Source organism: Aphelocoma coerulescens, chromosome 2 (genome assembly GCF_041296385.1).
Source record: "Aphelocoma coerulescens isolate FSJ_1873_10779 chromosome 2, UR_Acoe_1.0, whole genome shotgun sequence".
Classification (NCBI taxonomy): domain Eukaryota; kingdom Metazoa; phylum Chordata; class Aves; order Passeriformes; family Corvidae; genus Aphelocoma; species Aphelocoma coerulescens.
The window spans coordinates 127,528,840-127,600,928 of record NC_091015.1 but is presented as its reverse complement, the minus strand read 5'-3'; the positions used below and the strand labels follow the sequence as shown (position 1 = coordinate 127,600,928).

At 38.5% G+C, this 72,089-nt stretch overlaps 1 protein-coding gene and 1 long non-coding RNA gene across 3 annotated transcripts; one reads left to right on the top strand and one right to left on the bottom strand.

The window, feature by feature from the left end:
- The first annotated feature begins 18,248 nt into the window (after positions 1-18,248).
- Positions 18,249-39,109, top strand: OPRK1 (opioid receptor kappa 1). Its single transcript, XM_069005967.1, has 4 exons — positions 18,249-18,409; positions 18,900-19,226; positions 33,567-33,919; positions 38,469-39,109. Exons 2-4 carry the CDS (start codon positions 18,967-18,969, stop codon positions 38,999-39,001), a joined length of 1,146 nt encoding a protein of 381 aa, XP_068862068.1. The 5' UTR covers positions 18,249-18,409; positions 18,900-18,966; the 3' UTR covers positions 39,002-39,109.
- A 19,852-nt stretch (positions 39,110-58,961) lies between these two features.
- On the bottom strand, positions 58,962-63,856 carry LOC138105917 (uncharacterized). 2 transcript variants are annotated; one of them, XR_011148793.1, is made up of 3 exons: positions 63,783-63,856; positions 60,566-61,275; positions 58,962-60,134 (listed from the first exon to the last, which is right to left on the bottom strand). It is a non-coding gene; the product is annotated as an uncharacterized lncRNA (long non-coding RNA). The 2 variants fall into 2 exon arrangements; XR_011148792.1 differs by having other exon boundaries at positions 58,962-60,131.
- Between the last annotated feature and the right edge of the window lie 8,233 nt (positions 63,857-72,089).

Below are 72,089 nucleotides of genomic sequence, written 5' to 3'. Positions count from 1 at the left end.
GCAAAAGGAGTTTGTGGGTAGAGATGGGTATTCTTCATTTTCCTGTTTCCGATCCAGTAATTAGGGGCATGATAGATCAGATGCCAAAAGGCTACTTCTACACATAAGGTTGATAAAAGGTTTGTTCTACTCACTTTAAGTCAGCATTATTCCCTACGCCAGAATTATCTTTAGGCTGCTGGACTGGACCGAACTTTCCTCCTGCCCAACTCATGGGCATCTCATGGGAATCCCTGTTTTGAATCTCCCGAGCTGTACTCCTGCCCCACATGTGGGCAAGTGGACAGGACCGTGACCAGTGCTGGTTGCAGCAAAGGCTTCTCTCTGGGGTCTCCAGTTTTCTGGGAGCTCCAGGTGACCACATCTAGTAGAGCTGTGAGATATTTCCAGGCTCTCCAATCCAGTTACTTGGATACTTCAATCCGGTTGCTTGGAATCAAGCAGATTTGTTGCATCAGGATAGGATATGTCTGACAATTTACTTTTCAGAATATTTTATAAGTTTTATTTCCTATTTTTTTTTCTTTTGCCCTTTAGAAAGAAAAGTTTCAGTGCAAGTCAGTCATCATTCTTGAGGATTATTCCATTTCCCCTGTGATTCAAGAATATCCCAAGATTTCTGCCTGCTTTTGAAATGAGATTTTTTAAAAGACCTCCAATCTATACTCATTTCCATAACTAGGAAAATTCTCTAGCTAATGTAGTATGTTGCTAATTACAGTTTTATCAGTGCTGGAAAAATCAAAAACAGTAATCTACTTCTGCCAAAATTATTTCTCTGTTTCAAATCCTCTCTTCCTGTTTCCTACTGATCTTGAAAATTGATTTTACAAAGTATGTATAATTTTTTATAAAGTCTCTTTTTCAGAGATTTAGTAAATATAAAGTATGATAAATGCACCTAAAGTAAAAGGTAGGATGTAAGCTTAGTCTAAATACCGCCAAACCTATCAGTTGTAGAAATACAAAGATGCAAAAATAATTTTGTAGGAAGGATAAAAACTTCAACTTATATTTTAGAAAACAAATCCATGATGTTGATTACTTAGGGTTTAAAAGAGGAGACAAATATAAAATAATTGTTGAATTGAAAGCAATCAACATCATGCTAGTTTATGAAAATATGACAAAGGCATGACCTTTCCTTTGGGTAGGTAGTGTTTCCAATAGTTGGCTCCTCTTTTTCAATTTTAGTTTCAAATTGAGGTAAAGCCAATGGTCTGGTAATTGCACAGTTCTTAACATAGTAAAAACTGGCATTTTAAATGGGCTGTGACTGACCTACTCATAAAATGGGTGCAAATGCAAATGATCACTGTATGCTTAGTGGCTGCCAAGGACATGTCATACTTTGCTTATGATGTTCAGCTGCTTTCATGACAGCAGAATGGCCACCAGCTTTAGCACGTCCTTGTCAGCCTCTACCTAGGATGAAACAGCTTTGCACTCTCTGGGGTTCCAGTGCAACAGCACAGTCCTACAACACTGTTGGCAGAAAGCTTTATGAAAAAATGAATTCACACTTCTCCCCGTTGTGTCTTCTTATTGCCGAGGCAGTATCATACCAGCAGATTCAGAGAGGGAGCAATGAGGTAATGAAGGTGCAGGAGTCTTTTGCTTTTTTTTTGGTCCAGGCATGTGTGTGACAGAATTGCAGAAAATTTGCACTTCCCAAAGCAGTAGGTCCAGGTGAAGAGCAGGAGATACTTCCTGACTCTCCCCAAAACTGAGCCTTGTTGTCTCATTAGTGGAAAACCACTAATTTCTGCTCCATCAATAAATGAAGCAGCATTTCATATGTTTTGGCACTCCATGAGCTGTTGGGTGTCACAAAAGGTGAATGTATCCTTGTGTGTGTGTGGTGACACCTTTGACTCACTTCTCCAGGCTTTGTCCATGTGGGTCATTTTAATCTGTAGACATAAAAAAAGATATTTAACCTACCTCCTTGATTTCCACATGCAGTTTTTAAGCCAACCACCACCTTTGTAAGTGTTAACCCAGCCAGCAGATAACTAGTGATACAACACACTTATCAAGGTATGATAGGCTCTGCAAATTCAACTTCTTTCATTGGTAGCTTAAGTGTTAGTCCAAGTGAGAAACTGACAGAGAAATGAGTTGATAGATGTTCAAGTAGATACATACCCCAGTAGCTTGCTTTTATGTAAATGAAAATTCTGTCCCCAGAAATGTCTGTGTGGTAATCTTCTGTCATTAAAATGGAGGAAATGCTCCTCATTCTGCTTTCTCATCTATTTCAAAGCACTCAGCTACGTGTCATAGACCATCACTTATTTCCCAACCACAGAGACCAAAAGTATTCTCATCATTGTGCTTCCTGTTCCTGTTAACCAATCTTCTTCTGGAAGAAAATAATGCATTTATTTCTAAACCCCTGGTATTTTCAATACTCAATGGTTATTTTCTACCTACTTTTGGCCTTTTCACCCTGAGTCAGCATCTCTGTTTCTTCACTAAATGTGCATTGGTTGTTCTTCAATGCCCTTGCCTTATTTCAGTGTAGTTGCAATAGCTGAGGAGAGTTCTTTCTTTAGTAACCACAAATGGGGCTTGGGTACAGAAACTCCTCTCTTCCTGATAAATATTTTAATTTTTATGAATAATACTTGTGGGTTTTTTCCTTTCTTCTGGAAACTGTTTTTTTCTAAACAAATTGTTGTTTATACAGGTCTTTCCTGATTACAGGTAGCAAGTTTTAATCTTATAAACCTTGGATAATATATTTGATTTATATTGAACAAGTAGGTTTCTTTATTAAATTAGACTTAGACAGCATAAAAATTATAATATTATAGAATGATTTGAGTTGGAAGGCATCTCTAAATATCACCTAATCCAAACCTCTTGCTGTGTGTGGCAGGAACCTCTTTTGCTAGACTAGGCTTGCTCAAAGGCCTGTCCAACCTGGCCTTGAACACTTCCAGCAATGGGACATCCACAGGTTCTCTGGGCAGCTTGTTCCAGTGTCTTACCACCTCCACCATAAGAAATTCCTTCCAGTGTACACCTACTCTCAGTTTAAAACTGTTTGTCTTTGTATTTTTCTGGTGAAAAGCTTTTCTCTTTCCTATAAGCCCCCTTTCAGCACGGTGAATTTCTCTGTCGGTTTCTTATTTTGACTAACATTTAAGCTACCCATGACACAGTGAAGTCTCCTTGGAGCCTTTTCTTCTCCAGACTGAACAACCTCAACCCCCTCAGACTTTCTTTGTAGAGACCAATGTTCCAGTCCTCTGAAAATTTTCTTGATCTCTTTTGAACCTGCACTAACAGGTCCATGTCTTGTAAAAAAATTCTTTATGGACTTTCTGTCACATACAGTTATTTTTTGTTGACACTTTTCCTTGTATAGAGCTCATCTGCAAAGATTTATTCTGTTGTTGTTGGTGGTGGTTTTTTTTTGTTTTGCTTTTTTTGTGGTTTTTCTTTTTCTTTTTCTCTCTTTTCCTTTTCCTTTTCTCTTTTCCTTTTCTTCTTTTTCTTTTTCTTTTTCTTTTTCCTTTTCTTTTTCTTTTTCTTTTTCTTTTTCTTTTTCTTTTTCTTTTTCTTTTTCTTTTTCTTTTTCTTTTTCTTTTTCTTTTTCTTTTTCTTTTTCTTTTTCTTTTTCTTTTTCTTTTTCTTTTTCTTTTTCTTTTTCTTTTTCTTTTATATAAAAAATAGATAAGAGTCATTCATGGAAGATAGTTCCTTCCTTCTTCTGTTGTTACAATCCAGATCTCCAATGCATGCCACTATAGGGACTAATTTTTATGCATCACATTTATCCTGAAACAGGAGACATTCCTATGCATCTTTAACTTCTCTGAGGCCAGTCCCTACTTATAAAAACCTCAGCTTCATTGGAGTGGAGTGTCAGATAACAGTGTTTTCAGAATCCTATCTTCTTTTAATCTCCAGCCTTAGGAAACTGGTCAGTTTTGAAGGCATGCCATGACTGACATGGTGATCTTGCACTACATACAGAATGCCTACAGTTCAGTAGGTATCGAATCGCATAGCCTCTTTTTAGATAAAATTGAGAAAACAAAATGTCACCTCTATCTTTCTTTCTCTCTTTTAATGGCTTTCAAAGTTACTGGTCCATTTTTACACAGTTTGTCAAAGGAATAATCAAAAGTACTTAATTCATGAGATGCATTTAGTGAAGCTGAGTGGTTGGATGGCAAAGAGAGCATGTATTAGGAGCTCCATATGAGGCAGAGGCTAAAGAAGAAGGTTTAAAAAAGGACAGGAATTGTTCCAGGGGCTCTAGGACAGCTGATTTTATTTTTTAAGCATTTATGAATTCTTAAAGGTCTCCATGGTGATCACTGACCTGGCTTGCTTTAGATTAGTTCTCTGGGGCACAGTGCACTGTTTTATTATTTATATCAGGAAAGTAGAAACCAACAGAAGTGATGTACGCCTAATTCCTTCCAAAACAAGTACACTTAAAAATGTACTATGTGATGAAGTGTTTTATAAATTTGTGTTTTCCAAATGCCAGTTTGAGCACCACTTGTCCACTAGAAAAAGTGCATTTTTGACAATCTTTTACTGTCTCTAGGTCTGCATTGAGTGGTTCTCTGGTAATAGCATGCTGATTAACTTCAGGAACAACATACTCTTCTGCATTTTTCTCTAGACTGGAAGCATGTAATCTCTGCAAAACATATATAAACTAGATAGAATGTATATAAACTAGACAGACTGTATATAAACTAGGTAGACTATTATGTTGGTTTATAGCTTTGCATTCTAGAGTAACCATGAAGATTGTGTTGGTATCATAGCAAAAGCAATGTTTGTTACTTATACATTTTTTCTAATATTAAAAATGCCACTTAATATCCATCCTTGGTCCCCCTTTCAAATATTAAATACTTTATTTAATTATCTTCATAATCAAAACAAGCTGGAAAAAAATGCTTTCATACTAAATGACTGTTATTCTTCTTAGACACTTATTCATGGTAATTTTATGTAGGTTTAATTAGAAGCACTCAAATAACAGCATAACTGTCCTTTCAAGTAGGTTTTTTTTATTATTATTTAAGAGGAAAGAGGCAGTTCAACAAATTATTCTTACAAAAGCAGATGCAAGGTTTTCCACATAAGAGCTAGATAGAAATCTGTTTAGAGATTTTTAAAGAATGTAGGATATACAGTTAGGAAGAATTCAATGTAGAAAATTTCCATCTTTTATGTACCTAAAGTTTCCTTTACTATGTTTTCTAAAACCCATAAGCATCGTAAATGTAAGGTACAGTCATAATGGCGAAGAAATCAATGGTTGTTACTCTGTAACTATTCTGGAAAATGCTCAGGATTTCCCCTCTATTTTTACTTTAGCTTTTACTACCTCAAACTTATAGCTAGTCCTATTGGAAGTACCCGGGTGGTTTGTGAGCCAGTGTCTGTTTTTTTTATAAACACATTTTTGGATCAAAGACTACAGGGTTTTGAAGGGAGAGGACTAGAAGGGAAAGGCAGAGAATGGGGAATAAGCCTTCAACCCGAGGTAGCTCTTCTGCTGTTTTGAGCACATCTTTGTTTTTCTGATTCCAAAAAAGAAGTTAATTTCACAGTGGTGGAGCTGAAGGCATTCATGAGCAACAAATGTTTATCAGCTGATGGTCCTGCCTGAGTCTGCTCTTGTGGCTCTAGAAGGTTCTCCATATCAGACTACAGAACAGCAGGTAACAAAGGAGTCTAACAAAAGGAGCAGCAAAATGACCTCACCAGCTGCAGTGCTGAGTACCTGCAGACATCAAGCAATGAAGTCACAGAACTTCAGAGGATCTGGGGTTTTTTTTCAAGTCTAACTTCAATTTATTTGGGTAGTTTACTTCAAAGCATTTTTTAAAAATAAACTTAGTAAATATGATTGTAAAGGAGGTTAATTTTCATATCCACCTTGTAATGAGGTGGAAAATAAGTAATTTTATGGTATTTCCTATAGACTTCTGAAGTAAAAAGGCAACACGATGGAAAGCATGAACATAATCATTGAATGTTTTTGCTTGGAAGATGCCCTGCTGAACATGGCTTGTAGAAGAAAAGCATGAGCAGTAAAATAGACCATAAAATGGTAGTAGTAGTAATTGCTTGTACTAGTAAGTCCCCGTAGTCTGACTTGGAGAGCCTTGAGACTTGTGCTTGCTGCACGCCAGACAAATCAAAGCTTCTGAATGTTACTGTTTTGTGGCCGGATTTTGGAAAAATATGGCATGATATCACTCCAATCCTTGCCTTTTCAGCTGCTTTTATTCTGTGTCATTCAATGATTTGTGTGCTGATGGGATATGCTATGGAAAAAAATGTTAAAGTGGAAAAATGTGAAAGTGGAAAGGTAGAAAAAACTATTCAAGCGCTCAGAATTATGTTTACTGTCTCTGTTCAGAAGCCAAAAAATAATCACAGACTATTTTCTTAGACTGGACTCTCACTACAGACCTTATAATAAAAAATCTTTTTTCCCCATGTATTTTCTGCAGTTATTATGTCTTAGTCTAAAGACAGCAGGCAATCAGCCATCTGCTTTTCTTCATCTATGCCTCTTTTTTTGTCCCGTCTCCCCAGCCTCATAATATTCCTCTCTGACCTTTCCCTCTGTGTATCTTTTTCTTTTCTTCTTCACCAATTTGTCTCAAAATCAATAAAGGCTGAAAATTAGCATGAAGAAAAAAAAATACAAGCAGATCCAGTATTAAAAGTTGCCTAAAAACTGAAAAATAATGTCTCAGAGAGGACAACATTTGAGCAACTCCTCCTGCTGAGGCAGTAACTTAAAAGCTGATTTTAAACCTTCTGGGAATAGCCCTCCAGCAGGGAATATGGGAAGGGGCATGTTGGAGATGGAGATCACTCATTTTTCTCCAGGGATTGCTGATGATGCCTTTATGTTGGCTGCTGTGGGGCAAGGAAGTTGGGGCCACAATCCTTTGCTTGTTTTGCTGAACTTGGTGATTTGGCAAAGTGGCTTAATCCCAACAACTACTTGTAGCCATCTAAGCCATTGGGAACATTTTTCAAAGGAAGCATATTTTCTTAATGTTTATTCTGTTTTTCTAGTTTTCAGTGGAAATATATTTAGGACATGGTAGGTTAAGCAAGCTTTTCAAATATTATTCATTCTGGAAGTGTTCTTCCTGTTAGTCAGGCATAACCTGTGTTTTTTGAGTTTGATGATTTTTAACTACTGACAATTTGACTTTACATGAAAAGAGGAATGATAGTGTTGGTAAAACTATACAACTCTCAGAAGATGTTCAATATCACCTACCATTTTCATTTTTTTATATAACTGTCTTTATGCTGCTTAAATGAAATATTTGATGGGTGTAGAACAATTTTTTTTTTAATTAAGGAAGAGTCACTAAGTTCATCAGGATAGAACAAATTTGGTCCTTCAGGAGATAAAAAAGTCTAAATTTGAACCAGAGAAGCTATCCTATTTTATCTCACATTGCATGCTCTAAACATATGTCTGTAATAGATTACATAGATATGTCTCAAAAAGGCAAATACATATATAGTAGAAATTAAGTTTGAATCTCACAGTGAAAAGATCAGTAGTTATGTGTTCAGAATGTAGTTGCAGCAGATTTGATTGAAAAGGAAATATGTCTTTCCTCTTGAGTGAAAAATTATAAAAGACAAAAGTAAAAAATATTGTTAAAAAAATTCCTGGAGAAAGTTTAATACCTCAATTCCTTTTCTGGAGGGATGTCCATGTATAGTATTTTAGAAGCAAAAATATATACATCTTCTATGGTAGAAGAATAGTTATGGAGCCAAGAATTAATGGAATAAAATACTTTGGAGCAATTTCTGAAATCTGTTTTAATATCTAATAGAATTTTAAAGCCCCTCAAATTGAATCCTCCCCAAGAGGAGAAAATTATTGCTTGGCAGATATATCTCATATCTATTGTGGTCACACCTATAGACAAATTTGTGTCAGAATTAAATGAACCATTGGAACAGGCTCCCAAGGAAGTGGTAGAATCACCATCCCAGGAAGTGCTTAAAAAATGTGCAGATGTGGTTCTTAGGGATTGGTTTAATGATGGATCTGGTAGTATTAGGTTAATGGTTGGATTTAAAGATCTCAGAGGTCTTTTCCAAACTTATTGGTCCTATGATCGATGATTTTCTCTCCTTTCTTATTTGTTCTTTTTCTTATTTCTTATTGTTGTACTGAAAAGATCATAATGCGAAACCACTCTGAAGATCCATGTACCAATTCATACTTCTTAAGAGATCTTTTTCAAACCTCAAAGATGTACAAAATCTTACCAAAATAATAAGATCATGTGCAGTTCATTTACCTTCTGGATACATGATTATGATTCAAACTGTGTAAGTAGCGTGTACCCCAAAAATCCATTTGTGCGTTACACTAAAGCAAGATGGGGCAATCACAGAGAGAAAGCAGTAGGTGTGAGTATAGATGGTTAATAGGTTCAGAAATAATGAACCTGGATTCTTTCTCAGAAGCACCTTCTCTCCAGGAGGAATTATTAATATGGAAATGGTAAAGTTTTACTTACCCTTTCAAGTGACAGAATCTGTAAAAGAACAATAGTCTGCAAAATAATAAATAAAACATGTTCAGTTTGTTAAAATAAGTTTCTGCAGAAATAATGTCTGTAGAAAGCTCATATGATTTACACAAGGTTACTATTTCACCTGATTATCACCATCTTATTGCCTTAGATGTGCAGAAATAGCTGAGTTGCAACAGTTTATCATTACATATTTACTCTATTTCTTTACAATCTTTTCCCTAATATGTATTTGTCTGGTAAAATATACTCAGCCATGGAGTAAACTAGCAGCTATGGAGCAGGAATTGCAGGGGGAATGGGTGACCAGGAAAACCAGCAGTTTGAATGGAGAGCTAACAAGTCAAGGCAAACCACAGGTGCATAATAGCAGTGTCAGCTCAAACACACCACGGGTCTCAGATTAATCACAGTGCCAAGGCTCTCTCAGCCAAACCACCAGCAGGTAAATTGCACAGCAAAGGCTTATCAGAGCCGAGTTACTAAGAAGCTTCCATGGCAACATCCCTGAAGAAGGACCTTCACGTAAAACCTGGCGTGCCTGCATGAAGCACTTCCAGGAGCAGGGGGACTGATTTTGTTCATGAGGTTTGGCTCAACAGCAGGGATGCCCATGAACTCTGAAGAGACCTCATTACTTTGTTACTATGGACATTCAACATAAGAGAAAATCTAATTATAGGAAGAACCTATCTGCTTCTTCCCCCCATGACACTATAGAAACCCAGGGATGTAACTCTTTGCAGCAGCCTTAGGATCATTCCATTTTTTTTTCAGAGGCAACAAAGGTAAAAGATCAGGGTCCTCAAATGGTTCATTGTTCTATTGTCCTGGCTACATACAAAATTTAGAGTGTCTTTTCTCCTGTAGAATAGCTCCTGTCTGTTTCCTCTCTTCAGTTCCTAGAAGCTGGTCCTATTTTTCAGTATTCCTACTAATGGAGGAAAAGTTAATCGCCAGGTGTATCCTTCATTGTTATGAAAAATATAAAGAAGAATACCTCATCATGATCCTTTGCACTCAGTAGACCTGTCTATATAGCCCAGAGACTCATTTTCTTGGAATGAGAATTCATCCCTGGAAATGGCTAAGGTGATCTCTGAAACTCTCTTCCAGGATGACACATACTCTGTGGTTTCTGAAATGATACAGGGTGGGTCACTGATAGGCAGCATCAGGAGGTTTCAGCATTTTCAGTTCTGAAATAAATATTTCAATCCTGTTGCACTCACATGACTATTCCAGAATAGTAGGACATAATTTTCCTTGAATATGTTTTTCTTTATGACTTTCAGCCTCTAATGTAACAATTTTAACATCATAATTAGTAAACTTATCTTTCTAGAGGACCCATAATTTTGTCTGAATTTATTGCTGATTAGCTGAAACAATAAATCTTATATGAATAGTTTTTAACACTTTCCTAACTCTTCATTATTTTAAGAGGTGGATCAAGCATTCTACAAGCATCATGTGACTTTAAAGTATAAAATATCCCATAAACACTTGGTAAAAATCAAGGTAAAAATAAATCAAAATCAACAATCAAAAGTTCAGATTTGAATGACCTAAGTAAGGCACTCAGATTCACACCTAAAAATATAGTGAGATGATTTTATAATTTACATTGAAATATTTAAGTTTTATTACTAGAATTTACAGGTTAAATTGCTATTGGAAATTTAAATGTGAGTATTCTGGATAAAATGAAAAACATTACTGGTGGAACAGGCTCACTTGGTCAGCATGTGGGAGATCAAGACAGTTATAGTTTCTGGTTTGGAGCAAGGAGGTGAGCCTGGGCTTTCCACATGTCTAGCAAGAGTTTTGGTTAATAGACTAGAGCAGCAATCTGTCTTTCTCTGAATCCTTGTTTATCTACAATGGACTGGCTCCAAGAGAAAAGGCTAAAGCCTAGAAGTGCCATTTGCCAGCCTCAGCTGCTGGAGCTCCCTCTCTCTCTCAGTCTCCCCCTAAGTGTGTATGCATCCATTTTCCATCTTCCATAGTAAAAATGTGCCCTGAAATAAATGGCTGTTTTGTTCAGGAATGAGTTATTTGCAGATCTTAGAACCGTAGAATACTTTGATTTCAACAGACCTTTAAAGGCCATCTAGTCCAACCCACTGCAATGAGCAAGGACATTCTGAACTAGATCAGGGTGCTCAGAGCCCTGTCCAACCTGACCTTGGATGTTTTTAGGGATGAGGCATTTATTGCCTCTCTGGGCAACATGTTTTTTTCTGGCTTGATAAAAACCTGCTATACAAGACAGAGTCTTTGCCAGCTGATCACAGGGCAGTCTCAGGGAATTTGTCTGTTTTTTGTGCAAAATTGCTTAGTGGTGCACCTTATAAAAAGTGTTTACATTCTGATAAACTTTAGGCATAACATCTGTTTTAATTATGAAGCAGATTTTCTTAGAAACTGTATATCTGCATAAGAAACTGGCTGCTGGGTTCAGTTCTTCTAAGGTGAATATTTCCTAGGAGAATTTCTGTAGGATGAAAATGAAACCATGAGTTCATGCCAGGAACAAGACCGGCTATATCCATGTCTTGTGTTTTCTAAAGATAACCAGTGATTTTTTTTTTCTTGGCCATAGGAATTAAGCATTTCTATGCATGTTTAATGCATTGTCCTGCAATAGTCTTCAAGGATTAACCCCAAATTATTTCATTTTCTTTAACAGCCATCTGCGTAAGATGCCTGCCTGGCCAACTCTCCCTACTGGTAGGAAGCAGCAGTTTCTGTCACTGTGTGGCAGAGCAAGGATGAAGTCTCAGGCAGTAAAGACACACGTGTCTTCACTTAAGTCATACTGTTGAAACAGTGAAAATAAAGCCATTGGGCAATAAAATGCTTTCTATTCTTGAAATTTCAAAGGATCTTTGCATTTACTAAAAAAATCCTTTGGTACGTAGAGCAATTACCAACCTAAAGCAATTAGTAATCTTCTTTCACCACAATTGAAAAGTACTTTGGAAAATTAGCTGGTATGAGATTCTAGTTTATTAAAAGAAAAAGGGACTGCCTTAGTGCCATTTACTTTATGAATATGCTGGCAATTTGTAATAATAGGCAGTTATACTATCAGTAAAAGAGGTGAAATCAGAAAAAAGGACAAGACAAGCCAGCTATGTGGCATACTTCAGTGTAATGACTAAGTCTTTGATGATTTGCTTTGTTGTCCTGCCAAGTTGTTATTTCTCACTTAATAGTTCTTTTTGATGCCACTGGGTTGCAATGATGCCTAGTCAACACTTTCTCCTTCTGTAGGTTTTGTTCAGCTTGGGTTGCTCTTGCATTTTTCTCTTATACTTCTATTGATTTTCTTTTCCTTCCCCTCCTCCTTGTTTTTTAGAAATGAAATTTGTAGCCTGGTATTTTTATTCCATGAGCAGCATCACTGAATTTAGTGGTGCTACACACATTAAGTAATGACAATAAAATTTGACTTAGTATTTTATGTGTCCCACTAAGTACCTTCCTAAGTGGAGCCTGAGTTTTCCAGCTTTATGCCCAACTCAGCTTTAAGCAATTGACAAATGGTTCCCAGGCTAATTTTCTTCTTGCATCGCTTATTTTAAAAAATGTCTCAAAAGGAGCACTTCCATATGCTGCCAAACATTGGCAGGAGTTTTCAGATTCATTTTCACACTTTGTAATCTACAGTTTAGTAAACAGCATCAAACAAGACAGTGTAAAATGGCCATTTGTCCTGTTTGTGACATTTATACATGAGCTTAAATGTTGTTTTTTACTTTATCAAACATGCTGAAGCAAATGACTGCAAAAGGCTTAAAAGGTGTGCCTTGCTGTTGCTTGACACTGCTAAGTAGTTGTGAGCATGGCTGCTCACAGATTGGAGAATTTACTCTGCTGAGTAAAATCTGGCTGGATGGCCAGGCCCAGAGAGTGGTGGTGAATGGAGTTACATCCAGTGGTGGCTGGTCTCAAGTCATGCTCCCCAGGGCTCAGTTTTGGGAACACTCCTGTTTAATATCTTTATCATTGATCTGGAAGAGGGGATCGAGTCCAGTCTCTGTCAGTTTGCAGCTGGCAACAAGGTGGACGGGAGTGTTGATCTGCTGGAGGGTAGGAAGGCTCTGCAGAGGGATCTGGACAGGCTGGATCTGTGAGCTGAGGCCGGTTGTCTGAGGTTCAAAAAATTGTAGTGCTGGGTCCTGCACTTGGGTCACAACAATCCCAGGCAGTGCTACAGGCTTGGGGACAAGTGCCTGGGAAGCTGCCTAGCAGAAAGTGACCTGAGGGTGCTGGTTGACAGCTGGCTGAACATGAGCCAGCCTGTGCCCAGGTGGCCAAGAAGGCCAATGGCATCCTGGCCTGTATCAGCAATAGTGTGACGAGCAGGATCAGTGACCGTCCCCCTGTACTCGGCACTGGAATCCTGTGTTCAGTTTTGGGCCCCTCACTACAAGAAAGATACTGTGGTGCTGGAGGGTGTCCAGAGAAGGGCAGTTGAGGTGGTGAAGTGGGTGAGGGAGATGGGGCTGTTAAGCCTGAAGAAAAGAAGGCTCAGAGGAGACCTTATCCCTCCCTACTACTACCCAAGATGGGGCTGTATCCAGGTGGGAGTCAGTATCTTCTCCCAAGTAACAAATGACAGGATCCGAGGAAACGGCCTCAAGCTGCACAAGGGGAGGTTTAGTTGGATATTACGAAAAGTTTCTAAAGGGTTTTCAAACACTGCAACAGAATGCAGAGAGAAGTGGTGGGGTCACTATCCCCCCTCACATACAGTTCTTTCCATGTGTGCTCTGGCTAAATGGGCTTTCTGGACAGTTTGACAATTTTTGGGCTTCACCCTGACCCTTGAGTCAGACTTTGAGCTTGCCAGTTCTTAGCCCTTTTTTTGGTGTGACTTAAATAAGCCCAAATAACCTCAAGTAATTGAGGGTTTGTTTTGTGAGCATTAGTGGTAGATGTTTAAGTAAGGTCACTTCCCTCCTCCTGCACTGGGGAAAAGTGTGGCATCCATGCCTTGTTTTACTTGTCACTCTCCACTAGTTAGCATCACTTTTACTGCACTGTTCTGCAGCTCTAGGTTCTCTGTAGCATTCACTGAGTGACTAATAGGACTTGATTAGCTGGGAAAAGGAAAGGGGGAACGACTAAGTGGGGTTTAGCCTTCCCCACTCCATCCTGGAGTCAGCAGCCACTGTGTCTCAGAGTCAGCAGAGACTGGTTTAGTCAGCTGGTGCAGGCACAACCCTTATTCAGAGAGCTAAATTCACCCCTCTTTCACCACAACACTTGTCTTTAAGCCATAAATTATGTATGAACGAAGGCGCCAGGCAGGAGGCAGAGGAGGTGGGAGGGGCAAGGTTTAGGGCCTGTGTGAAAAATTTACTTTTCTCTAGCTTCAGCTACATCATTTTTCGGTCTTAATTCTGCCAGGCACTAGAATAAATCAACAAACAATTCTAAGTCAGAAGCAAAGAAGATTAAGATTTAGGTATCATTGGCATATAATGAACACAGTTCTTAACGTTCCTGGAAATGAATTGTCCTTTTTTTTCTTGTTAAAAAGGTAAAGAGAAGACTCTGCAGGATCTTGAGCTCTTTGAGGAAAAGTCAGTACTTGTCCCACACAATCCACTGGGATCATCTTAGAAAGAAATGACCAGGTTAATCTTAAAGTGGCTTTTATTTATTCCCATAAAGCTTATTAATGGTATGATGATCATCTCCTGTCAGAACCAAAGATGTGTGGAAGTTCAAGATGTGTTAGCTGATCCCCATTCCCTTCCTGGAACAGAGTAATCACCCACTGGCAGAACTGTGCCTCCACATGCTGGGAAGCCAACTTGCCATGAAAGATGATTGCCATGAAAGATAATGCCCACAGGAGAGGTAGTTGTAAATAATAGAGAGATGTAATTGTTTTGTTCTGTCATTGTTTTTTGTTTGGTTGGTATGTGTGACTTTTTTGTTTGTTTAATTGGTGTTTTTTGTTAAAAATACCTGTATCAGATGAGCTGGTTTGTAGATCAGATATCTGTATCTTTATACAGATATCTGAAGAACACCACAATTTTCTCTTTTAAAGAGAAGTCTTGGAAGTTGTTCTGAAGCTCACATTCATCTGCTTTCAGCATCCTTTTGTTTTCTCTGGAGTCAGAGCTCTAGCCTGCTCCAGAAAAGTGAGAAGTTATAAAACTTCCAGAGAATCTTGATGAAATGAAATGCAGGGAAGATGGCAAAGTGGTGACCTGTTTTGACAACTCTGTCTCTGCTCCAGAGTCCTGGCATGTATGCCATGGCCAGCTGTGACACAAGTGCTGCTGCAGGGAGGCAGGTGACAGCAGAGCAAGGCAGATGACCTCCTGCTGAGATCTTCTGAACTCCTTAATCCCAGCCACTGACCTCCTCATTGCCAGTTAGCTCTTCTCTGTGCAACGCCCTTCTTTTTTAAAGTCCTAGGGTCAGAAACCTTTCAAGACCTGCCCCAGTCCCTCCCTGCAGCCGGCAGTTTGAGAGTGGCTGGTCTCTTCATAACCACCCAGGGACTTTTCTGTGGAAGGAAGACATGTCTTGGGACAGAAGCTATCCCAGTGCTCAGCACTTTATTGGGTTGGTTTCTGAAGGTGGCAGTGGAGGTCTGTACCAGTAATTTTTAAAAAAAGTAACATGAACTTCTCTTATCTACAAGTAAAAGTAAAGCACAAGTTTTATGCTGAATGTTTAGTCTGCTGTGAACAAAATATGTGTATAAAAGCTGTTTAAGTAGCATTGTATATACCTTCTCATCTTTTCCCCCTTTCTCTCCCTTTCAGGTCTTTGAAGAGCATAAACCACACCGTTTCCTGAGAGCTGTGTTCACACAGGGAGCTAACATTTCTGGATGCACAGAGACAAGAGAACTTTGTTTCCCTGGCAACTGGAGCCAACAGAAAGTGTTTCCAGCATCTCCTACCTTTACACAGGCTCACTATCATCGTAGCCTTTGGTCAATCACGTAGTAAAAACAAATATTAGCTGAAAAAGCATCTTGATAGTGTGCTCCACTTAACTCATGTGGGCTCTTCTCCAGCCTCTAGAATAGAAGGTGATCTCTGCAAATGATCCTGTTCCAAAGTATCCAGTGTTACAGTTTATGGCTGAACTTCAAGGCTTGTCCTATCCTGCACATTTGACTGAAACCCATAAAGTGTCATGGTTTTCTGGGAAACAATGTCAGGAGCTAAAGAGCTGTCACTCCAAGCCTGTGTGTGCTGGGGTGCTGGAGCTGGCTCTGTGCTGCAGCATGGTGAGCAGCCAGCACGGTGCTGCACCGAGTCGTGCCAGTGATTCAATGTGCTTCATTCCTGCCTCTGAGTCAGGGCTGAATTAATGTCCCACCACACTGTTAAGGTATTGAAGTGCTGTGCTGATGGGGGCAACTCTTTAGCTTTTGGCCAGAAAAAAGACAGTGCTGAAGCCCTTCCTACCTGCTATTGTTAAATATCTCATATTTCCCTCCCCCTGAGTTTCTTATTCATTCAAACAATTTCACTAGGGTTGCAAAATAAAACACTTTACAGATACCAAATTCACAATTTATGGTTGCCCTTCCACTCATACTTAGCAATACTGTGTAGCTGATTTTTGATTGAGGCAGAGAGCCTGGGGAAAATAAAAATATGTGTAAACGCACATGTTGTAGTTCCTAGGTATCAGGCAGCTGAACGTGATATTTTTTTCACTTTTGAGGGCTGGAATTTACAACTTAAACAATTTTCAATAATTATAGAATTTGATATATAGTTTTGTATTCTTAATTTAAAAAGTCCAAGTAATTTCTGTAGTATTTCCCAGAGCCCAGTGAGGTGAACACTACTGGTCTAAAGTATTATAGTACAAAAACCAGGGGCCATGTAAGCCACATGTTTGTGAGAACATTACTGGAGGAAAATTGCAGCTGAATGGTGAGATTATGTTTTTTTTTTTTTGTGCTGTCTTTCTTCTCTAAATATTTCCTTGCTTTCCTTTGAAAGCAGGGTCTTCTGTCTGGTGTCAGTCAGAGGGAACAGGGATTTTCTTCCCCTTTTAGAAGTTTCTGCTCCCTGTGTAGCAGTTACAGAGTGACAAAATGATTGCTCTTAAGACCTAAATTATCATGGAGTGCTAAAATATTGCTATCTTAAATCTCTCCTGTATATTTTAATTCCAGGATATGGAAAAGTTTGGGAAAGATGCTAACAAGGAGTTGAAAATCACCAGTAAAGTTATTTATGAGAAGATATAGCAACAGTAGTTCCCTTCAGTATATAGGCAGGAGATCATGGATTGCAGAGGATAAAAACAGAATTGAAGTATATTTTATGTTAGGATCTCACTTCATCTTCAAAAAAAGATAACTGCTCAGGTTTGTGCCCCTGGCTCAGGAACATTTTTGTCACATATTTGTTATTTTGCATTTTTATCCATCATCATTTAACGTGAAACTTTTTGACAGCTCTACACACACGGTGGTGAGCAGTTACTGAAGTTCTGGAGAAAACAGTGACCACAGTCAAAGCCATTTGAACAAGACTGTTCCTCTAAGAGAGAGGATTCTGTACCTTTTAAACCTCCCACGTGACTTCTCACTCAGAGCTGACATAATTTATTCTCTTGATTATAGGTTTAGAAAAAAAATTGTTTTAGAGTAGAAAACTCAGCCTGATCACAGACACTCAACAAGAGGAGCATGAAGTAAACTTTCAAGACTGGAAATTCTTGAAGGAGACCCACAGCCTGTCTTTCTCTCCAGAGACTGGTTTTCCTGCTGCACACAGATGCAGCCAGTCTGGCTGTTCCCAGCCTCTTCCAAAGGAGTAGGAATAACTCAGGGTCTTGCCTCTTCTGTCCCAATTTGCCATTTAGAGAGACTCCTGGTGGGGATTTCAAGGTCTGTGTGCAAATTAAGGGATACTTGAACACACATATTTACATATTTACCAACTCCTGCTTGAGGGAATATAGTGGAGATAAGCCCTGAAGGATGTGATTTCTGTACACACCATCTCCCTGTTTCTGGCTGCAGCTGGGAAAATGGAGCTCTGACAGTGCTATAGGGAATTCTTGGCTTCTCACATGGTGTGGGACAGATTGAAAAAAACTACATAGTTATCTGGGTGCCCCTCTCTTCTTCAGTAGCCAGCTTCTGATTTTCTTTGAAGTTGCAGGTGCAAAGGAGCGGGGGCAGAGCTACCCAGTGAGAAATGTTTTGGACAGAGAATTGTGGAATTGAGGCATGAAAGAGCTGATGGACCAGGTAAGGCATCTAAACTTAAAATTCCTCTTTCATTCAGTGTCTACTAGTCTGAAATCCTGTGGGATTCTATAGGGCAAAGAGCATCATTGCTTGAGGCCTGGCAGTGCAGGGGAATTGAGGGAAGACAACTTGGAAAAGTGTATTAAAATAAGCATTCATTCATAGCAGAACTTATTTCTTGCTTTTCTTTTAATTTATCTGCATCTCAGTGTTTAGAAAGAAGTCATGTGAGCTTCTGAGCTGCAGGGACAGAGACAGTGGAGAACGTGTGCATCAGTGCAGAGTGCTGCTGGAGCCCTGGCAGAGCGAGAGGGAGGCAGAGGGAGCCTGAGAGAGAAAAGGCGAAGTGGTGGGAGCTGGAACAGCAGCAACTGCTGCTGCTACACGGTGCAGCTGGTGCCCGGGAACCGGCTCTGCTGCCAGCACGCCTCTCCGAGGGCGCAGGTGCCTCACATTCAAAAGTCCTAGGTGGTCAGTGGCATCTCCAGGAGCCAAGCACAGCTGCTTTATTCTTTTCTTTTCCTGCAAAGAGCACATGTTTGAGGACTCCGCTTCTTTTCCTGGACTGAAAGAGGTATTTTTTGTCACTAATGTGTCTTTTCTATAAAAGCAGGTATGGGATCAGGAAAGAATAACTCAGAGCAGGATGTTAAGGCCGGTGTGCAGAGAGGTGGTGGGTTTCTCTGTCTCCTTCCCCTTTATAGCAGAGCTTAGGCAACGAGGAGCCCCTGTTAGGATACAGTTTGACTTAAAATATGAAAGATGGGAAAGACAGGGTTAAAGTGTGGGGGTGGATCTGAGCTGTTCCCATCTGGCTTGCTTCACTGTGCAACCTTTGAAAGTGGAGGAAAACTTCCCTTGTGCACTTGGAGAAGCAGCATTATAAAGCAAGATGTAAAACTTGCAAGAATTTAGTATGAATGTGATTTGCTTAAATCTCTGCTTGGCAAATTACATTTCCCATCATAGCAGAGCTCCCCTTAACACCTACAAGTTTTAGAGGTCTTAATGTTCTGTGGCTGTGAAAATACTTCTGTTTCTTTCTCTCTCTTCCCTCTTTCCAGCATACTTGCCTCCTGCTGTGTGCACTCTCCTCCTGGTCTCCCTCCTGCTGGTGGAGACTGTACCCCTATGGATGCTCCCATACAGATTTTCCGTGAGGAGCCAGACTCCACCTGCTCCCCAGGGCCCTGCCGACCCCCCAGCACCAGCAGCAGCTGGCTCCCGGGCTGGGCAGACTATGACAGCAATGCCACTGGGGCCTTTGGGGATGGCCAGCACAACCACACCAGCATCTCCCCCGCCATTCCCATCATCATCACTGCTGTCTACTCTGTAGTCTTCGTTGTCGGCTTGGTGGGAAACTCCCTGGTCATGTTTGTCATCATAAGGTAAGAGGTTTTGGGTACTGGTTGGAAGAGGTGCAAAAGACTGTCTCTAAGTTTGGCAGGGTAGGGGAGTGGGTGGTTTTTGGAAGCTCTGCTGTGAGGAACTGGAAAAAAATCACCTGAAATGACCCAAATTGCTGTCTTGTTTGTCACAGTGGTTTTCCTGGAGTTGTGTTAGAGACAGAAGGGACAAGCTGGTTAAATGTGATAAATCCTGCAGCCTGAGGGAAAGCGCTTTGTGCCTGCAGCTGCGTTCACTGGCTGCCCTCTAGGGATGAGATGCTGCTGGCGTCCGAGGGAAAAAGGCTTGCGTGAAAGAAGCAAACTTCTACAAGGCAGCTTTTATTTCCACTGAGGAGACCCGGAGGGACAGCTTATGTATCCAGTCATGTGGACACTGATACATTGCTGTCTTGGCACCTAATGTTTGGTTTAACAAGGAGAGAAGGCCAGGAAATGATAAAGATAGGAGGAATGGCTTAATGTAAAGCAAGGGATGTTTTTCTCTGTTTAGCAGTTTTTAACTCCAGTTGTTGGTGTTGGATTGAAGAAAGCAAAGAAGGTGCTGAAATACCTTTTAAATTGTTTTTCGGGAAAGAGGAGAAAGCTCTGTGTCTGTGTTAGTGAATGTTTTAACTAAGCCACTTAGAGAAATGCCCTGATACTTATGCTTGCACTTACACTTTTGCATTGGTGTATATTTTAGCTTGCACTGTGCTTCCTCTGTCTTTTTGTCTTTTTCATTTGCAATCTATAGGCTTGCTTGGACAGTGCAGTTCAGCAGGGTGATAATGAGCAGTCCAGGGCACTGAAATCATGCAACTCCAATTTGGACTCTTTCTCCACAGCCCGTTTGAATTATGATATTTCTGGAAAAAAAATCCCAGGACTGTGGATTATTCATTGTTCCAATGAAATCAGCTTGTACATGACAAAAAATGGAGGTATTGGAAGGGATTCTCTTTAGTAAAGCATGCATGATAAGGGTCAAGCAATTGCAGGATGCTGAAGTAACTGTCAGCCCTGATGTAAGGGGAAATTACGAGAACTGAAGTTGTTGATGAGGTACTTCAAAAAGATGAGTTATAATCAGGTGAATACTCTTGAATAATGAAAATAAAATTCCATTTAATAGTCAGTGCAATAAAGAAAGGTGCCTCTGGTCAGTTCAGAACAAGTGGTTGGCTCCAGTTTTGTGATGGAGTGATTTTTATACCCTTGCCTGCCTTTTTGACCTTCATTCAGGGTAGAGATTTAATTTCTTTTTGTATTTCTCCTTCAAGAAAAGAGACTCCATACTTGACAGTCACGCAGCTGCAAAGGCAGAGGTTTTCTAAGCCATCAGTCAGTAACAAAGACAGCTGATAAACTGGCCTGGGCAGTGGAAATAAATCCAAACTTAACCCTAAAAGTTAGCATGTATGGATTACACTGGTGCATATGTATTTGCTTTTCTCTCTCTTGCTACCCGCCTAAGACTATTTTTGTGAGGCTCTAGATAGCTATGGCTCACTTTCCTACTAGTTCCTACAGGTTTCTACTAGTTCCTACAGGTTCCTACTAGTTCCTTTTTTGAGGAAAGCCAAGGGAAGTTTGTGGGAGAAGATGGTAAGGGAGAGGCAGATCCTGTCCCCCAGCCACCCCACAATACCTCTCCTCCAGCTGCCACAACTCTAAAAGGGGCTGGGAACATACTGTGGCTCTTCTTTACCTTCCAGCTGAGTACAGGCTTTGTCTGAGGCCCTTTGCTGCCATTTCTCAGCTCTGAATTCCAGATCTGCCCTCCTCCCCCTAACCCCCTCTGGGCAGGCAGGCAAGGCAGGCACGACTCCTTCTCCCTTTGCTCACTTAAACATTGTCTAATGTTGTTAGAACAGTTCAGTTGGAATTATTACAATAATCATCTACCCCAACTGCCTGACACCCCAGGCCTGACATGGGCTCACCTTTTGGGTGACAAAAAAGAAGACCCCTTGTGTTCTGAGACTTTCAGTCAAAATGTTGAAGTGTCAGTGCTGTGGTAGGTTTAGGAGACTCCAGAGTCTTGCGATGTCTCAGAAACAGGCTCAAATTCAGCCTTAGCCTGTGGTATAGGCAGACCTTGGCCAATTCCTTGCTTTGATACCACTACGGGACTGGTTTTGCTACTTCTGCTCTAAGGGCTGCTAAAGAAGCTCATGGAGACCAGTGAGTCAGCACCTCAGCAACTTATGTGTAGAGTTCTGGGTGAATGAAATCTCTTACAGGTCTGGTGAGGTGTTTTTCTGCTGAGAGGGAAAACTCAGAGTTTCCTCAGAGGGAAAAATAACAGGAGAATGTCACTTCAACCACTTGTACAAACTCCTGACAGAAAAGTAGCAGAGTCTGGTACAGCCCCTGTGAGGAGAGATTTGCGTTGAAGTCTGATTGGGAATGGTCCTTTAGTACAGTGTTGACAGCACGGCCTCTTAAACCATTTATAAGACCTGGATTCTTCTCTTGGTTTTACTATCAGGCTTCAACACTGTCTTGGGGTGACTTTGTGATGTGTAACCCCTCTCGCTGCCCCACGCCCAGAAATTAACTTTGTGCCTTTCTGTGCCTTTAAACTGAGCCTGAGAGGGGGAAGAAAACCTGAGCAAAACTTCTTCCAAGCAGTTTGCAGCTTGTCCAAGGTCACACAGAGACAGAGATTTTTTTCAGCTGCAGCACCAGAGTGAGAGTGGGGAAGGCACCCGGCTTGCTTTTGGCCAGTTTTTTCAGCTCCTTTTTTTTCTCCGGAGAGAGACGGAGAGTTGAACTTTTGTTTTTCCTGGGACTTTGTTTGTTCTTTTTTTTTTCCTCTGCTGGACGGTTTCAACATCAGAATACATCGGGAGGAATTTCCACCGCCCTAGAGATGGGCCCACCACCCCGTCCCAGCTCCAAGGAGGGAGAGGGAGATCTCCAGAAGGACTCTGATATTTTCCCAGGTTTCTCTCAGCAGAGCAAGGGGTTTTATTATTTAGCATTATTATCCTTTTCCTGTGTGTTTGTTAAATAAATAGTTTTTATCTCTTTCACTTTCCTTTGAGGAAAATTTATTTTTCCCCGAACCTGGTGGGGGAGGGGTGGTTTGTAACCTGCCTTCTCTCAGAGGATATATTTCTAAATTTGGCCAAACTGGAACAAATTTTAGTGGCGCCCAATGTGTGGCTCGAAGGAAAGTGAAAAGCCTGTGCTGATTACATTTTGGTTTGAATTTACTTATTCTGTGTTGGGATAAAATAGTCACCATGTTGGTTGAATTCATAACATTTCTCTGGCTTGAGAACAAACACTTTTTCCTGTCCTGACAAGGTCGCTTCATGGTTTCCTCATATGTAAAATGGAGATGCTGGCATTTGCTGTCTTTAAACACACAGCAACAATTAGATTTAAAAACCAAAGTTTAATCACTAAAACTTGTAACAGAGCAAGACCAGGTCTACTGTAAGCACCCATGGCTCCTCAGACACACACAGAGTGCTCATTTTTAATGTGCAGAAAAAGCTCTTTGTTAAATGTACAGTGGATTGGCACTCTGTTCCTGCCCATGGTGGTCAGCTCTCCCAGTGTGGGTGGTTTGCAGGAACTGTCCCCGTGTTTGGATCAGCTGTGCAGCACATGCACCATCCCAAGGGGCTCTGCTGTCAGCCAGCAGACAGCTGGGTGGATGGACAGTCCATGCTGAGCCATGGCACACGGGATGTAATGCTCTCCTGTGGCTGCTGCTTTTTCCTGGTGAGAGAGTAAGAGAGAAAGAGGGCATCACATTGCCTCTTGCACTGGTGGGAAATACAAGCACTGTGTGGGAAGCACAGTCCTCCCCTATGGAGGAGGAGGAGGAGGGGAGCCATGAAATGGGTTTGCAGATACCAGGTAAAGTTATCTGACCTCACCTGAGCAAAGTCCTAGAGCTGTGTGGCTCTTTGCTTGACCAGAATTTACCTCAACCCCAAACCTTTTCTTCTGAGATTAGCTTTTCCTCTGAGGTCCTAGGAGATATTCCTGGAGGTAAAATAGCTGGCTGAAGGGGATAAAAAAACCTATTTGTCCTTGGAAGCAAGAAGGCTTTTTTCTCCATTCCCCTTCCCTCATGATTTTTTTCTTTAAAATTTAGTGCTGGCTTTAAACAAAATGGTAGTTTCTTATGACAGCTGCAGGGAAGAAAAATCTCCTGACTAAAGTTACAGCTTTAACTATAGATTTTCACTTAGCAAAACCAGAAACATACTCTGGTAAAACTCTGGAAGATGTTTTCTCTTACCCTCTCTAGATGCACTTTTGCTATGTATTTATCTTACCCTCATTGTTCCTGAAGTAATTTCCTGAGATCAGCTCATATCAACAGGATCCTAAAGAGCCAATCCTGTATTTCTTTTTAAATAGTCTTTCAAGCTTCCAGTGAACTGAATAATTTTCTACATTCAAGAATTTTAAAGAAGAGGTTGTGTCACAGATATGTAAATTGATTCCTAAGGGAAAAGAGAAACCTTATAATCCTCTGCTTAGTCTAATGTTGAAGAAAAAGTTTAATCAGGAATACATTTTTGTTCTTATATTCATTGAACTGAACAGTGTCTCACATAACAGGAAGAGTGTATTAAGAAATGTCATATAAAATTGACTCCTTCCCAGATTGTTTTTAATATTTCTTCATCATTCATTCCAAATAAGAATGAAAATGCATTTTTTAAAAAGTACAAGAATGAAATAATTCAATACATAGGTTTAAATTAATAATAGATTTTGATACCATCAAAAGATTACTTGTTAAATTGCTTTAAATTATTGTTCTAATTTTATTAAATTATATTTGGAAAGAATATTGTTCTGAAATGAAAATTTAAGCTTCAGAAGAGTTGACCTAACTGGATTACCTGTTCCCTATTGCTGGCAGTTTGTATGATTTCATTCTTTTATGAAATCAAGCGTTTGGCTGCTAAAGGCAAAGGCTGAACTGTACTATACTTTGTGAAGTTTATGACTTTTAACCTTTCTTGTACTAATCAAAAATCTGACACCTTACTACTACCAGTAGAGAGGCATCAAATGGATTGATAGCAATTCATCACAGATTTCAAACACCATTTAGCCTTACCTCACTGAATGGAGATAATTTTGATAAGTTCTGCAGCGTTAGTTCAAACGTGACATAATTTCCATCCCAACTTTGAAGACTGATCATTACCAAAAGCTTTTACAGATGGCACAAAGAGGAAGGCAACAGGAAACATGAAAGAGGAGAGGCTTATAAAAGAGTATTGATAGTTTGACAAGCACAGACCATTTAAACAAAATCTTACTATTTCCAATCTTTTAAAACCCAGCTAGACAGTGACTAAGTGAGGCCTGACAAGAGCCTGACTTATGGTCATGCTGTGATAAGAAGAGATGATACTGAAAGGCAGGGAGAGCAGAGGAAAGGCTTGAAAGGAATATTTACTACAGACAGTATTAAAGAGAGGCTTATAGTGAGTAATGTGTTTGGCTTCTGGAAAGTAATTTGGTATCCGTCCAGACATTTCCGCTGGGCTAACAGCCAGGTAATCATTTAGTTCAGAGAAAGGCATAACTGGAATCAGTGTCTGGAAGCAAGATGAATTACAGAGAACCTTTTTGAACTGGAACAAAGTGAAAACTTAGAAGAACTTTCCAGTTTGGCTGCTGGCAGAAAGATTCAGATAACTTGCCTGTTGTCAGACGGGAGAGTGGTGGGTAGCTCATGATCCTGGATGAAGCATAGGGAGGATGCACAGTGGTGTTGGGGAAGGCAGACTGGCTAAGCCCTTCTGGTGAAGATGATGAAATGAGGGAAGAGTGGAAACACTTCATTTAGTTTTTTTCTGAGAGAGAATTTTTGATTTGCTGAAAGGGTGTTGTGAAAGGAAATCCTTAACCGGGCAATTTGGATTGCCTGGGACACATTAAGGACAAGGGAAGATAATCTCCCTCTCTTGCCCACTCTCACTGTCTGTTCAAACTGTAATTAATTGGTTCCTTTCAGTTAAATTCTCTGAAACAGATGGGTTCCCAAGAAGAGTTTTGATTCCATTTACATGTTTCTTTCTGAAGGAAAAGCATCCAGCTACACTTTACTTCCAGAAACTATACTTCAGGTCTCCATTTTGGCCCTCCCATCTCTAAATATGAGATAATTCTTGTGAAGTGTGGAATCTGTGCTCTTCTCCTCAAGGAAGACTTTGTTCTTTGCTTATTGTTATTTCCTTTTGTGAATTTAGAGAGATATGAGTAAAAGGGAGTAGGAATACAATTTTGTCTACAGACAGGCATGAGTGCACAAACTGAATTAGCTGGGGGGAGAGGGTGTGCACAGATGCAACGAGGATATTGGAAGAGGGATGTCTGACCATGCTGGCATTCCACAAAATGTAAAAAAGATATAAATAAAGAATATGTAAAGGTGCACAGCACTTTTTAAAAAAAGTACACAAAAATGAAAATTATTTAAGATATTGGTTGAAATTAATACTAGATTTTGATAACATCAAAAGATTACTTGTTAATTTGCTTTAAATTGACATGATTCTATTGGGAAGTTGACATGCCAGGCTGTGAATTATCTTTGAAATATTTATTTCACCCAAAGCTAGAGGGTTTAACTCTCATTAGATTCACCTTCTAATCCCCATGGAAGTGAAAATTAATTTTAGGCAGTTTGCTGTTTTCAGTTTTGAGGCATCATTTTCAATGAAATCTCTGTGTTCCCTACATGTGTATGAGTACGAGAAGACAATTCTATTCAGTGTACAAGTCTGCAAATACGTGGTAAGAAAGTGAGCAGAACCTTCCTGTGTTCTCCACTTCTTGTATCAATCCACCTTTGTAACATGCAGCTGCTCATCTCTGCTCCAAAAGTCATCAATGCATGAAGAGTGAATGTCTAGAGTTCCCAAACTTAGCTGTGCTGCACGTGGAACACAGAGGATTTTATACTCGCTAAATGCACTTCCCACTGCACTGCTGGTAGTCCAGCCACTGTGGCTACTTTTGGGCAACTGGCAAAAGCCTCCTTGAGTAGTGACAGATGGAAAGCTGCATGGTAGGATCAGTTCAGATAATCTATTCAATGTTCATTTAGTGTCCACACCCAGAAAAGTTTTTTACCATGCTGCTGGATGATGGACTGCATCAGGACTCACTGTTAGACACACCTTTTAGAATGACTGGTTTGTTAAAGAGCAGAGGAGAAGAATATTTTCACTTATGGAAGCTACAAGCTGTGCTCTTCTGTTGACTGTGACTTAAAGTTTTCTGCATTTCACTTGAATCATCTCCTATGGGAATGTGTGTGTTCAGGAGGTCTGTGCTCTGGGCTTCCCTGAAGCAGGTGAGGAAAACAGATAAATGGATAGAGTCCAGAGAAAGCCTGCCAGCTGCCTCCTAAGAAGGACTGATGACTTTTCCTGAGCTGGCTCACTACTGATATGTGCATGCGTTGTCTTACCACATAATCCTATACCTGCTATAGAGCCAAGTCCCTTGTCTCCCATTCAACTTTATTACAGGAGTGTTGACCAGAGATTTGGGTCTCTGCACATCTGAGTGTGTAGTTGTCCTATTAAACACTCTCAGCTGTGTCAGTTGTTATTCATCCCTGTGGCAAAAATGGAGACCAGGTACCTTGTTTTGGGAACCAGAGTGATACCCATCCCCCCAGACCCCTGAGTGAGTGGTTTCTGAGTTCTTTCCTTTTTTCTGTCCTGCAGAAATGTCTAGAAGAAGCAAACATTCAATAACAGTTGTCTGCTTCCAACAAGGAAAGTAGGACCCTGAGAAACCTTTTCCTGGAGGAGCTATTATCTCTGTTTCCTTGAGCAATGAGATTTTTTCTCTTTGCCAGGCAGTGTGTGTCCTATTCAATTCCCTCTCCCATAAACCCATGGGAAGCACTTTGCCAAGGGAGCCCACGTCCTTTATTAAAAACAAACAAACAAACAAACAAACACATTTCCAAGAGAAAAGAACAACAGGAAAGGTGGATGTTACCAGAGACAGAGATTCAATACTCACTAGAGCAATGTCCTCATGGCAAGTAAGAAGGATTAGGATGGTCTAACACACTGGGAACTCCCCACAGAATGACTTGTCACTGGGAAACATCTGAAGCAGCATGAAGTTTATCAAGAGATAGAATAAGTTGCTTGACAAGTTCAGTATTTATTTCTACTTACCAGCAGTGAGCAAAAAAAAATCAGGTACGTAGTCTGAGCTAATTGTCCAGGCTCTTTAACAATATTATTAGACATAATGGTTTTAGATAAAGTACCAATTTAGTGAAATTCCGCATTCTCACTGATTCATTTTAAGCCACAGTGGATCACAGCACCTTGACCTCTGAGCTCTGCTGCTAAAGTCACAGAAGCAAAAATTTCACAGAATTTTTTTTAACATTTTATAGTTTCTTCAAAGAGAGGCTCTTGAGTTCACATAAAAATATTAAAAACCTTTATCATAGAAGGAGAAAAATTAGTTCATTTTCGTTAAGTAGCGTGAATTTTTCTTTCACGTTGACCAGGATATATGTAGACTTGAACTAATTCAGAGCCTGATTCTTTAGGCCAGGAAAAAAAAGCTTCCACATCCAATCTAAATCCGCAGCATCTTGTTCAGGCTCAGTTTATGGCTAGTGCAGAGAAGTAATGGTGGTGGAAAATTGTAAGGATTTTAATTATACCTTTTGACATTCACATAGATCATGCTCCCTGATGGGAGAATAAAAGACAAAATCATGCTTTTCTTTTTTGAGCTGCTTTAAAATAGGTATTTTTGGATGCTTATAAGTAAAAAGATTCCAATTTAGGATATAATTTTGTAGACAACAATTTTTTGTCGGGTCCAAAAGGGTTTGATGTTTAAGACAGGCAACCTTTAAATATGTGCAGTAACTGTTTTCCTGTATTTAAAGCAATAGAGAGGTCCTCTCTATTGCTAAAATGTGGCAGTTCAAAATGTGATAACGTCATATAACCCAATACAAAAATGAAAATTGCAGCACATTAATTTTTGTATTCTTTAAATGACCTTTGACTTCATTTCATATTGGCATAAGACTTTTTTATTGGATTATGAATATCCAAGAGAGAGCTGAACCATCCCTTTGACATGGTATGGGCTTGCAATAGATCCTCCTGGACCGTTTTTTGGTTTTTTCTTCCTGTTCTGATGCAGTATTATACTGAGTGTACTCGAAATATAGCCTTGAGATTTAGAGCTTTCCTGACTAAGCTTTTCAGCTGCTTGATCTCGATATACTTCATTCAGAGGAACCTAGTGGAACAGAGCCTGCATCCTGCTGATAGGTGTTTTTGTAATTTGCTTTAGATGTGCTTTAGCTTTCATTTTCATTCACTTACCCAGGTATCTGTGAAAAATCTGTGTTTGTTATTCCTCATTGCATTTTATGCTTTTGTACTTTCCCTCTGCAACTGGAGGTTGGTGTAGTATATTTGTTAGTTTTGCTCCCTTCCCCATCCCTCATTTCACACTGCAGGGAACATTTCATCACTTCATCCTACTACAGCTACATGAAAAACTTTGACCAGAGCCTCTTTCTCATCTTTTATCAGCTTTTCTAATGTTACAGTGTACTTTAGTATCACACTCCTTTCCTCAGCTTGAGATAATAACTTTAAGGGGCTCAACTAGCAGATTTTTTCCCTGAAAGCACACCAGATCCTTAGTAGCACGCTTCCCTCATCTGTTCCCACAATTTCATTGGTAGCGTAGGCTGGAGGTGTGATTTCTTCTTATTTACTGTCTTAAAAGCTTGTGCAAATTATTTTCTACTCCAGAGGGAAAAGAACAGTAATGATGAGTCGACTGAGAAACAGGGGAAAATTTCTAGGGGTCAGTCTAAAGTCAGTCTCAAAGAACTTTCAGTTTTTGGAAGGTGAATGATGCCTAATAGTTTTGAGAATTTTACTTTTGACACATAAGTAGACGTAATTTAAAACTTGCTCCTTGCAAACTTTCATCATATACCCATCCAAGAAAAAAAACCCGTCCAAATGAAAGAGTTATGTTTCATCTTGACCATTTTTCTGCAGCTTTGATATATCTTCCAGTTTTTAGTCTGCAGAGGCTTGAGGCCTGCTTATAGCTTTACAAGCAGTCTTGAGATCCACCAGCTTAAGAGATCAGAGGTTTTTCTGCCACTTGAAATTAGATTCTAGCACCTGGTTTAAAAGAGGGACTTTCTATTCCTATGTAGTATTAGAAAAGTTGCCATTCTCTTAAGAAGTCCCAGTATTTAACAAATGATTTTCTACACATGGGATTTCCCATGAGCAGTTTATACAGCCATGGTTTATAAATATTATAATAGTCTTTGAAACTTGTACCTCAGACACTGAGAAAATGTTTGTCATTAATTACCACTGTGCCATCTATGCTGTAATGATGGTCAGGTTTATCCTATCTGTCCTGCTAAAGTACTTAAAGCAGATAACAATATTTTAACTTAAACAAATTCAGATATTTGATCAAGAATTTGCAAAGGAAGACAAGTTTCCCTTACACAATCACTGTTTTGATTGATTGTTCAAGTGAATGGAGAGTACAGTGGGAAAAACCCAGACCACAACAAAATGTTTCCTTCTATGCTGTGGTGCAATAGAACGAGTTGTAGGAAAGCAGGCAAATCCCTCATCTTGTGGACTTTATCAAGGTCTGCTTGAAAGCATCTGACAGCAACAGCAGTCACTCCATTCCTTTATCTGGTCTTTTAATTAAGCCTGCAAGCACATATCTTCAGAGGCATGTAGGCATTTAATAATTTTTAGGTATTTAATTAAAAACATTCAGAGGAGTTTGGATGATTGAGCCCAGATTCTCAAAAGCATTTCTCAATTTTATAAACTTGTAAATGAAGTTTATAAACTTCTAAATGACTTAATCTATACTGCCTAATAACTTTAAGGACCAATACCTCATTTATACAGAAGCCAATGTTTCCAGCCAAAAGTAATCAAACTCCTTATGTTACCAGAGTGAGATCAATGAGTTTTAAGGTTGCATCAGTCAAATGTGCTTCGATTTAGCATTTCTCAGGTTGCCAGTGCACCCTTCATCCCTGAGTGAGGTACGCATGATCCCTCTGCAGTGCCTGGGAGAATTGATTGCTAAATGAAATATTTGTTGGAGCGGTATTTATTTGTCTCCCACCTTCTTGTTCAAAGTCTGTCAGAAGGGGTCAGGTGCCTATCCTGGTGCAGAATGAGTGGTGCAGGGAGGTATGTGGGGTCTGTGAACCGTGGTGGATTTGGGCAAGGCCAGCTAGTCATGGGACTGCCACGCTGGTGAGCTGTGGGATGGACTAGATGCACACCAGGTAAGGTTATCAAAGCAAGGATTGCTATGTGCAAATCTATCCCTGAAATGAAGCAAGTCTTTCACAAAGGGGACAAATGGCATGCTGTGGGCTTTTCTTTTCCCTGTTAAACTTTCATTCCCATATACAGCTTTGACTTGGTTACATTGGAAGTTGTCTAAATGCTGATGCTGGAATGACTCTATACTTCTTTCTACCTATGAATGCTAAGACACCCTTCCTGTTGGATCAGTAGTAATGGTAAAACTAATTTTCTTTTATGTTCATGTGTTGCATAGTCCAAAAAATTCAAATTTGTTCAATTTATATACAGAACATAAACCGTGCATACACAGAGAACATGCTTTATATTGCAGCTTCAAAAATCTGGGTTTTGAAGATGCCTAAAAAGCTAGCTCTATTTTACAGCACTTCTTTCCTGTTCTTCCACTGGAAGGCTAGGGAGGAGGAAAAGAGAAAGAGATACTGGGAAAATATGGTATATACAGTTGTAATGGCACACACATAAAAGAATTGAATTAAGGTTGCAAGGAATGGGAAATGTGAGATATAAAGACTTTCAGATATTTGCTTCTTCAAGGCTAATCAAATCTTAGATATTTTTCCCCTGTTTTCTGATTTTCTTAAAGGAAAAAAGGGCAAACTAATTCTTCTATATTTTGAAAGCAACTTTTTTCTATCCAAACCCTTGGTGAAATTTTTAAAGATCTACAGAAATAATGATTCAGAAGAATGATTACTTGTGTCACCTCTGCATGTCAAAGGCCGTTACATTTCATTTGAATGCTCCTGTGTCGAATCTCATAATTTGTATTTGACTGAAGCAGACCCTTTGCAGAGCAGCAAACCTTGATTTGAAGGAATGAATGGATGGAAAAATTACCACTTTCTTTTTCCCAGTAATCATCACCTTAGCTGTTAGGAAAAAGCTGTCGTTGTTTCTAAGCTGAGTTTGTCTCCCTTAAGAGTTTTACGTATTTGTTCTTGTTATGCTTTTCTTTGTAGTCTGAAAGAGCTCTTCAGTACCTGCTATTTTCTCCCTGTGAGGGTCTTCAGACACTGTAATCAAGTCATCTCTTGGTGTTCTTTTTCATAAACTAAACATGCTGAGCTCTTTAAGTTATTCAAAGAAAGAATTTTCTCCAGTCCCTTCATTTATTTTTTGGTGCTTTTTATGCAACCATTCCAACTTTCCATAGTCTTTTTTTTGCAATATGAACAAAACAAAAATTCCAAATATCATCAGTGGTGTCCATAGAAGCAAAATTGTCCTTCTACTGTTCTATTTCATTTAATGGAAATTAGTCCATTTTAGCAGAGATTTTTGAGTGTTCAGTGAACTTTTGTTCAGTCTTACAGATGAGATACACTTGGAGATAATATTTTTTCTTCTTCTTTTTTTAGCCAGGAGGGATTTTTTTGTCTGTTAGTATGTCTTATATTTGCTTTTTCTAGCCATAAAGACTTGTATTTGTGTTTGAACAGTGCCTTAAGGGCTATAATGGGATCTATAGGACAGACTGCCCCCCTCTGCTGGAGGGTCTGTTGAGGAGATTGATCCAGTGGGGGGGCAGAAGCCCAGCTCTGACTGATGGGTTGGTACGTGGGTGAGAAGGATGTACTGTCTCTTCCCTTGCAGTTTTTTCCCCTGTGCTTCAAACCACCATTTGGCTTTATTTCCTTGATAAGTCTTAATTAGAGTGTTTTAGAAAAACCAATGATATTTTTAACATTTCATATTGGTCATAAAATGAAATTTCTTCCCACTTTTTATTTAATATCTAATTTACATATTGGGCACAATTTGACAGCGCTGCTCAATTTCTTTTTAAAATCATTTTTATTCTACACATTGAAGTTTTAGAGGCAAATAGACATATTGCCCTATGTGTTCATGGCCTAAACTGGCTGAATCTTATATTTCCACTGTAAATTATTAGGGACATATAGCAAAATGTAGCTACATGTGTTACTGTGTGTGTTACATGTACACATTCTAGTTTGGACACACACTCAAAATATGGGGCTGCAGCAGTTTTGAGAAAGAAAATCTCTTTAAATCCAATGATAAATTAACAACAATGAGCAAACACAAGGATTGAGGGGAAGAATGTCAGAAAGGAGCGTTAGGTATATTCCCATGTTAGCAGGCTCTCCATCATCCTTTGTGCTCATCACAGAGACAGAAGCAGTCCTCCACAGGCTGTCTCCCCAAAACTGTCATTAGGGCCCAACAAAGCAGGGTGTCATCTCCAGAAACAGATCCTATTTTTCATTGTAGGCTGAAGTTCCTACCAGCTGGACAAAACCAGGGCTTGCTTTTGATGAAATTAAAGGATGCAGAAGAAAAATACAATTTTTTCCCCACTGTGATATCCTGCTTAAACAATATTAATCTTTTACATTATCAGTCATAAAAGGGAGGATGGGTAAAAGCTGATGATAAGAAAGAAGAAATTGGCAAGGGAGGAACAAAGAAGGGAAATGACTAAAACTTGTATCAGCTGGCACTGTGGTGAATTCAAGGAAGACAAACTATCATGTAAGAAGCAATCTGGCCCGGCAGACATAGCAATTAGCTTGGAATCTTACTGGAGAATGGGATAACAGTTTCTTCCACAAAGCAAACCCAGAAATCTCACAATCACTGACCGATAGCTATAAGAAAAGGAAATAAGAAACATTTTGATCTCTTCCAAATTTAACAGTGATATTTTCTTGTAGCAGGATTTTAGAAAATAGTATTGAAATCAGCATTTGTTTAATTAGATTAAATGTATTTATATGCCTGGTTTGCCTGTGGTAAATAGCTCTAACTGCTGACATAAGTGCTAAGAGACTGAATAAAGTGTGTTCACTTTTATCCCAAGGGTCTTGCATTTGTGTAGATTTCTATCACAGATGACAAAGGACATAAAAACCCCCAGCTATGGCAAAGCCTGACTGATAAATTGTTACATATCTAAATGGGCTTACTTTTTTTTCTGCAGGTACACAAAGATGAAGACAGCGACCAACATCTACATCTTCAACCTGGCTATGGCAGATGCACTTGTCACCACGACCATGCCTTTCCAAAGCACCGAGTACCTGATGAACTCCTGGCCCTTTGGTGATGTGCTGTGTAAAGTAGTGATTTCTATTGACTACTATAACATGTTTACCAGCATTTTCACACTCACCATGATGAGTGTCGATCGATACATTGCCGTGTGCCACCCTGTGAAGGCTCTGGACTTCCGTACACCTCTCAAAGCAAAGATAATCAATATCTGTATCTGGCTGCTGTCCTCATCTGTTGGTATATCAGCAATAGTTCTTGGAGGTACCAAAGTCAGGGAAGGTGAGTGTGAGCATTCAAAATTCACTCTTTTTATTCCTCAACTGACAATAAAATGTAGTGTCAAATATTGATCAAACCTTATTTATTCCTTCTTCAAAGTATCTCTAAATTCCTGACATTTTGAAATATATTGTGGAACATCACAGTACAACATATAAATCATTTTAGCTCAGATGCCCATGCCAAGTAAAAGAACAAAATGCACTTTGGAGCACTGTCTGTGCTAGAATGAGACCATCAAAAACTTCTAGCAGACAGCAAGGGAAAATAATCAGGAATTTAAACACAATGGATGAATCCAGGATTAGTTCATGGTGAAACTTGAAATGTGGGCTTAAGGCTCTTTTTTGTAGGTGTTGTGAGAGTAGCACTGACTAAGTCCCAGGAGCAGAAACTAGAATTCTTAGGAGTTTATTATCACCAACCATTTCACAGAACTTGAAGGCATGGTGAAGAAAGGAAAAGTCAGTAGCTGAAGAGAGAAAATGAAAATAAATTACATATGGCAGTATCTCAAGATTTGTTTAAAAAAGGATGAGAATGTGTATGGAAACCTGGAAGAGCTGAGAATAAGGATTGTCACAGGAAACTGAAATTCAGGCCATGGCAGGGAAACAGCTACAAGAACACAAAGTCACTGAAAACTCTATGCAGACCATGCATAGGCTTTGCTTGAAATTTTTATTCCATGAAGGACTGTGGATTTAGCCCCTATAGCTAAACTTACTACCCTGCTATGGGGTTAATCTGAGTTTGAGATCTTCCTTGAGAAGGAAGGGGGAGAAGCATTTTCATACACATGTACTTCATACCCGCAGGCAAGTTATGAGTGCAGTGCAAGGGCATCTCAGTGTCTTCAAAAGGCTGGAGACTTCTAATGGTGTCCTTGGGTTGGTGTCATCCCCTTACTGGATGTCTTGATAAAATACAAGGCATTTCGTTGTCAGGAGTCTTGTTTGAGATGTAAACAACCTTTTGAAAAATTATCCATAATTTCCTGCACTATCAACCTTTTCTATTTAGAATACTTTCACTCCTCTCGAGACAAATGTTTACCTAAGGACACAGTTTCATCTGGCAGAGACAATAAATGCTGTATGTTAAGCTGTTTGACATAGATCAATGTGAAAAATCATTTTAGTAATAGCTGCTAATGGATTTGGCTGAAGATATATAGGTTTTGTTCTTGCTGTTGGTCTTCTGTTATGTAGATGACAGAAAAGTCCTCTGGAAACTCTTATTTCAGTGCTTTGGGGGATCACGTGTCCTGGTCTGCAGTGCAGTAACTCTTCTCCCCAGTAAAGTTTTGACAGGCTCTATAAAACAATGTCTAGCTGGGGAAACATTAACTTCAGGCATATTTGGGAAGAATGTCTTGCTACATACGAGATCCTGAAGGCCATGGGATGTTGGCTCAGACAGGTGTTTTGTTGGAGTATGCTCAACTAACAGAACGTTCCTGTCATTCACTGTCAGCAGCACATTTCGATCAGGGGGTTCCTCTGAGGCCAGCAATGATTAAATGCCTTTTCCACGCCGTGTAGCAGGCAGCCTTTTTGTTACTTATGAAACAGAGACTGGTAATACAGAACACAGCTGGGCTAAATGAGGTTGGAAATATTGGCAACTGCTTGTCAGCTGCTGCTGTTCCTCCCTGCTCATCTGATCGAAGGTCTCTCTTGAGCATTTAGTGTCAATTACCTTGTCTGGTGCGTTCATGAATTGCGCTGATAAACGCTGCAGTGGAAAGGTGAGGATGCTCCCTTTGCCTGACAGCTGGACCTCAGGCCTGAAACTTTATGTTATGTGGGTCACAACAGTTGTTGTTTATATGCTTCAGGGCCTCTGCTGGAGTCAGATTTAAGCAACAACCGAACAGAAAATGGAAAGTGATTATATTTAAAGTTCCCTCACCATGCTCAGTTAATCCATTTTGTTATCACAGTTCAGAATTGCTCCCAGGTGTGTCCTTTTGGATACATTTTTACTGCAGAATAAATTTTACATCTGTGTAAATTTTTCTGCTCCAACCTTAACGGAGCTCTTCTTGCTGAAGAATTGTTCAGCTAGAAAAAAAATAAAGGAATAAAATTATCTACTCATATTGCCAGTAAGGATATGAAGGCTATGAAAGTGACACAATCAATATTATATATCTAATATATATGTTTCCTATGCCAAGAGTAAGATTAATCTTTAATGGTAGTTTATCAAACACATTATAAAACAGATTTACACCAAAATACCATATAGAATACAGTGTTTTTCCTTAAATATATTAATGTATTTGAAATATTTGCCTTTCAAAGTGGAAAATGTCGGCATGAAATCCTAAGTTTATGACACTATACAGGGTTCTGCACCTTCTCAGGCAGTAAAAATAAAACATAAATTGAGTTTTATTCTGTTCCACTTCCAAAGTTTCAGAAATTTAATATGGTATTGTGCATTACAATCAGAATTTCTATTGATTGTTTCCTAGTTGTAAACTGGGAAAATGTAAATGGATTCCATAAAGTACAATGCTATGGCATTACATATATCAAGTAAAGTACATGAATATTAATGAATTTAGAATAAGATTTTCCATAGAAAACAAACTGCAATGAGATGTAAGATAATAAATTTGTATTTGATAATTTGAAATGCTAAAATAACATTGCCAACCACAAATTATAGCAAAATATAGTGAGGATGACCTAATAATTTTGATAAATATGTGAAATTATGTCAGTAGATCTGAAGAGGCCATTTCCTCTGGGAGTGGGTTTCAGCGAGTAGTTGGATGTGGTCTGGAGCAGCCATCCATGATCACTCATTTTTATCCAGACCCACACATCTGGAGGCAGTTTTACTAGTTTAGCTAATACAGCTGCATCCTGATTTTATTGCTGCTGCTGCTAAGTCATGATCTACTACAAATAACAGTAATATTTGACACAAAATCTTTGAAGATGATTGTTGGCATTTCTAGAATTAAATTTAATAAAAGCAACTATGCTTGTGAAAGCCTACATCACAAAGGATTTAGATAAGTTCACTGGGTGTCAAGGCCTGTCAAGTCATACTTGTGCTGTCATCTGAGTATCCTGCATCAGCCTTGAAAAATGATTTTCAATTTTCAGCTTTCAGAATAATACATATTATTTAAAGTAAAACCTCAAAGTATTTAGCTTTTTTAGCTTTAAACTTGTTCTATTAAAATGTTTTGGTGTTCAATATTACGCAGTAACAGCTTTCTGGTATCTAACCACAGAAATGTCTGTATGGCCCTGTAATGCTAACTTCTTCCCTAACTGTTTTTCTAAACAAATTCTCTGCAATATCTTTTTGATTTGTGAAACATTTTTATAGCAGGAAAATATGGCCTGATTGTGTTTTTTTCTGACTTGTCCTGATGGAGACAGATATGAAAAAGTGATGTGCAGGAGTATACTGAATCATTCCACTCTTAGATCTGAATTGATTAAAGCAATAATAATTTGTAGAGGAATGAAAAAACTCAGTAGGGAAAATGATAAAAAAATCCAAAGAACACTGCATTACTTTACAGGATAAAATCTAAGCTGCATTTCAGAGTGAAAAATCCCTGTGTAACTCTGACTTATCTTCAGTAGAGTTGAACTGCTGATAGTAGTTGTAAATTCACCTCTTCTCTTGCCTTTTAATTTATCTTATTACTTGTTTTCCCATATGTTTTATATGCTGAAAGGCTCCAATGAGGTCAGCAAATGAAGCCTCAAATATTTCACTCCTTAGCCGCCTCCCCTCAGATGAAATATTTCTGTTAAATACATTCAGGTGACAGCCTGTGGCTCTGAATCCTGGCATGGGTGATGGGAAAGGGAGGGGGGCTCATCTCTGTGGCCCACATCCTGCAGTCTCTGCACAGGCTGCATTTTCAATGGCATGATCTGCAAAAAGAGTAGCTTCATTTTGACTCCATGCACACGTGTCTTTTATTTGCTTCTGTTTAACAGAAAAGAAGCTGTTGAGTTTTTCTGAATGCAAGCATTTATGTGTACTCTAATTGTGCTGTAAAAGGCACATGGGAAAAGATGATTACATTATTATCACATATTGGCAACATTTTCCTACTATCAAAACCTCCTTCAGCTTCTACCATTCATGTTATCAAAAATCTTTCTCCACTCCCAGACAAAAACATACGTAGTTTGATAATAATGGTGAGGTTTCTACTTCACTGAACGTGGTAATCAGTCTGGTTTTAAATCTCAGTGCGATTCAAATGGAAACAACTTTACAAATTTTGGTTTTGTGCTCTGCTTTTTTAGATCCTCCCATGGGGAAGAAATTTCATACAACATTTTGCATTTAAAAAAGCCCAAAACTCAGTAATTTCTAGAGACAACTGAATAAAACCAGTTTCAATGGTAACTGATAGCTTCCTTGGAGTGATTTAATAATAACTCCATTTATTTATATCACAGTACATGCTAATCACTTTTCCTAGATTATGCTATGATAATTGCATTGTTTAGAATATCTAGTAACAAAGCAATTTTCTTCTTGCTTCCTTCATTCCTAGATACTGCTAGCACTGAATGCTCCTTGCAGTTTCCAGACAGAGATTATGTGTGGTGGGACATCTTCATGAAAATCTGTGTCTTTGTCTTTGCATTTGTTATCCCAGTTCTCATTATAATTGTTTGCTATACTCTGATGATTCTGCGCCTGAAAAGCGTACGGCTTCTCTCGGGGTCTCGAGAAAAAGATCGAAACCTGCGTCGCATCACCAGGTTGGTTCTTGTGGTTGTGGCAGTTTTTATTGTCTGCTGGACTCCTATCCACATTTTTGTGCTGGTTGAAGCCTTAGGGGATGTGTCCCACAGTACTGCTGCCATATCCAGCTATTACTTCTGCATTGCTTTGGGTTACACCAACAGCAGCCTCAATCCAATCCTTTATGCATTTTTGGATGAAAACTTCAAGAGGTGCTTCAAGGACTTCTGCTTCCCCTTCAAGATGAGGATGGAGAGGCAGAGCACCAGCAGAGTCACAAACACTGTGCAAGACCCAGCTTATATGAGGGAGGCAGGTGGAGCGAACAAACCTGTATGACTAGTCGTGGAAATGTCATCTTACTGTCCTCAGGAGAGAGAGGAGTCCAATGACCTAGGACTGACGCAGATTACCACTGCAGTTTGAACTCGACTCACCCAGACAGACATTTCTGGAATATTTCAGAAATCCCAGCAGTTTGAACTAAAGCAAGTTTATTATCGATAAATGAGAACCTACTGAAAGTAAGCTCAAATGAAAAGGACCTGGATGATGGTCAGGTTTTGTCACTGTGTTTGTTGTATTTGAGCCAGCACTAAAACACACTTTTGCAGAGCACCACCAGGTGATTCTGGATAAGAATAGTTCTGGCTCTTCTTGTTACAATATGTAACATTGTATTAAGCAACATTTAGTCATAAAACTGAGTTATACCAGAAACTTCTGCTCCAACAGTGATTGCTTCTGAAGTATGGAGTTTGACAACTTGATCCTCTTTTACAGTGAAGAGTGTTAGGTTTCTGTGAACAATGACAGAGCTATAATCAATATTGTCCTCAATTAATATATCTGTAACCGTTGTCTGTGCTGTGAAAATCCAATTTAAGCATGACCTACCTACACACCAAAGTGATTTTATTGTGTCTGTGTATGGTGAAGCCTTTTGGCATTCAAACAGTTTGGAATTTAAGGAGAATTGTTAGCACATGTTTAATGACCTGTGTGTAATGTTTTCAATGTGTGATTTTCCAAGGTGATTGTTTCTTTTTTGAGTCTGAATAATATAATATGCATTTTCAGAGTGTATATTGAACAAGAGGCTAGAAAACCTCAAATGCTTCACTTGTTACAAAATTGATGAAAAGTGTGTTACATTCATTACATGGAGGAAACACTCTTATGTGTAACTTGTTTTCCTGGACAATTTGTAAGCAGACTGGAATAAATATTTGACAAATTAGAAACTAGTGAAGTAGCGCATGAACTAACTGGACTGACACAAAGGAAATTAAATATTACTGGATGCTTTAATGGCATTTGACTGAAAAAGTTCCTGTTTTATTGATGCTGATACATTTTCTTTGACACAGTCCTATGAATTCAGTAATTTTTTTCTGTTTTGTTGTGAAGATGGAGGTGTCAAGGCACAGCTAAACAAACTACTAGCTTGCTGAAGGTAAGTTTATGGTAAAACTGAGCCTGACTTCCAGTCTGTAGTCTTTTGTTTTCCTGTTGTTTTATTACTACTCCCACTACTTCTCTTGCTGAAATTTGGAGGAATGCTCTCATTATCTTCACCCTGAACAGATACACCATATATGTTCTTGTTAATTTTGCTCTTTATACAAAAGAATGAGTAAGGTGGGTGCCCTCATTTCATGGCAAATTTTCTCAGAAACATGGTCTGATTTGGTCCTATTAGACCAGAAATACTTCATGCACACCAGTATAAATAGTGAGTTTTTTCTTGAACTAGCTGACAATCCAGTTCCTGTGGAAGTGCTGTAGAAATTCAGCCTTCTGCAGGACTTCCCCCTATTTTGTTGCTAACACAGTCATGTATGTCAAATATTTTTGGTATCAGGTTGATAAAAGCAGTTGTTGTTGAAATATTCAAGATAACTCTTTCTGGACAAATTCTCATTGTTTCTGTATGACAAATGAAAAGCTGACCTCAGAATGCTTGTTTTACCTGGGGAAATAAATGTTGCTCACACAACTGGCGAGGGAGTCTCACCTCCTAGTCTTTCTGTCATTCCTTCATCTTTTTTAATGTGCATCCTCCTTTCTAAATTAAGTCCTGACCTTTAAATGGTCACAAAAAGAGAATGTTTAAGGTAAAAGTTGAAAATCCAAGATATATATCAGGTTAGGAGCAAGTGAAATGGGAAAGAGCTTGAATCTAATGAACTATTTTCATTCAAAATAACCTGTGTTCTTGTTCATGACTTACCATTTGCATATGTATATCTGTGCTTGAATAGAGTTATTGTTCTACACATTATGTGCAATGCTCTGCATTGTAATGAAAAATAAATGTTCTTAATTTGCAAAAAGGAGGTTTCTAATAATATTTTTTTTGGTTTTATGTTTTTAGTAAGGAGATCATCATGTCTATCATAGTGGAAGGAAAGTATAACATCCTAACAATTAAGCTTGCAAAGTGGTGTAAGAATGTGTCCTAAAGGTTTATTTCTATCATGGAACATTAACAGCCAAATTACTCTGAATACAGTAAAAAGATGTCTTGGAAGTTTTCTTGTCAAATTCAGCACACTTCTCTGAACAACAGCAGAAAACCAGCCAAGATATATTTAACACATGAGAAAGTATATTAAAAATAATACTACAGTTTTGCTCACAGAATCTGCTTCTAGATGATTAATTTCCCATTGTAAAGCACTTCACTCTCTTTGTAACTCCAGGCCAGTGACTTGCCCTCTCTCTTGTGCTGGCTCCAGGAGGCAGTGAGAGGTGAAGGCAGTGTAGGAGCTGCCTGGCCCAGGAGTAGGTCTGGGGGGAAATAGGGCAGCAGGGACAGGCTGTGCTGTCCCCTGACTCCTGGAGGAAGGCAACATGGGGCAGACACATGCAGGAGCCTGGGAGTCAGTTGTACTTGCTGAAACCACTCTCACCTTCCCTCTGTTTTGGAGGTTCCAAAAATTCAATGCTGCAAAAAACGTGGTCATGGACCTGCTTGTGGGCTTAAATTCCAATCAGCTAGTGTGGATAGTGAGTATGTCTCCTTCTGTGTTTCCTGCTTCTTTTAACTGAGAAATCTTTTATTTGGGAAATATACCTGCTGTTCTGGTTCAGGACAGACCAACACATGACAGAGAAATGCTCAGATGCTGAGCAACCCCAAGTTTAGTTAATGAGCAATATCTCAACATGCTGAGAAATTTAGAGGAAAATTGAAAATGAAATTTTTGTCCAGTGAAAGACAAAGGGAATATGCACTGATTTGAGCCAGAATTCCTCTTGGTTCTGGTAAATTAATGTAGTCTTTGCAATGAAGACAGGGAGATTTTGCTGGGATTTTTTTTTTCCCTAATTGCTTATCAATTCTTAATCAAACATAATCATTGTAAATCTGGCTTTTTTCTTTCCATTGAAGTTTTTTCTTCAGAAAAATAAGTGGATTCAGCAAAATTGATTGAGTTTGTGATAACTTACGTAATCTGTCAAATAAAAAAATTAATTGTGCCTGGATAATTTTTAACTGTATCTCACAGGTGTGTAGTACAGTATAGTGAGTACATTGCCAAAGTGATAGACTGAAACATATTACTACTGCCTGAATCAAAGTATTTGGGCTTGGGTTTTTCTTCACGTTGGACTGCATATGTCTTGGCAACTTCTACTGCATAAAGCACTGACATGCAAGGTGGAATGATCTCAGACTGCAGATTTCAATCACTTAGTGAAAAATGCTTTGACATCCAGCTGTGTGGCTAATGCAAGAGAGCGTGCAAGCCCTGGCAGCTGCTTGCTGGAGGGAAGCAGTTGAGAGCAGGAGCTGCTTCTCCTGCTGTTTTGGGTAAAACCTGTCACTCACTGTGTGCAAGGACTGCTCAGCTTTAGGTTACGCCACTGTGGTTTAACCCCAGCTGGCAACAAAGAACTGAGGAGTCGCTTTCTCATTGCCCATTCCCGCCCCACCAAAAAACTTGTGAGTTAACAACAGTTTAATAATGGAAACAAAGTAAATATACTGATATTAATAGTAATGCTAGTACTATTAGTAATAAAGGGGAGATAGAAAAATAAAACTCAAGACAGACACCTGATGCCCAATACAGTCAATCACCACACCAGCCTGATGCCCAGCCCAATCCACACAGTGCCTGGCTCCTCCTGGTCAACTCCCCCCAGTTTATACACTGAGCATGACATCCTGTGGTATGGAACGTCTCTTTGGCAAGACTGGGTCAGATGTTCTGGTTGTGCTCCCTCCTGGCTTCTTGTGCACCAGCCTGCTGGCAGAGCATGGGAAACTGGAAAGTCTTTGACTCAGGGTAAGCCTTGCTTAGCAACAACTAAAACATCAGTGTGTTATTAACATATTCTCTTACTAAATCCAAAACACAGCACTCTACCTGCTGCTAGGAAGAAAATTAACAATAACCCAGCTGAAACCAGGAAAACCATTTCTGGAAAATAATCATGGAAATTAGCAGCCTGTTCAGTCTGCTTTCCCTCCAATGTTGCTTCTTAGTTAGCAGCAAATACCAGCTCTCTTATTCAGTTTCCAAGTCTGTAATACCAATGGTAACATCTCAGATGGGCTTAGGGATCTTCAGAAGGGAAATACCCATCTCCTTCATAAGTAAACAAGCCCTGGGGCAGACTGATGGCTGTAGGAACCTAGGTTGCTACTTCCCTGCTAAGAGAAATATCAAAAGTACCTAAATAGCTGCTGCTTTGTGCTCCACTATAAAGTTGCAGCAAACCCTGTAGTAAACCTCCTGGATGTGTTAGTGTCTATGAGTGATTTAATGGTGTGAGGGCTTGATAGTGGGCGCACAGTATGAGAAATTCCTATTGACAGTGGCAGCAGTTGCTTAGAAAAAGAGTATAAAAGCTAGGAGACATGAAAAACGGGTTGTGAGCATGTGTGTACCTATGTATGGTCCTACAAGATCTCTTTTTGCTTTTAGTTTATAAACCCTGATTTTATATATTTTTACATATATACATTATAAAACAACCAATCTCTCTTCAAATTAGCTGAAATGTGCTCTAAAGGCTTTGAAAACACACACAGTTTAGAGAGCCTCATGGAGATAAAGTAGACAAGATGGGTAATGAAGTGCAAAAGATTTGGCAGAGTGGGAGAAAGGTGCAAGGTAAAAGGAGAGTTTGGAAACTACTCTGAAATACTGCAGATTTTCTTGGTAGAGGCCATCATATCCTGGAAGAAAAGTACTTATTAATGCTGATGCATTTTCTTCCAAACTGTCTCTCATTAAAGCAAATACTTAGCTGTCTGTCTCCGAAACAGCCACTGCAATTTTTAAAATACTTTCCTGTACAAGAAGGTTTTCAGAAAGCAACACCAGGAAGCAGTCATGAAGGCAGTCTGATGACAGACCTGCAACTATATCTTACTCTTCAGTTAATGTTTAGTATGGGCAAGAAATCTGTTGACTATATTTATCTTCTATTTCTAGAAATCTGAACACAGCTTTGAAAGTCTGCATCTGTTGGACAAATATTTGATTGATCAGTGAAAATAGCCTTGTACTGTGAAGTGGTAATGTACTTGGCAAAAGCACCGTTAATTAGCCCTGGGAATGGCAGGATGCATTTTAGGGATATGTACCTCCTTCTGTCTTCCCTGAATAAGATATTTTTATGGCCAAAAATGCCCTAATTGAAAAATGTCTTTATTCAGCTGAAAACTAGCATTAATATGCTGCCATTTGTAGCAGGTAGGCTGGTATTTTGTGCTCTTGGAGCACTTTTTTCCTCAGCCTGATGATATTTCTTATCTCTGTTTTGTGTCATGGTGTAAGAAGTGTCTGGAGTGGACAGTTCCTGCATAGAAATTAGGTTTACTTAGCATATCTTTCCCCCCTCTTCTTTCAAATCCTGCTTGAGTCTTCTTCTTTGCCAAAAAAGAAAAAGACAGAAATTATGTAGGGATAAAACTGTTATCTGTAAATCCATATTATGTTTTTTCTTCTGTTTTTTTTCTTCCATTTGATTAACTCCTATATGTGCCTAAAACTCAGAGATTACCTCCAGCTATATGACTCACATTAAAATATGGTGCTTTTGCCTTATGGGAGCTGTCAGGTGTTACAATTCTGCCCCATATGTAAGTGTGCATATACAGTTCTCCCTGGTATGGAGTTTCTCTTGTCTGATGGCAAAATGACATTTATCCACTCTACTGCACATGGTTGTTGGTTCTCAATTGTGTTTCTGCATTGTAAGAGTGTTTTGTTGCTGGTTGTGCCATAACCCAGATGTCCATACAAATCAAATCCTCAGAGTGGTAGTCATAAAAGTGAGAAGTAATAATAATAATAATAATAATAATAATAATAATCACCTAAAACTTTAATATTTTTTTCATAAAACGAGACATTAAAGTAATTTCATTCACTTAATGAAAATAAAAGCATGTACTGCCTCTGGGATCAGGGGGAGAACAGAAGTCTTCTCATCCCAGGAGAACACTTCAGTTATGGCCATGGGCTTTATTTGGTTTTATAGAGTGGAAAACAGAAACTTTTCCATATAAAACTGCAATTTCCACATTCAACAAACCTTCTGTAACACAGAAGAGTTTCCACATACATTTTCACAGTGCTTTCAGCTGAGCATGTGATACAAATTTGAACCTTATGTAGTTGGACTCAGATCAGGATTCAAGCATGATGTATGTGTAGTGCTCTGTCCCCAAGTTAGTGCTTTTACTACAATGCTATTTTCATCTGCTTGAACACCAAATGGTAGCAGCTGCAACTGCACTTGATGTTGAAGCCCAAGAAGCTTGTGGGAGAGGTTTCCAGGCCACAACTGTCAGGCAAAAGCATGAGCTAAGCAAGGAGTTGCTTGGCTTTGGCACAGGCTTGGCAGAAGCAGAGCAAAAATTTGGATATGTATAGGCCTGCAGGTTTCTGTAGTATTAAATGGCAGCTGGGCAAAACAAAATGTGCTACTGCCATAAAAACTTCTGTTAAATTCTACCTATCCTTTAAAGAACAGCAGACCTTTCTCTCCACAGGCTTTGTACTAACAGTAATTGCTCTATGTATGACAGAAACCACATTTCTGATTTCACTCTGATAGATGAATTTTAAACAGAAAATAAAATACATTAAGTCACATAGACCTAATGATAACCCCATCAAGATCACAGCAGCAACTCAAATCCCATTAGCATCAGATGAGTAATATATAGCTCTTTTTATGAACTTACATGCTTAACTTTTTGTACCAGTTCTGGCCAGGAGGAAGCAAATTTGGAATCCGGCATATGACATATACATAATGTGCTAGAGTAGGTTCCCTCATACAACCACTGCACAACATGTGTAACTTTTTTTTTTTGTTTCTTAATTGGTATAGGAAAAGGTAGAAAGGTTTTAAAGAGTGATATTTCTCATTTATGTGGCTTAAAAAAATTGGACAAGCATTATGTTGTTCTGCAGCAAGCATTTCTCATTATCTTACTCTGATTTGATTGGTAATATGATTAATTCCCTTGAGTCAAGTCTGTTTTGCCCATGCCAGTAATTGCTGAGTGAGCTCTCACAGTCCTTATCTTGACCCAGAAGCCTTTTGGTATATTTTATCTGCCCTACCCAGCAGAGGACAAGAGTGATAGAGCAGCTTTGGTTGGCTGGTAACCAGTCAGGTTCAATCCACCCCAGGACACTTGGCTGTTTGCCAGCTAAAGCATCATGTGTTTGGGAGCATGTGCCATGTCAGAAGATGCTATCGGAAAGTTTGGAACAGGCCACGGACTTTGCATATCTCTTCTGTTGATGTATATCCGCTATTTGCTAGACTTTTTTCTTTTTTTTTTCCAGAAGAAAACACAAAATATGTTTTATTTTAGCTCTACCACCTACTCTTATTGCTCTTAAAGGCTTGCAAAAAACTCAGGCAGGGCCTAGAGAGTCATTTTTTTAAAGTGATTGCTTGGGGAAAGAGGTCTTCATGAGATGAGCATTGAAGGAGTTTCCTTCCCCCCTACAAACAAGAAACAGGGGTCAAAATCTGTCAGTGAGAAAAATATTTATGGATTACTATGATATTAACAGCTTTTTATGAATTTGTGAGCTGCCTCATGTCTTGATTTGATATGAACATTTCACACATCCTGGATGTTTTAGCCTTGCAGGAACCCTCTGAGTCATTACTTTAACAAATGGAGGAAAGGAATGGAAATTTACTACTTAGCAGGGAAGGAGTTGGGAGCTGGGGAAAGTTGCCTTGTTTATTAATAGAGCTGATCTGAATATGGATTTCCTTTCAGATAAACATTATGATGGATGGAGGGGAAAAAAAGAGGATAGGAAAACACAGTATTTTTTTTCTTTTTTTCTGGGGAAAAATGGCATCTTTCTGGTGACCTGACATACTGGCACCCAGCCTCTGACAAGAGGAATCCATCCTTGGTGTGCCTTTGGAAACCTCAGTCTTACCTGTCTCTTAAAAGATATATCTGAAAACCAGTCAATCCAGCCTCTGAGGAATCACAATATTATTTGCAAGGACAGAGAAGAGCACATATATTAACAGGGTGAGATAACCAGTCTTTTCCTTGTTGGTGTTTTCCATAAATAGCACCCAAACTGCAAACTGAATGCACTACTTAAGAAATTTCTGCTTTATGGTGTTAGTCTGGTATGAATTTGCCAGATGGTTCCTTCCTTACCTTCTGGCTGCACTTGCAGCCCAGAAAGCCAATTGTATCCATGGCAACATGAGGAGAGAGGTCAGCAGGTTGGGGGAGGTGACTCTCCCCTCTCCCCCACCTGGTGTGCTGTCATCCCACTCTGGGGTCCCCAGCATAAGAAGGATGTGGACCTGTTGGAGCGACTCCAGAGGAGGGTCATGGCAATGATCAGAGGGCTGGAGCACCTCTCCTATGAGGACAGGTTGAGACAGCTGGGGCTATTCATCCTGGGGAGGAGAAGGCTCTGGGGCAGCCTTCCAGTACCTGAAGGCAACCTACTAGAGAGCTGGATAGGGAAATATTGCAAGGACATGGGGAATGGCTACGGAAAGAGACTAGGTTTGTTAGGTATTGGCAAGAAGTGCTTTGTGGGGGTGGTGAGGCACTGGACCAGGTTGCCCAGAGAAGCTGTGGATGCCCCATCCCTGGAAGTGTTCAAGGCCAGGTTGGATGGGGCTTTGAGCAACCTGGTCTAGTGGAAGGTGTCCCTGCCCATGGCAGAGGGTTTGGAACGAGACAGTGTTTAAGGTCCCTTCCAATCCAAACCATTCTATGATCCTATGTTTCTATGACATTAAAGAAGGATTCTTATGGGTGGTCTTAAGTGGTCTTAGATTCCTTCCATCTGGATTGTTATTTGTAAACCTTGCATATATTCCTAACATATCCTGTGCTCTCAGCGTGAAGGCTCTTTAGATCTGTTTTCCTCAGTACGTGTTCTTGCTGTAGACCACTTCTAGAAAACTATTATCTGATATCAGGCTTCCAAATGCACCCAGCGTTGAAAGTCAGTGAGAAATTAGGAGGTTAAATGTTTTAAATTTTATGTATGATGGGATCAAAAGTGTGGTGATTTTCCCTCTACAGAGTAATTTGTCACTGCCTCTGTGGCAGAAAGACATTGATCTTACTAGAGCAACACTCCAATATGACATGGTTAATCCTACAAACTTTTGTGGCCTTTGATTAAATCTTTTCCAGTTCAGCATTCTTCATTGTCCCCAGTGGAGATAAATATACTTTTATAGTAAGGTGAATTTCCTTGTAGATATGCAAAAAAAGGCAGATAAAAAAGGGCTTTGACTGGGAGCTATATCCAGAATTTTTCAACTTAATAAACAAGTTAAACTGGATGCTTTAGACCTTCCTGCAAATTCCCTCAGCACTTTCTCCCTTGTCAGCTAATCTCTTCCCTTCCTTCTCTCTCAAACAGATACACATTTCTGTTTGTTTCCACTCTACACAGATGAGCTCTATGTGGTGAAACCAAGCCTTGCATTAAGCTTGTACCTAAATGCTGCACTTGTTTTTCACGTCTGATAAATGTTCTCTTTCTGATTTTCAATTTTCTGGTTGACAGCTTGCCAGAAACATTTTTCACTGAAAACTAGCTTATTGCTAATTTTGACAGCTGACAGAAAAAGTTCCTGCCTATGCTTTTATTTTTGTAAACAGCAAACAGAGCTCACCATATCTCAGTAATTAGCATACAATGATGCCCTAGGATGCAACCATGAGAGTTGTACTCATGACTGGGAAGTATTGTTTTGTCAAAACTGAAATTCTTTGTCAATGTCTTTGCTCTTATAAAACTTTTCCAGGGGAGGTTTCTTACAAACAAACACAAAAACCTCCTGAAGAGCTGCTGTTCAGGTGCTTCGTACTTACCAGGGATGAGTAAGAGGAGGAGACAGACTTTAGTATGGCTGTAAAGGGGTGTTCAGGGACTGTAACATGGATCTCCCATGTTCTAGATAGTGGCTTCATCTCTAGTTAAAACAGTTTGCCACTCACTTTTAAGTTGTACAGACCTCACTTCTGGATAGATGTGAGACCCAGGAACGGCTCACACCATGACAGAGATGTCTGCATGTGGAGTTATTGCAAGTTATTGCAAGTCTATATGTTGTTGCAAGAGGCTGTGGAGGCAAGACACAGTCTCTTAGCTGGGCTCCTCAGAAAGTGGGCCCTGCCCAGGCAGTGTCAGACCTGCTGTGTTAGACCCAGTACCCAAGGCTGCAAAGCAGGAGAAAGGCCATGACATAGCACTGCAAAAAATGGGCTACAGCTCTGCTGGAGAAGGAGCTCAAGTAGGGAACAAGCTGTATGAGTGTCTCTCCAAGCGTGGGAGGCTTTTCAGGTTTGTGTTTGAAGATTTTTCTGTACCTCTCTGAACATTTTCAAGTGGCCTCGGTTTTGTTGCTACAAATTGAATTCTTGTTTTTCAGGCAGCCTGAGCAGCTGCTTTCAGTTGAATAGATTTATCCTCTTTTTAAAGTTCTTCATTTCCTTGCCCTCTGCTTTGTTAATAACAGTTCATGTAGGCAATATTTCGATTGATCTGAGGCTTGATCATGTAAGAATTCATGTTCCAATGTATCATATGCCAAAGCTCAGGTGTTGGGCATTAAGTGAATGTGCAGATGCTAACTCTGTTCCACACCATATTGTTAATTTGCTTTGAACAAGTGAAGATAAATAGTATCATGGGAAACTTGAATTGGTGGAAACTGGCTGTGAATTCCAAATTTCCTTTTAGCAGAAGCTATTAGTACACTTGTGGCTCTTACAGGAAAAAAAAAAAAGAATAAAAAGCTGGTAATGTTTTCTCCCTTACAAAGCTTACAGTCTAATACTTCAATTAACAGCTCCAAGAGTGGAAGATGGTCCTGCAGGTACCCTGAACCAGCATTTGGAAAACTGGAACTTGCCCCCAGAAAATGTTCCAGGTATTTGTTATGAGATCAAAGAAATCAGGTGGGCAAAATTTGCAAGGTAATTTCAAGCAAGATTAATTTGGAAATGCTAAGGCAGCTGACTCCCTGAAAGAGTTGGGTGCCAGTATGTTTTAAAAGCAGTGCTGGAGGCGTATCTCCTTTTTCAGATGCCTTTACAAAGATGGTCTATAGGATTTAAATAATTTCACAGCTGTAATTGTGCCACCTCTTGCTGGCTGAAGAAACTGTCTTAGTATAGGTCTGAGCAGGTTGGAGCAGGAGCTCTCTGCTCTCAGGTCTATGGTTACTGGTTAGAAGGGGGAACCAAGACCTAATATGAGAGACACGCAGAGAAAAGCCCCTTTCTACCCATGACAATTGTGTGTGACTTAGGCACTGCAGTGATGGGGTGGAGGTATGTGGGTTCCTAGAAAACAGATCTGATGATTTAAAATCTGATGGTTTTTCTGTTAGTAATCTGATTAGTTTTAGAAGTGAGTGTAAGGATATATGTATCATGTGAGGGGAGAAAATATGTGTGAATGATGTGTTTGCATAACCTTAATTCTGCTCAGAAAACTTACGGAGCACATATTCTGTGTGTTGGACTGTGGTACAAAAATGTTTGAAATAACAACTGAAATTCTCCTCTGTACTTCATGTTTGAGACTGAAATGGTGCTTTAAAATAATTTGCCAACTTATGCAACTTTGATAATTGAGATAAACAAATATGGTTTTGTTAATTTAATAAATTACTGAAATCCAATTGCGGTGTATTTATCATGCAAGTTACCTACCTTGATATTTGTTTAAAATGCAATAAGACACATCTCCTTCAGGGCTCCTTCTGGTGTTTATGCTTCTAAATGCTGATGAGTTATTTACTTTGCCATACTCCTTTTTTTTTTTTTTTTTTTAAAGAGCTTCAAAACTGCATAATTTTGCTGAAATTTTTGGCTCCTCTGCGGGCATTTCTGCCGTATGCACCCAACAGTTCAGAAGGGCCATATGTGTAAACTTTGACCTCTCTGAGCACTGAGGTGGCTGGAGAAATATGTTGGGCAACCCTGAAGTTTTCTGTTGCTGTGGACCTTCATTGTTTAGTCTGATATCATCTCTCACATGTGGCTTACCCTTCATAGAGTAGATGAGAATTCTGAGGTAAGAATTAGAAAGTAGCCATTAGAAATTGGTCAGTTCACTGAGAAAACTTCCTTAGGAATGCAGGATTTAAACCACATCTTGTACTCCTTACCTTACTGTCAGAAGGGCAGATGCAAATGTGGACTCAATGATTTAGGTAAGCCGATGGAAATCATATGGTTTTGATGTACTGTAGATAATTGAAAATCACATAAACACCTGTATTTGCAGCTGAATGTCCTATTTTCTTTAAAAGAATATTCTCTGTAGGCTCTGTAGACTCTACTGAACTTTCACTAAGAAGATAGGGATGAATGATTTTTAAAAATGGGAAATGCTTTTGAACCAGAATACTGAGATTGTATTGAGAATACTGAGATTTATGAGGAGCAGTTCCAAGTACCTCATACAGAAGCTACTCTCCCATCTTTTATCTTGATCTCTTTGCTCTCATGACCAGTGACAGGACTCAAGGAAATGGCATGAAGCTGAATCAGGGCAGGTTTATGGTGGATATCAGGGAAAGTTTCTTCACCCAGAGGGTGGTTGGACACTGGAACAGGCTCCCCAGGGAAGTGGTGACAGCACCAAGCCTGACAGAGTTCAAGAAGAGTTTGGACAATGCTCTCAGGCACGTGGTGTGACTCTTGGGGACATCGTGGGCAGGGCAGGGAGCTGGCCTCAATGATCCATTGTGTCCCTTCCAATTCAGCATATTCTACAATTCTATGATTCTATGATTGTTTGCTCTTAAAAAATTTACCTGATCGGGGAACCAAAAATTATCAATGATTGGCAGACTCTCAGGAGCTAAACATAGCAAAGACAAGAGATAGCAAGAAACAGCTGTTAAGAAAGACCTTAAACACAAATCTGTAGCTCAGTACCAGAACAGAGATATTGAGACTGAGCATCTTCAATTTTTTCTATACCCACCTAAACCGTCATGAGTCTGCAGTCATGAAACTGATGTTCAAGTAGTATATGACATGTTAATAAACTAATTCAAAGCCACTTGCAACCTGCTTGACTTTTTTTGTGCTGGTTTTTATGGATTTCTGAGAGGTATCAAAGTTAGAGGCATGTCAAAAGTGACCTCCAGAAGCTGATATTTAGTGATAAAATGACTGTTTATTGTTTCAGTTTTGCCACCCAGATTTTACATTTACCAATAACTTATCCAGAATACTAGAAAAAATTTATCCTGGTAATTTTTTTTTTCAGTCTTATGTCTTTCAAATGATATTTCCTGCTGAATTATAGGTATTATAACTGTAATGACACTGACTCACTTCTTTATTCAGCTTCTATGCCAAAAAGTTTTTTTCATTTTTATCCATTATGATAATTTCTATCTCCTGACAAGTATTTCTTGCTTAAACTTTTATTTATACTTTGATGTAGGATTTTTTTCTGCTAAGCCTTGGCACTGTTGTCTGCAACCTTTTCTGCCTATTCCTTGATCCTTACTTGGGCACTTTCATCCATGATCTATGCCATCAGTGTTCTTGGGATGCTGGTTTGATGGGGGCGGTAGGGAAGGGAATGTTTCTCTTAACCTTTTCACCTTTTCATGCTTTTTAGTTATAAATTTCCTACTATTCTCAAGGACAAATGTAAAACCTCACTAGAGCCAAAATGAGGCCTCCAAACAGGCAAAGGGAGTGGAATATGAGAGAGCAATATAATTAACATATTTTGAAGTCCTGGGCTGAAAAGAAAACAAATTCACAGACTTAAGAGAACATTTACAGTATAATTAAACCTCTAGAATTTTTCTTCAGGATTTGAAAACGTTACTGTTTTTTTTTTCTCCTCAATAAAATATGGAATCCAGATGAATTTATAATCTCTCAAGAATCATTCAATTTTATCTCTGTTCTATGGCATAGTTCATCTTAGATTGCTGTAATTCAGCACTGTAAGTTGCTAATTTTTATTTATGTTGAATTTATCATGACTGTGGACAATGAATACTGAAGGCAAGCATAACTACTTTTAGTTAGAATTTGTTTTCCCTAGTTATCTCTTGCTTTTGTTAATGTAACACTGAAAATATTGGGATGCTACTTTTCCTTCTGGAAAAAACTCTAGATACATACATGTGCTACATTCCTACTAACTGTGCAACTGAAAAGGAAGAGACTTTGTAAGTCAATGCCACAATGAAGACCAAGATGCTTCATGGTTAAAATTGGTACCAGGGTGTAGTAAATTAGCCACTGCTCAAATCTGCCTCCTCCTGACCACACAGTTGTGGTCTTTAACTCAATTTGACTCAGCTTGCTTGGGTGGTGGTTTGTTTTTGTCACCCTCATGATTATTGAGTGGATTTACTTTTGGAGTGGAATTTAAAATTTTATTAAAAATGAGATGGAAACAAATCAAGTTGACTTGTTAGTGCTTACATATAGGGCTAAAAATCAGAGGAACATTGCTTGTCAACTAAGCTCATCAATATGAAAAGCATTGTAACATGGTGCTGTCAGTTTTCAGAAAGAAACCCGCAATTTAAGGTTATATGAACAAACTTAACAATTGGTTCTATTATCAGCAGTTGCCCCCAGAATGGACCTGGGGAAAGGCTTAATCTGGAAAGGAAAGCTTTAAAACAATTCCTGCATATTTACAAGCCATTGAAGTAAGGGACATCTAGGATGGCTTCACCATAATTTATTTGAGTGGAAGCTGGGACATATTCAGTCTGTTTGGGATCACTGGCTCAGGTTTCCTCAGGGGGAAGCAGAGGCAGAGCCACTCTCACCTATCTGTGGGAGGAATGCATCTCCCTCCTTTGCCTGCAAGAGCAATCTAAAGAGGCACAGCTCCTAAGGCCAGCATCAGCCTTGTGGACACAAGCTGAAGTGAGGGCAGTGTACCACACAGGTGCAAGGATCTCTGCTGCTCATGCCTAAAGAAGAAAGTGATTATGTGCAGGCTCTCAGAGCCAGAGGACTTCTCATGTCTTGTGTAGTCACACAGGTTGCCTAGGCAAATTGCAATTATTATATATGTAAGGATAGCTGGCACTTTGATGAAATAAAATGTTTTGTCTTAAATTATGTGGTTCCTTTTATTAATACCATGAAGTCTTGGGTGAGAAAATATGCATTTATCAAGGTCCAAGTAAAAATATGATCTTATGAGAAAGATAAACATGAGAGGGAAAAATCTGAGCATACCTTTCTCAGCCAAATGGTTTAGCAATATGTTTTTGTGGGTTTTGTAATGAAGATCTCACAAGAGGAGAGCACAACAAGGCAAAAAACTTTGCTCTCTTAAGGCAGACCCAAGTACCAGACACTTCTGAAAACTTCCAGCTGCCAGGTTGTTAAAATACAATGGCTTAACTTCTAGGGCTGATACATGCTGCTGCAGATATTTCAAGAGATTAGAAGGCCTTTAATAGAAGTGTTAATGATTTATGGATCCCTCTCATATCAGCAGGGATGATATCAATGTTACTGTGACTGGATTGCTGAAGTACTACTTTGATCCTCATGATTGAGTACAGTGAAAGCAGGGAAATTTGAGTTTTACATTAGAAATTTGTTTACCAAAATCCAATGGACACGAATGCAGTGAATTTTGCTGGGAGGAAATACTAGATTTTTCAATTTTCCAATTGTCTCCTATGAAGACAGGCTGAGAGAGTTGGGGTTGTTCAGTTTGGAGAGCAGAAGGCTTCTGAGGGAACTTAAAAGGGGGCTTACAGGAGAGCTGGGAAGGGATTTTGACAAGGGCATGTAGTGGCATTATAGCATATAACAGGAGGGAATGGCTTTAAACTGAAAGAGAGTAGGTTTACGTTAGATTAGGAAAAAGTTCTATATTGTGGGGGTAGTGAGGCACTTGAACAGGTTGCCCAGAGAAGCTGTGGATGCCCCATCCTTGGAAGTATTCAAGGCCAGGTTGGATGGGGCTCTGAGAACCTGTAGTGGAGAGGTTGTGATGGGGAGGTTGGAACTAGATGGTCCTGAAGATCTCTTTCTACACAGAAACCATGCTATGATTCAATGATTCTATAATTCTATGATTCTATGACTCTATGATATCTATATTTTCTGTTGTATTAGAAATTATTTTTTCTTGTGACAGTGAGGATATAAATAAGCTCATATTTTGTCTGCAGAAAAAAAGGTTACCTTTTCAGAACCATTGCAATTTTATTCATAAAGTATAAAAATATGAAGAGATTTTTCATAAGAAAAAAAGGACATACTTTAAACAGAATTTTTTTGAGCTTGTATACCAAAATGAAACACTTACATACACAAGCATTTTCTATATATCAGAACACATCATTAATGAAATGTAGACTGGAAAACAACTCCCTAAGCAATTACTCTGAAGAAAATTCTAGAGTTATATCAAAGCACTCACTGCATTTCACAGAGTGATGTGAGAAAATGCAGGGAATATTTATAGGCAGAAGTTCTGCAAAATAAAATTATTGAATTAATTTGGTTTCCCCACATTAGAGAAGAGACATTGAGAAATGTAGAAGTCATTATTTGTGTGACACTTCAAAAAGAAAATGAAAAATTGTATGTGAATTTTATAACTGTAAAGGGAGTTTAGAAGCTGCTGTGGGATGCCTGAGGGGGACATGGTGAAGTTTTTAAACTACCTATCTTCATATAGAATTTACTGAAAGGCTGCCAGTATCTGTAGCTTTTAAAAATGGATGTACATTAGAGTTATAAAGAATTCCATGAGGAAATTGCCTCAGGAATTTTGCTTTAAAAATATGAATCACAATTTAATGTAATTATTTCTGATAGAAAATTGATTAAGCAGTGTGAGACTAGACTAGACCGTGAATTTGCAATGTTTGGCAGTGATGCTCTCTGCTCTGTCCACTACTTATTCATGACACACAAAGAAAATGTAACTGATGTTAAGTTTATTTACAAGTTAAGTTTGAAAATTTTCTCTCAAGTCCCATTTGGGGGGCACATTTATGAGTATGCTTGTTGTCTATTCAAACCTTTTGACTTGCAATAGTGATGTTTCTTACTTTATTTACAAGTCACTCTGATTCTGATCTCATAAAGTGCTGCAAACAGGCATTTTAGTTGTGCAATAATGTAAGAGGAATAAAAATCAATCTTCCTTAAAGAGGTCAGTTGGGTAGTTTAGTGTGCTATATGAGCCTATTAAAGTGCTCTTATCAAAAGAAAGCAGTAAATAAAAAGAAGGTAGAGTTCTCTAAGGAAAGAAGTCAACGTGCTTTCTAATAAGGAATTGCAAGGAAAAAAATGTGTACTGATACTGAAGTAAAAGATGCATTAATCTCCAAGCATAATACCATAGGGCAAATTCAGATGAAGGACCAGGGTAGAACACCTCATAACAGAAAAAATGGGTGTGTCCCACCTGATTTTAACCAATAATATATAAATAGATATTTGCCAGAACTGCTGCATAAATCTAAAGCTTCTAACTCAGTAAAATTCTTTGTTAGTTAATAGCCTTTCTTCTATTTGTTAATCTGAGGCATAGTTGTTGCTAGTTTGTTATCCTCTGGAAAATGAATATTGTAAGTCAAATATCCCTTGTGATTTATTAAGTTTCTGGGAGTTCACCCTGCACAAAGAATATTGGATCTGACTTGAGTTTTTCATACATTATTGAAATTCTTTCTGGGTTAATTCAAGGAAGCCCAGAGAATAAATTACATAACATTAAGAAAGGGACTTGTGAAAATGACTGTTTAGATTACAGTGAACACCTACAGGGATTTCTTTTTCTTAGGACTAAGACAGCCTTAATTTGGATTTGCTTAATTCACTTTGAAAAGTATGTCATACCATATTGATGTCACTTTAATGTCGAATGAAATTGAACACTTAGAGATTTAATTCTGTTTAATAAATGTATTTAAACTTGTAGCTAATTTATCTGATTAAAATTAAATTTCCTAACCAGTAATATGTAGCCCAGTTCTCTTTTAAAGCTGATTGTGGAAAGTCAGCAATAGTTTCCGCCTAAATTACTATGTAAAATGCATATTCCTATATGTTATTAGATGATTTTGGAAATGATTTTGCTTTGTTATCTCTGTTACATACTGTGATATTTGCAAACTGCAGTTTTTCCGCTTTTATCCTTTTCCCTACTACGATTAAAATTAACCTTGACACAAATGTGAATTATAAACCTCATTGTCAATGTATTATGTTATTATAAAGTGTAAAAAACCATTTTCCATAGTCCTTAATCTCCTTGTAGGTGCAATGACTAGCAGTAAAATCAACATGTGTCTATTTCTAGAGCCTGTTGGTCTTCTATGCACTCATTTCAGGTATTGTCATTGCTAGTCCCTGTAAACACTTTTCCCCTGATGTTTATTGTTTTATCTTGAATTAAGCAGAATATTATGCACTCAGATCTCCACCTTTATTTTGTCCCCTATACTTTGCCAACTCCAGATCTGTCTATAGGCCTCATAACCCCAAAATGCCCTCTGCATAATCTGATTAAGATCAGTGTGGTGCCAGTAACTTCTAGCTGGAGTTATTTATATTTGCATTGGTATGGATGTAAAGAGAAGAGGTTCACATTGGAACAGCTCTGTCAGAATTGTTATTTGTTCATGAGTTCACCTTTGTTCATATTTTCAAATTACAGATAAACTTAGGTGCTTGCACGTGAGCTTGTCCTAAATATCATCAGTTTCTTTTTCTCCATGATCCCCAGAAGTCTTCACAGTTTTCAGATCATTTTGGCAGCTCTAAAACTTCTGCCTGCCCTGGGCAGAAAGGTTTTCTTCAGGGTTGCACTCACCACTCCGAGGTGAAGGAAGGGGCTAGAGGAAACAGACTTTATGTTCTCTCTCTATCACATTTCCCATCACATAAAACAGAACAGAGAGGCTCAGTGATACTCCGTCAGCACTCCATACTGAGCTAAAAAGTTGTTAAACTATTTGTGACATTCACTTCTAAGTTTATTCAGTACAGACAGTTTAAAAAATAATAATGTTAACTCAGAAAAATAAACTTTTCATGATAGCAAAAAATTTTTTGTTGTGAGTACACAAAAAGATTATAATGCTAAGCTAGAGTCTAGAAGGGTTAAAAGTTTTCTTCTGCAGCAGAGCTATAAATTTCTCATGTAATTTACATTTTTGTTAACGCTAGATCTGGCATGACTATAAATTGTTTGATTAAGTTAGAGTGAAGTCCAAGATATGTATATAGTCAAGCATGAAAATTTAGTTCCAAAATGCCAGTCAGTTTAGTTCAAAACTGTTTATGAAAAAGGATTTTTCTCATTGAAAAATTGATACTTCTTTCTTTTTGACTTATGAAATTATTGTCATATTTGATTTCAAACTTTTAAAAATTAAATAAAGTTGGGAATAAAATGACTTTTTATTATGAAATATGCACCTTGGTTTACCTTTCCTGGTTGTATTTACTTAAATACTACTTTTCTAATTCTAATTGTACTTCTAAGATTCTTCAGTAAACAGTGGAGTAGACCCTCAGGGAGGTATCTATTCTACTCTACAACCAGTGTCTGAGAACTGTGGAAAAAGTCACTTGTTCAAGCATGAGTTTCTGAAAACAATTTATCTTTTATATGGTTAAAAATAAATGATCTGAGACTTAGTTGCTATTTCTAACATATAGAAAAAAAACCCAAACTCTCCCCCAGAAAAATCCTTAACCACACCTAAGATGAAACATTTTATTTAGATAATTTCAAATGTATATAGAAACTGAGTCGATATATTTTGAAGTACCTAAATAGCATAGTTGATTTATGTGTTTGACATCCCACAGTGTTGGCTGCATGGGGAGCTTAAACACCATAGTTATGGTTCTAGGTATACAGATTTCTTTATTCTTGACACTGTTGGTGAAAAGACCACAATCAGAGGAAGTGGGAAAAAATTGAGCAGCTGAGAAGGGATGTGCCAGGTGTGTGAAAGTCCTTCCAAAGATGCCAGCAGCTACGAGGTGTCCTCCAATAAACCACATAATTTTTGCTGTAAATCTCTATAAAGTCCAATTCATTAGTCATCCTTTTTCAAAATCGGGTCCATCTCACATTTCCATGGCAAAGGCAAGTCAGAAAATTATTGATTTTAAGAAAAAGATTGGTGTGTGTTCTTCTGGGATATAAAACCTGTTGCAATGATTAGCAGAGAAGGGACTCTGAAAAGATATCAGATTCTTATTTTGAGAAAAGAGATTTGGTTTTACCTGGATTCTGAAGCATGAGGATGAGGGAGCTGTTAAAGCCCATTTCTAATTCCAGTAGTCAGCTTTACTGTGAAATCTTGTTTTCACCAAATCTGTGTTCACCACTGACTGGTTTCAAGGGGAGTTTCTCAGTGCACAAGAAGCCCTCTCAATCCATCTGTTCCTCAGTTTCTCCATTTGCAGAGCTGGAATGAAAACTCTTTGAGATTTTGGCTCTTGTTTTAAAATATCTGAATGCTCTGAAATTGGCAAGCTTTCCTTTCTTCTTTGCTATGAATGTTCCAAATGTAGGAGGTAAACTAACTCAGCAAAAGAAGCCACTACACTTTGGGAAAAATTGGAAAAAACTTTGCTTCACAAAAGAAAGATGCCTGTATGTTTGCTATTCAGCCATCTGTCATGTCTCTTGGCTATCAAGTTCTCAAAAATCTGGATGATGTTCAGTTGATTTGTTGATTTGTCATGCTGTGTTATGAGTATAGTTGGGGGCTGTGGGCTTCTTCTTGTAAAAACTTACTTCTAGTGATTTTTAGCAGCATCCTTGCATAAATTCAATTTAATCCAAATTAATTCATTTTCTACCTTACTTTGGTATAATTTACTTGCTTTGTTTTAATTTTTACCATCAGCCTTCAAAGAAGCATGAATTTGCAAGCACAGATTTGTTCTTCTTCATTTTTCCTGGCATTTCTCCTGCTGAGTAAAGATTCCAAAGTTTTAAAAATGATTTATGAATTCCAACTTACTTTATGTGGAGAAATTTCCTCAGAATATGCTTTAAAATGGACTAAACAACATATGAAAGACTGTATTTCTAAACTCCTAAAATGAATGGGAGTCTTCCCATAGGTTTCAGATCAGACTCCTTGTTGATCCCTTATCCAAGTACATATCAATTTTCCAAGTTTATCTCTGGAACAAAGATGTAAGTATAGCAGCTGGTTGCTCAGTCCTGAATATCTGCATTTGCAGACATATATGCACAGTTTTTCACTACAATCAAAAATGCTCTGTCATCATATACAAGATTAGGCTTGATCATCCCCTAAATTAAAAATAACTGTAAAACAAAAGTACAATGGTGAGGTGGGAGAACAAGATGGTGAAACAAGAAATATTCTACTCACTTTTGCAGATCAACTTCAGCAGTGGGGAGGATGCAGGGCTTGTGGAAGGACTTGTGGATGAATGTAGACATGCAAAATGGAGTGGAGGTGTAATAGAGCAATGTAAGAAAATTATAAAAAGGCTTGCCAAAGACAGGAGTGAAGCAAATCATGTCAAAAAACTTCATATGGGCAGTTGGACACTATTGTGACTCAGTATACAGATTTATGTATTTTTAATTTCTTCACTCTGTTTTTTTTTTTTAATACTGCTAAGATTGTAACATTTCATTAGAGACCTGCAGCTACTCTGTGTACATATCGATGCGATTTCTTCTTACTTAGTTATTAAAAGTGTCAGAAGGTTGTAGATTATCTAGGATTTGTTCAACACTGGATCTGTGATAAGAAATAAGGATTTCTTCACTGCTTTCTTTCTAAGAAATCTTGAAAGCCCAAGTGAAAAAAACATTTTTCATTTCTCTCCTGGAAGGCCTTTTGGAAAAGTTAAGTGTATTTTTGCTTCAAGGTCTGTGAGTGTCATTACTAGCTTCTGTGGGCTTTGAACAGGGCAACTCAGACTAATGGACTTTTGGGAGTTACATTTGGATGTGAAAACCCAGATCTGGCCCTGCAGCACTGGTTCTGAGGCAGACTGGGTGCTGTGCTGGAGAGGCTGCTGCTGACTGTCAGCTGGGAGCACCCAGGTTTCACCCACATTGCCTGAAAACCTGTAAGTGAATTAGTGCTATAAAAACCCATTATGAACAATTCTGATAAAAAAAAATAGAAAAACAGGTTCTTTTCTCTACATCTAGTATTTAGTACAGTGTTCTCAACAGTGTTAAAAGCTTGCTGTCATTCACAAATGCTGTTCTTTCTGTAATACTGGAACAGAAGTTGACATCTTAAACAATTGACCATGATGTTTTTTACTGAGATGATACATAGCCAGGCTTAATTGAGGGTGTTGAAAAAATTGTATTAAAAACTAAAGACCTATGAGGGCTGCTATGAGCAGATTTAAGACATTGGTCCTAAAGAAGGATATATTTCTATTTCTGTGTGCTCTTACATCCATTGTCTGCTCTCTGTTAGATCTAACATTACATGACTTGATATAGTAAGTTAAAACATCATCTGATCAGTGCTCATTATAACACTTCATTCAGCTGCACTCTGGATTGAAGTCATTCAGCACCTCTGCAATAGCATGACAGTCCACCTCACCATGCCTAAATTGTGGTCTCACCTCTAAGACTGACATTGGGAAGGGTTTAGAATGTACTTACTAACTCTTTCCAGGAGAAGGTCCTTTAATCAGAGTTACTGCATGAGACTTTTGTTCATTCTTAGGAAAAGGCAGCACAGACCTTTCACAAAATGCAGTCTAAATCCTACAGTGAGTACTTTACACATTATGTTGTGTATGGAAAGTAGAGTAGGGAAAACCAGCCATGAGAAAATCCTTTGATGTTAGGAATAAGTAGGTGAACCTTGGCTCCACAGAGTTGTATCCTCCTTCAGTAAGTCTTTGGTAAAAGTCCTCATCAATTCATTTTAAGGAAAGACTTGAAATATTTTTATCCCTCTTCTACATAGACTGTGGGATACCCCATTTTTCATTTTGTCATTGCCTGAGAGGTTTGAAACTCTCAAGTTCAAGGCAATAAACTATTTGCTGGAGATGCATATTAGCTAATGACTGAGTGACAAAAGGCCAGAGACAGACTTCAAAAGGATAGAAAATGTGTTTTGCCCTTTCCCAAGAGAGTTGCCTAATCACTGATAATAGTCATGCTGCAATTCTTTTATTCTTACTGGCTCTTCCTGACTGAACTGTTAAAAGATTTTATTTCTTTTGGGGTGGAAAGAAGTCCAAGTGTATCTTGGAAGTCTTTGATCAGAAGGTATTGAAAAAAATTGTGGGAAGAGAGGGCAATTTTGTGTGGAAACAGGTATTTCTACTCTCTTTGAAGACAATGGTCATAATCTGAGTTTTAGACATTTGATCACCAGGTTTAAGAGCCACTAGGAAGAAATGACATTCAGAGGCATATGTACATACACAATAATTTCATTCCTTTCCCTGAGACCTACTGGCCTCTCTTGTAACAAATGAATCATGGCATGCCTTGGAGTTGTGCAAAGTTACCAAAAGTGTTTCAAGAGCAGGTGCAAAGCTGGTCATAGGAAGTTTTTGTAAATATGGAAGGTGCTTTGCAAAGACATCCATGACCATTAAATGCAACTTTCTTAAGATTCAGTGTTTTTGTTGCCAAAAAAAAAAAAAAAAAAAAAAAAAAAAGGCGGCAAATTAAGATATTTCAGCTAAATGCACTTGAGTCTTTCAGTTAAAGTACTCAGTGACTAGTTGTACTAATTATGGCTAGGCTCCATAAAAACAGGATGATTGGCAGCTATTGAAGGGGAGAAAGCAGTAAGATAAAAGTCTGTAGATTAAGAATAATGGAGGACTGAAATGAGCAATGCATGACAGTAATGAAAAAGTAATGTTCCTCTCCTAATACAGGCACAAAAGAGTGACTTCAGAACAGGAAGAAATTATTTCAGCTGCACTCTGAACTTGGCCTCATATCTTTTGTTTGGAAAATGTCTTCGTGTAAGAATGGATTTGATAGTAATGAGAAAGATTCCAGGCAGGGAGAAAATAGTTGCTTCTATATTCATGAATAGACAAAATGACAGTTAATAACTAAAAACATGGACCTCTTAAATTTAATAAAAAATCATCACCTTGTGAGTTTCCAAGATTTGGTCTCACTAAAAAAAAACAGTTGCATTTCTGCTGTGATTATCTTTAAAAATCATAATTTTATATAGATGACTCTTGTTGAAATGGGTTATTTGTCTGTAACTACTTAACAGTTTACATAAAGAAAAGACAGAACATGATTATCAAGAACTCTTTCAAAGCTGTTAACAAATGATACTGTCATTTAGAGAAGTGCACACAAAAGAGAAATTAAAAAAAAATTCTTTTGATGAATTTATGTTGAAAGAGATTACTACTCTGTTGCACAAAACTTAATCAAAATAATTGTAATTGTTGTTTCAGTTGTTATTTACTGTTGTCAATGTGTACTATTGTGATTGGTACATAACTTCCCCTAAAGGTTGCACTATCCCAATCAGAAATGACTTGAAGTTGATGAACTGTGTTAGCAACACACTAGAGAACAATACCCATTTCAGCTTGCCACAATTTTGCATATACCTTTACATTATGTGCCCTCTGTAATGCAGTCTAGTTGGCTTCAAGATCCTTTCCTTCCTCAAAATGAGTTGATGGAAGAGCAGCTGAGGCTGGAGCTGATCTAGGAACATGGGATTTTGTGGGCACCAACATGCACCTGTGCTACATGTGGTGGTGGGAATAAACGTGGCAGGTCCCTGGAAGCATGTCCCAGATCTCTTGGGCTTTAAAGGCATGAATAGATTTGCTAAAGCTCTATCTACTAAAGTATGCTTATTAAATTTTTGCAAAGAAACAGATCTTGCTTTATGGCCATATTTTGATTTTTATTTGCTTCACAGTTTAATACCATCATGAACAAAACACAGTGTTCATGTTAGGGTACACTTGATAGGCTGAAAACAACTACAGCTGGGTCTTCATCTCTCTTGAGGTTGGAGTGAGGAGCAGATGATCAGGGTCACACCAGTTCCAGGAGACAGCTGTAAAGAGGGCAAGGAAGCCCAGAGGCAACTTCGTGGCTCAGTATTGATGCCACAGGTTTTGTCACTGCCATTTCTACCTTCCTACTTGGAGCTCTTCGGGCCTACCCACACACTGTCGGCTACAATTAAATATAGACACCAGGCATGACAAACAGACAGGATTTGTCACACAGTGTGAGAAACAGATTTTGTGTACTCTCTTCAAGTGACTGAATTACTGGAGGCACAATAAGGCATGTAATACTGTAGTCTGATGTAAATAAATAAAAAGTCTCTTGCAAAGTAATAAAGATGGGGACAAATTTTATATCCGTGAGTCTCACAACCTCTGATAAGTGGAGTCCTGACATGTCACGGATCGGGAATGAAAAACTGAATTTCTGATGTGGTTCATAAAAATCATGATTTTCCAAGTTTTCAGGATTAGGCCAGGCTCCAAATGCAGTTGAGTATCTGCTGAGCAGCTGAGGAGGTTGAAAATTGCGGGATTTTATCACTTGGATAAAACAGGCTGTTGAAAATCAGTGACATCTTTTTCATTTAATGCCAGCTTGGTAAAATCATGTTAAGAAATCAAATTTAGACTCCATCCTTTCATAAGTCATATTGAATATAACAAAAAAACTGCAAAGCCCCCAAAACCAGTGCAGACAGAATTTGTTTCTATAATGTCTCTTCTTTTGGAGTGAGATATTTAGAGGTTCAAGGAAACCAAAGAGTTAACTATTGCTCTGAGATAAAGGAGTCGTTTAGTCTCAAGCCCCAAAGCTGCTGTGTTTTTTTGTCTGAAATGAACCCAAAATTGATGCAGAAGCAGAGACAAGTGGTTTAAAAAACTGATTCAAATATGTCAAGCTCTTATTTCTGGAATGAGACTGAAGGAAGTATCTTGGCATGTAGTGGAAAATATGGCCAAGAAAAAATCCCCTGCCTGCTGCAAAAGGAACTGCATCAAGAGGACATGAAGGATAAGAAGCTACTTCTTTTCATTTATTATTTATTTAGTAACATTAACTAAAAAAAATTTGAAACTATCCAGAGTTAAACATGAACTGAGTGAATTTTATAAATGGCATTTAATAAAATTCTTCTATCATTTTCTGTAAGGGAAAACCATATAGAGTTCACTTGGAAGGACAAACTTTGCACAGCAAGTTGTCCTAGCAATTTGAAGAGATGTAGTTAATTTGATATTCTACCAAGTGCTTCAAGTGGAAAAAAAAAAACAACTTTCCCACATATGTTGTGTTTTTCTTTTGGTAAACAAATTCTGCAATGAGAGCTCTTACCTTTGCATACCTTCTGTTTCCAGTGGTTTAAAGAGGCTCTCACTAAAGCATATTTTTCTGTGAATTAGAATTTTCCTGCAGTTTATGCAATCCAACAATTAACAGACCTCAATTTGTAGATTAAAGCCGATTTCCAAGTTAAAGCTGTGGTAATGCAGAGGGGGAACAGGAGAATAGGACATTCTTCCAAAAGCCAGGTGGTGTGTACCCACAACAGGTCTTATTCTCTTTGAGGACAAACATTGTGTTAACTTTAGGGCTTGGTTTTTTTGATTATTATTTTTTAAAATATTTTTTTCTTTTTTGTGATGACCATACACCACAGCATTATTTGCATTAGTCTGACTGAAAGGTGACTAAACCAGAAGAATCACTTAGTGCAATCCTGGACTTAACAGGAACAAACTGCTTACCTGTAATGGAGAAAATGATACCTGTTGATATGGTCTGTCTTGTAATTTTTCTTGCAGTCCTTTAAGTTACTGATATTAGTAAAGTGTTATTGTTTTCTGGACTGGTAACATGACTTTATTTTCTCTAATTGTTTATCCATTCACAAACTCATCTCACCCACAAAATAGGAAGAACATAATGTTTTTAAACTCCGAATATAAAGTCGAATGACAAATATACTGAAATCAAAACAATAAATCTGCCTTAGGCTTAGGCAGAGGGAAATATTTTCATTTCTCCTTTATTATTTATCTGCTTTTCAAAAGAGGGAGGGAATTTACTGAGAGATGACTGGACTGAATTTTAAATGCTACTTTTCTAAACTGTAAAGTGCTCAAAAGATGAAGAGGAGCACAAGAAATTAAATGGTTGCCCTGAAAGCTGTGGGGGAAAAACCCTCAATAAACCAACAAGCCCAAACTAAAATTTTTAAATAGCATTGCCAGAAAAAAAAACAAATTTGATGAGCAGAAGAGGAATGTCTTGGTATGTTTTACAAATATAAAACTAAATGCTGCTAAAATAAAAGAAAGCCATACAACTGTGATGCTGTTACATGACTTTCTACTTTACCTTTCTACTGAAATAAGAAAATATATTTTAGAATGAATCACAGAAGGAAAATACTTAGAAGAGAATCCTTAATTCTCTGCATGGGAAATTATTAAATGAATTTTAGTGATAGTGAAGGGGTACCCAATGGGCCATGAAATTATTAGTGGAAAATTATTAATAAATGGAATACTTATGTTTCATATCAGTTGAAATCTTCTGGGTTTCTTCCTTCTTTGTATTCTGTTATTAAGTAGAAATTCTTCATTTTCTTGCATTCCATTGTAAAGAGCATTTTATACGACTTATTAACTTTGAATCAAAAATAGTAATTTGTAGAAACATCCTTAATATTTAGTTATTTGAGAGCAGACCTTTTGGTTTTCCATCTCAAAATCTAGCAGGTTTTTTTTTTTTCCTGGAAGCAGTCAGGAAGTTCTGTCAAAGATTCATCTTCTACAGTTGTAGAAAATAATGTTTTTCTGAAGTTCCTGAAAGATTTTTAGAATCAAATTATATCATTGCAAGAGGCAGAGGAATCATATGCCTTAGATCCAGTTCCATTAATTTTTACTCTGTCCTACTTCTCACTTTAGAAAAAAATTCAACTCCTACTGTATTTTAGACCTGGCTACCTTGTTTCCCTCTTCAGAAGTTCATCTTCCTTGCTCTCTTTTTCTCTGACCATTTTGACTTCCACTGGTTTCTCTCATACCAGGTAGATGGTTCAATTGGCATCAATAGCAAGCTTTAATATCCCAAAAGGAACGACTCCTCCTGAACATAATCTCTCTCTCTTCCCCTCAGGACCTCCATGTCCTGTGGGTGTTTGAGTACTCTTTCTCTACTATTGCTCTCCATGTCTCAGGTAAGGAAGAAGAATTGCTACTCTTTTGGGTAATCAAAACTTGTTGTTATCCAACCCCCTTCCATGTTGTAATCCCAGATTCTTACACAGAAAGACATTTGCTGCAATGAAAACTTTCCATGACTGACTAAAAACTCCTGAGTAGAGAATGGAGCAATATAAGCATACTGCACATCTCTTCAACAAGCAACCCAAAATTTTGTTCAAATGCAGAGAGAATGTCCATGCCCATTCCTAATAAACAGTCATTTTCAAACCTGTGTTTCTCTGATTTGGAGTAGTCCTTCCATTTTTAAAAAAACCTTAATATGTTCTCTGCTACATTTTTATTGCAAAGGTAGCTGAGATAAACTGAAGGTAGTAGAGATGATATAGGAGACGTATTTACCTAGTATTGCTGGTATAAAAATCCATTCAGAAGTGTCAGGGTCACAGTTTATTAACCTTGCTTTTGGTATGCTGAGATGACACACTGCAATATGCCATTCATTTCCAAAGAAACAAGTTGAACACACAATGTATTGAAGTCTGGAAAGTCATTGATTATCAGGGAGAAGATATATATATATATATAGGTTTTTTTTGTGAGGAAGAATTTATGATTATATCACTTACCAGGAGCTAAGAAATAATCATTTAAAATCACTTCATTAGACCATAGACATCTTTAGTGTAATTTTGCAATACCAGTGGAAGACTACATAAAACACATTTGTCTATAATGTTCAAGATTTCAATATATTTGAAGAAAAAGTTTTTTTGTACACAGTCTTAAAGTAAATATTTTTAAATAAATATTTTGCTCAGTTTCTATGCAGTCTTCTAAACTAGGTGGAGTCTAGGGGATTTAAAATGAAGGGGTAGATTTGAGCTCTGTATTGAGACACCCTGAATCAACTTTAGAGCCTTATTGACCATATTAGTTCAACTACTGAAATTAGTTTGCCTGATAGTCTCCTCCCTCCTTCTTATTACCCCTTTCCTGCTGTTGCATAAAAATGCCTTTATCTTCCTTAAGCCATTGCTCTTACCCCTTACCCTTAGTATAACTCACCTATTCTACCAAAGCTCTTTTCTTTATAACCTTTTTAAATAAAGGTAGGTAAAGATTAAAGAGATTAAACCTTTTTAATGCACATCTTTTGATATTCAATCCGCTCCCTGAAGGGCAAGAGCTTCTGGCCCCTTTGGTTAATACTGCAGTAACACCTTGTGGGCAGGAAGAAGAATAAAAGAATGCAATGTTTAAGAGCAGTTAGTAAACCACAAATTTTATCAGCCTCTGCCAAACACTTATTCATTTTTTGACACTTTTGGAGGTCATAGTTGTTTTCAGACAAGGTGGTGACTGTTTGAGAAGATATGTATTGATATCTTCTGGGAGCGTTTATATCCCCATCCAATTTCAGGCTGTCTGTAGCAAGGTCTTCCTCACTAGCTAAGAACAGAGAAAAAAAAAAAAGATTTTCTGCTCAGGATACTTATTTTAAGAAAAAAGAAGGACTAGTGCACAACAGTGTAAAAATAAGCTTTTCCTATTCGAGTATGACTCTTTTAACAGTGTTAAAAAGATAAAGGCAAAAAATAGACCTTATGTAGCAAATACAAAACTATTATGGCTTTTTTATTGTTGTTGTTGAGAATATGAAGAAAAAACAAAAAAAATACAGTGAACAGAAGGTGGCAATGAGCACTGAAGATTAAAAATGTCACAGAAGAGCAGCTGAAGTTTGTTGGAAGTTCATACAGGTGATATTGGTTAGGATCAGTAATACAGTAATAAAGTAACTTACATCTGGATCTGTGGGAGGTGTTATGAATCTAATTCTCATTGAAATTCACTTGGAAAGGGATGTGTAACATTTTTGTTCTCTTTTTTAACACAGATCCTTTTAATCTTTGTAGCAAAGTCATGGAATTTATTTTCATTTTGTGAAAACAATCTGGTGCTCAAGAAAAGAATCAGCTATTATAACAATAAGAGTTTAGAAAGAAATTGTAAATAAGGACTTTTAGGAGCTATGTCAAACTATCCCATCTGTGGAAATACTGCTTCTATTAACTTCAAGTGATTATTATCACTGTGCAAAACACAGTAATCCTGAATGACTGGGGTTTCTAAAGATTTTGTTCTCTATTCCTTTATTAAATCTGCTGAGTAAACATTTTAAGAATGGGGAAAAATAGGGCTTTACAGAAAGGACAGGGCATGAAATTGAATCATGTCAAGTAGGCATTAAGAGAAACTGTATGTTCTAAGTGAGAAAGAGACACTTTGTTATGATTAATATTAGGTTGAGCAACTTCAACAGTTCATGTGAAATAATATTTTCTGAGAGCAAAAAAAGGAATACTGACACAAGGAAATGCCCAGTCTCTAAGATTCAAAAACACTTTTGTTAGAGCCAATTTCAAAAGAGTACCCCAAAATAAGCAGCTAAAATGACACAAGCAATCTGTAGGTATTAGTGGGGTTGGAGCACCTGGCTGATGCAGTAACTGAGCTGAAGTTATTGCCAAGCACCTGTCCTGAGTTCCTGTGCTTGTGGAGGGTCTGCACTCCCTGTAGTGACTGTGCTGCTGGCTGTGGCTCAGGAACTGTGTCACCCTGCCTGCCAGCAAGGCACCCTGTGCTGGTCTTCTTTCCCCCCTGGCAATGTCACCCAGGTAACAGAACTGCACTGTAAAGGATATTTGCAGCTTGTGCTGCCAAGGTGGAAGAGTAAGGAATTTTAATGCACTTTAGATTACTGTTATGTGCATCTATTTATGATGAGGGACTTTGAAACATCAGCAGGGATGGATGAGTCAGTGCCTTCCAATTAGAAACTGTTATTATTCACTGAATGCATAAACCTTTCCAAAAGACCCAAGCCTTTGCCCTATTTCTCCCTAACTCTCTCTGTGAACAAGCAACAAATAGTGGGAAGGCAGGGCAGCAACACACTCAGGCTGTATTTATGCAGGGGAACAGCAATGATGGAAGAGGTCAGAGAACAGAAAGTCCCAAGCCACAGCAAGGCTGCCTGTTTCTGTTGTGTAGTTTAAAAGAGAAAAAAAATGACCCAAGGGCTCTGTTTTGCAGTGGTTCCTCATTCAATAATAAGAAGAAATGATTCCAGCAGTTTTGCTAATACACTTCAGTAGTCTCCAGCCTCAAAAGACACATGGAAGGAAAGGATGGGTTTACCTGGGGAGAAGTAAAATTAGGGCCTTTAGGCTCCTCTACCAGTTAACAGGAGTATCCATGCCTTGTCATTAGCCCCAAAAGCCATTTTTCTTGCAGTCAGATAAAAGCAGCATCTTCCTCTGAGAAGGAAGATGAGGTTTTGTTAAAGGAGAGAGCTTCTCTCAGCTAAATAAATTAAGATAATCTTTAAGTTTCTGTCCTCTAAACCCATCACTTTGAGATAATTAATCAGCTACAAAGTGAAAAATAATGGAAAGGCAATAACACAAAGGATTGTTTCCTTAAAGCAGGAAAAAGACAGCAGTGTTATTCAAGATTCATGTTGTCAAAACCTGAATTCAGTCTGCAATGAATTGTGAATTCTAACTGTAATAATTTCAGTTGAGTTATAGTTTATAATAACCCTTAAAAATGACTCTTTTTAGAAAAATTACAGACAAGGGGAAAATTATTTTAATTGTTAACAAGCTGATTTATCTAATGATTACCATGATTTTTACTTTTCTGTTTCCCTTATCAAGTATTTGCTGATTGGAATTATACAAAAATGTGACATTTTGTGGTGTTTCATAGCTGAAAAGGAGAAAAATAAGTGGGCTAAATGTATTGCCCTAACTGAAAATAAACACTGTGATAAAATGAATGATTGAATAGATGCTACCAGTTAAAAAAAAATTAAAAAATTGATATTTATGTTTATGTTGATACTACTCAGAATTTGGATGTTTTTTCCCTTTTTTAAATTGGCTGAAATTTTAGGAGACTGATTGAGAAAGTCCCATGTGAGGCAGTCTTGAAGGCTAAAAAGTCGAGGAAGATTGGACACTCTTTAAGAAGAGGCACAGGAACAGGCTGTCCCTGTGTGCCAAAAGATGAGCTGGTGGGGTTGAAGGCCAACCTGACCAAACAGAGAGTTTTGTCTGGAACTCAGGGAGAAAAAGAGCGGTTTTCACCTTTAGAAAAATAGGAGGGCTACAAGAATGTTGTGAGGTTCTGCAGGGGGAAAATTAGAAGGGCCAAAGCCCAGATGGAATTTAATATGGCTACTGCTCTAAAAGACCATTAAAAGTGTCTCTACTAATAATCCGAAAAAAACCCCAAGGGTAAGGAGAATATCCATCCTTTATTGGACATGGGGGAAACACAGTCACAAAGGTTAAGGCTGAGGTACTTAATACCTTCTTTGCCTCAGTCTTTAGCAGTAAGACCAGTTGTTCTCCTGGTACCCAGCACCCTGAGCTGGGAGACAGAGACAGGGAGCAGAATGAAGGCCTCATAATCCAGGAGGGAACAGTCAGTGACCTGCTACACCACTTAGACCTTCACAAGTCCACAGAGTTGGATAGGATCCATCCAAGGGCACTGAAGTAGATAGTGGAGAAGCTCACCAAACTACTTCCCATCCTTTACCAGTAGTCCTGGTTAACTGAGGAGGTTCCTGTTGGCTGGAAGTTGCCTGAGGGAGCTGGGATTGTTTAAGACTGGAGAAAA

Excerpts from the sequence above, each read along its gene's own strand:
- OPRK1 (XM_069005967.1), top strand. The coding sequence starts at position 18,967 with ATGGATGCTCCCATACAGATTTTCCGTGAGGAGCCAGACTCCACCTGC. Across the intron at positions 19,227-33,566 it reads GTCATGTTTGTCATCATAAG|GTACACAAAGATGAAGACAG; the intron begins GTAAGAGGTTTT and ends TTTTTTCTGCAG. Across the intron at positions 33,920-38,468 it reads AGGTACCAAAGTCAGGGAAG|ATACTGCTAGCACTGAATGC; the intron begins GTGAGTGTGAGC and ends CTTCATTCCTAG.